Below are 72089 nucleotides of genomic sequence, written 5' to 3'. Positions count from 1 at the left end.
CATATTGACAATAATTGTCTGCAACTCAACTTTGGCAATGCAGCACATTGATTAAGACAGAGAGAATATAAATATTGTTAAAATACATAAGCCATCTCTGGTTCCTATATGCAGGAGGCAGTAAATTTTTGTGAAACGTTTTTGTTTCGCGATGGCAAATGAAAATAAAAGTATACATTATCACTATTGAGTCTGAATGCAACACAATTCATTACAGTTTTCCACCATTAAATTCAACATAGTGGTACAGGGACATAATATATAATATTTAAGACATAAGATACAAGAGAGAAAAAGGCTTAAGTAACAGCTGTATTCTGCCAACTAAAATATGCACGCAGGCTTTCTGCTCCCCTTGTCGGCATTCAAGTTACAGTAAGGGCCAAACAAAAATTACTCTTTGATCAGCCATCTGAGAACTCATTTTTACTCATCATTAGCTGTTGGGATAGGATAAAACTAGAATTTTAGAAATGTCAATACTGCTGCTAACCAAAATGCTGAATTCATATTGATCTACTTAAAATAATTTAAGATTTCTCATTACAATTAACTTACCACCCTATGCCCTTTCAGGAGACCCATAAAACCACAGTTTTAAAAACCAAGAGCCAAGCCTCATATATTTATCATTTGTGCCCTGAGTACATTCTAAGTGTAATTATCACCTCCCTCCAGTGACACACTAAATCATGTTTTCTTTCATTTCTTTCTTTTCTAATTTTTTTAACGTTTTATTTATTTTTGAGACAGGGAGAGACAGAGCATGAACAGGGGAGGGTCAGAGAGAGGGAGCCACAGAATCTGAAACAGGCTCCAGGCTCTGAGCTGTCAGCACAGAGCCCGAAGCGGGGCTCGAACTCACGGACCGAGAGATCATGACCTGAGCCGAAGTCGGCCGCCTAACCGACTGAGCCACCCAAGCGCCCCTTTTTTCATTTCTTTTAATGTACTACCTAATCATGAATTAGGAGGTGGCATGATTAGGCGAAAGGCCATAAAATGAAGCTTAAGATTCTGGCCGTCTCTCTCTCTTTGATCCGATGCTTGCTTGGACTATTTAATCACAGGCAAAGTTCCCTGGGGGGGGGGGGGGGGGGGGGGGGGGGGTTCAGAAGGAGACAATTACCTGCCTCATCCAATTAAAAATCCAGCTGGAGAAGTTGAGGGCCACTCAGCGTCAAGTACTTAACAGGTGCCTTCTGACAATTTTCTTAGCACTTTTAGAACATTGCCTTAAATAGAGTAGCTGTGTTTTCACCCAGTGATTGCCCTGAATATCTTGAAATAAGAACTTCCTGTTGCATCTTGCAGTTTTTATGTACATCATTTTATTTGATGCATGATGCAACACTAATAAGTAGGAAGGATAATAAATGTTTTCAGCCTTCCTCTGGCTTCAGCTGCAGCGTGCCTCCCCCTTGCATTAGTTCCTTCATTAACAGTACATAAGTGTCTTGGTAGAAATACACTAACAGGGTACTTTAACCTCTGTTTACCCTAATGACACCTTTTTACCTACACTACCTCTCAACCGCCAATCTATCTTGGTTTTCTTTGAGTCCAATGCTTATTTTTTTCCGATAGACTTTATTTTATCTTTTAACTTCCTAATGTTCTTCTCAGGGGCCTTTCAGAATAAAACTGATTAAAGAAGGAGGAGGAGGAGGAGGAGGAGGAAGAGGAGGAGAAGAAATTCCACAGCTGCTATCAACCTAGAAATAGCAATACTGCCTTGGGTCACCATGACCAATAGAATTAAACTGTCCCCAAAGTTTTTTGTCCTCATGACTCATATCATAAGTTAGAAACTTGGTTCCTTCATTTATTAGGAGTAACTCTATGCTCATGACTGCATTCTTTTTGAACACTGCTGAGAAGAGCTGTTATAAATCCTATGCTTTAGGCTTTTAAAAAATGTATACAGTGAAAATAATGTGACTTATTCACTATCCGGTAGATAATTAGCATCTTTAAATCTATACTGAATCAAAAAAGAGGACTCTAATGTAAAAAGGATATTCTCTGTTTATTTACTCATAGAATTAGCTATCAGTCCTTCACCTGTTGAACAGGTACTAAGTTCCTACTATATAAAACACACCTTATCTGTGTATTATCAAATCGAAGAAGAATGATAGAGGTGTGTGTTTGGAAATGAGAAGTAATTAATTGTAACTAAAAAATGTGCTTTTTTAGATAAAAAATGATAAAATGATATCTTATCAGATAAAAAATGATATCTTTTGTTTGTCCTTCCAGACTTACTTTCTACAATCCTTACCCTGCTTGAAGTCTCAGGAGGTTGATTTATATGGGATGAATTCTTGGGTTTCCGGGTAGGTTTAGCAAGTGGGAAGGCACCACAGGACAGAAAGGGAGTGAGGTCAGGTGTTCATCTTTCTGCATCCATTTTCCTACTCTCCCTCATTTAGATACATTTCTTGACAGGCATTGGTGCCATCGTGTAGCTCTGTCCTACAACTCTTGATTCTGGTAAATTCTCACTTCCTTTGCTTCTTCAAAAAAGAAGTAGAGATTCAATTACTGCTATTGAAGCCTAAGGCACTGCACCATCTTTTATTAGCTTCTGTAAACTCTGCTATGGCAATTTAAGACATGTATGCAAATCCGTGGCACTCCTCCCATCGCTCAGTCAAGTCTCAAACATTTCTACTTGAACCTGGGCTGGCTTTGGAGGCTTACTCATAACTAATGTAATGCAGCAGCACTTGTATTCTCGGACTTCTGAGGGTATCTCATAAATGGCCATTCTACTTCTGCCTTGCTTGCTAGGATACTCGTGTTTGGAGCCTCAAGACACCATGTGACAAGACCCACTATCCTGTGGCAAGCACACTGATAAGAAGCCCAGCCGAGTCGCATGGAAGAACCACATATACCTATATGTGCTCATTCAACAGTGCCAACCTAGGTGGTGGACATGTGAGTGAAAATGCCTTTAAATGAATCCAACCCCAGTCATCAAGTTGACCCCCCCAGCACTGAGCCTTCCCAGATGAAATGTCAACATCATGGAGCAGAAAAGAATCATCCTGTTTGTGGCTTTTCTCTAATTCCTGACCCATAGAATCCACGGGTACAATAAAATGCTTATTACTTTTTGTCACTAAGTTTGGGGTGGTTTGTCATACACCAATATGGATCACAGCACCTATTCACATCCTGGTAAATAGTCCTTTTATTCAACTCTTTGCAAATTGCCCAATTTGATGGGGCTGCCTTTTTCCTGGCAGAACCCTGTGGGATACCAAGGGAATGCCGCATAAGTATGATATGACTGATATGCACAAACTCCCAGAGGAGTTTAAAGTAAAGAGAATTCACTTCCAGTTGGCGTGATCAGGAAAGTCTCCGTGAAGGCAGGAGCCGTGTATGTTTGATGTCCCAGACGCTCAATAACATCTCTTGAAGTTTGCTAAAGGGGGAGGTGAGATTTTTACTGGGCCTCGAGAAACATCTGTGATTAGGATGGGATGAAACGTTCCTGATGGGATGTACTATTACAGACAGAAAGAACAGTAAAAAATGAAGAGCATGGAAACAAGAACCTGCATTCAAAAAATAAATTCCATGATAGAGGAGTCCAGCTGGAATATTCACTCCACACTGAGGTTTAGGACCCAAGTATCTCACCCTCTTCCCAGTACATACATAGCCTTCCTTCATTCTCCAAAGCTCTCAGATGAAAATGCAAACCTCTTAACATTGCTCTTTAAACACTTCTGGACTTATCTGCCCTTCTCTTTGCCCTCATCTTTCCTTCCTGGCTCTCCATCCCTACCTGTATTGCAGTCACATTAACTATCTGCAGATTCGGCCATGCATACCTTTGTCATTTTGAACATGTTGCTCTCTTTGCCTAGAATGTTCTGCACATTCATCTTCCTCCTCTAATTTGCAATCACCTTCAAATCTGAATATGAAATGTTCAATATTCATATATGAATCCCCCTCTTCAGGTAGCCTTCCTGAAATGTGACATAGGAATTCTCCCTAAAGGTTGACATAATTCCCTTGTGTTCACAAGTATGGAGGCACATACAGTGTTGTTTTGTTTATTTTTTTGAATAAATGTTTATTTATTTTGAGAGAGAGTGTGAGAAGAAGAGGAGCAGAGAGATAGGGAAGGAGAATCCCAAGAAGGTTCCATGCTGTCAGCACGTATAGCCCAATGCAGGGCTCAGTCTCACCAAGAATGAGATCATGACCTGAGCCAAAATCAAGAGTTGGATGTTTACTGACTGAGCCACCCAGGCGCCCCATAACGTTGCTTTATAATAGGTTTTACTCTTGGTCTGGGTATAGACCATAAACTCCTCAGACATGTACAGGAATTTGGGTCTTATTATACTTGAGAAAATAAAATAATTCATATAATGTATTAACGGTTGCCAAGAGTAAATATTAGGGAAGTGAGCGAAGAATCAATAAGTTTTGTGCAATGGGTATCTGTTCCCAAGATTGCAGTTACTGCAGTTTCTGTTCATATCACGAGTCCTGGAAATCAGAAAAGTGCCCATTACAACTGTGTGTTGAATAAAGAAATGCAGCATGAATGAATGGATAGAAATAAAGAAGAAGGAAGAATGGTCTTTAAGATGACTATCTTAGATCACCAGTGGAACAGCTATGTAGAATCTATGTATAATTGCCAATCCCAGAACCCTCTGGAAAGGGGTTCAGTTAATTGTATTGCCCTGTTTCAGTTTATTTAAATCAGGGGGGAATTGTTAAAAGAGCAACAGGATGAACTTTTTTACTCCTTAGTCCTTGCTTCCTCTCTCATTGGTCAAGTATACTGTTCTCAAGCACTGAATTTAATTAACACTTTGCTCAAGGGCTTGATTTTAAAGTCTCTTGTCCGAGATGGGGTTTCTGGCTTATCTTTCGGTAGCTATGGATAAGGGACAGGTTCCATTTACCTGAAATGTTTACACAGCTAATGTGTATTTCAACTTCTGTTTGCTTTGACGATTTAATGCTACCTACCTGAAAATGCTTCTATTTGAAGTACTAATTTTATGAATAGCTGCAATTAATGAAGTGCCTTAGGTGTCTTGCTTTCCAATACCATTTATACACAATATTGCAGGTTATAAAACTTGCATCCAATGTGCAGAGAACTGGTGATTTCTATTTATTTAATAAACTTTGACAGTTTGCGTTTAAATTATTCTTGATCTACTACTATTTTGACGGGGCTTTGTAATGTCAGAAGTCAGAAGCTTTTAAGCTTATTCTAAATAAAATTTAATTTGAGGAAATATGGGCAATTGATTTAAAATAAAGGACCAGCTCTCGCATATTCCTCAGAGCAATGCTTCCAGTTTTCAGTGAACCAACTCATCCTCATGAGCCTGGAGAATGATCTCTAACCTTGAGTACCATTGCACAATGATCATGATTTTTAAAAATTTTTTAAAGCTAGTTTTATTGCACTTCCCATTATTACAGGTGATTGGAATTACTTAATAATCAAATGATCTCCTGGGCATTTGAGTGGCTCAGTCAGTTAAACATCTGACTTCAGCTCAGGTCATGATCTCGGAATTTGGGAGTTCGAGCCCCACACCAAGCTCTGTGCTGACAGCTCAGAGCCTGGAGCCTGCTTTGGGTTCTGTGTCTCCCTCTCTCTCTGCCCCTCCCCTGTGCTCACTCTCCCTCGCTCACTCTCTCTCTCTCTCTCTCTCTCTCTCTCTCTCTCAAAAATAAATAAACACATTTTTAAATTTTTTTTTAAATAATCAAATAATCTCCAATCATTACTGTGACTACATTTCACTTTATGTTAGTCAGGCTCCCTCATACACAGGTGCTATTTTGAATGACTTTCCTTCAAGTCTACCCAGTTTGGTTCATTTTTCTCCCAATAACTTTTGTTTCTTTCGATGACTATATATCAACTTCCCCACAAAATTACCATTCGAAGCTCTAAATCTCTGAGTTTAAACCTTGCTTCATGTACCATCTGTTGACATTTGATTTATGATTTGCACATTGAGACCTTCAAACCATAATAGATAAGACATTCATTTCCTAGGTCTTCCCAGATTGGTCATTTGGTTAAAAATACCCTTAAAAACTACAGAGAATCAAAAACAAATGAGCTAGCTTGAGATAATGTCTGTTCCGCCTCAGAAGCAAAAGTTACCATTTAAAAAATTGCCTCTAGCCTGTGAGCTTTAAAATTTTAACAAAGTGCCTGGGATCCAGCTGGATGTTTAACTTGCATCGTTCTCTACACTCTTGCAGCTGGATATGTTCCACATGTGAGTATATTTTCTAATGGAATCATCAGAGAGACACTATATAGAGGAAGGTCCATAGGTCTCAGCAAGGATCATAAAATTGCCTAGATACTTAAAATTCTTAAATAGCTGGTTTTTACCCAGTTTAATTCTTCTGGCTTCCAGGGCTGTGAATCTGCTTTTAAATAGAGTAACAAATACAATTTGTAAAATAAATGAGGGTGCAGTTTATTCCTAAGAATAGTTCATAATAGTCAAGATCACATCCATGAAGGAAAAAAAAAAAAACACCATGATGTCAATAAAGTTTGGTCATCAAATGAAGCACAAACAAAGCTGAGTCACAAGAGGTCATTTGTGCCTCTTAGTTTATCTGGTTAAAGAAGGGTAAAAAGGAAAAGTCAGAGTTGCCTTTCAGCCTTCTAATGATTTGAGAGAATTATGCAGAGAATAAACTTCAAGCTTTGACCTTCACCTGAATTCTTATCCCCAGTTAAGTTACTTGAAATTTATGTTGTGAAACCTAAGAGGAAACAAACAAGAGGGTTTGTATTAATCAATATAAACTACATTTTTAAAAAGTGCCAATTTTTATTTTTGGCACATGAGTACATACCCTGAAAACTAATCTTCCTTCTGGAAACAATTACAAATACTGGATTAAAGAAAAACGTTTTGTTTTTATTTTATAAGAATGCAAGGGATGTCTTCAGAAGCCAAAATAAATGAAAGCAGTAATCTAGAGAGTTAAGCAAACTCTAATGTTACTGGCTACTTTGAAGGCACCTGATAATCTCTGGTGACCTTGAGTTTCATTTTTGACAGCCACACAGGAAATAGGAGACAGGAAACAAACAAAGCCTGGGGCCCACCCTTGAAGTGGAGGGTGTTAGATTAGAAGACTCTCAAATAAAGCCAGAACCTCTGGTGCTGCATCTTTAGGGAAAAGCACAATAGAATTTAGGTTCAAAAAAAAAAAATGTACACACACACACACACACACACACACCACGCTTGCATTTTTTTTTCTTTTCCTAGTCTATGTTAAAAGCTACCATAGAATATTTCACTTTTTCTTTAACTCTCCAATGATTCAATTTCAAGTAAGTCTTTGGGAAGTATTGTAGGGAATTAGTGACAGGGACAAAACAGTCTGCTAAAACCAAGCTGCATCATTATTGCTTCTTAGAAGGAAAACCTGCCCTTGCACGACTAGAATTTCTTCTTTTCAAAATACAAGTTCTGGTGCCTGTTCAAATTACCTATTGCTTTGTAACAAAATCCCCAAATTTACTGGCTTAAAATAACATTTGCCTCTGCAATTTGGGTAGAGCTTTCGAGGAAAAGTTACTCTCTGCTCCACTCGACACTATTTTGTGTAGTTCAGTGGTTAGGAACTAGAATCATCTGAATTCTCCTTAACTGAAATGATGCCAACTGTTGTTTGGGACTTTGGCTGAGTCTCACTGCCAGAACACCTACACACAAGCTCTCCATGAAGCTTGGGCTTCCTGACCACATGATGGCTGGATTCTATGGGCAGGCATCCTGAGAGGGACACACACATACAGCAGAGAAGCCATTTTCCATTTTTGACAGAGCTTCAAAGTCAGATGGTGTCATTTCCGCATTTTTCTGTTCACTGAAGAGATCAAAATACTCTTCCAGGTTTGAAGGGAAGGGAGAAGATAGTATACTCCACCTCTGGATGGGAGCATGGTGAAGTTCCTAGAGAATACGCAAGACCAAAATCCTTCTAGGGCCGTTTTAAAGGAAATCTAATCTGCTACATTCCTCAAACTCATTCCAGAATTGCCATTATATGTGTCCAATGTGTAGCCAAAACAGAGGGAGGAAGAAGCCAAGGTGAGAAGGTTTATTGGGAAATGGTTCACCAGAAAGTACAAATTCAACCTTTGTTTAACTGGATGCCACCAGAGGTGGCCCCTCACCTTTCTCTTCCAAGCACTAATGCTCGAGGAAGGTCTCAGGCAGCATCCAGCCTCAGAGGCAGCTGTCCCTCCTGCTCTCTTTGCTCCAGGTGGGCAAAAAGTGCAGGGTGCTGACAGGGAGTAATCATGAATGCCCATATGTGCTTTCTGAAGGACAAAGGAGAGTCCCTACAGTGTGATGAAAAGTGTTACATGAAAATTTCACCATTTACGCTGTATTAAAACAAGTTTTCAGGGGGCACCTGGGTGGCTCAGTTGGTTAAGTGCTTGACTCTTGATTTTGGCTCAGGCCATTATCTCAGGGCCATGGGATTGAGCCCCGTGTCAGAATCTATGCTGATAGCATGGAACCTGCTTGGGATTCTCTCTCTCCTTCTCTCTCTCCCCCAACATAGACATTTAAAAAACAAGTTTTCAGTATTTTGTTTTTGTTCTTAAACTAGTCCAAGGCTACAATAATAAGACATCAAGCAAAGGGCAGAGACGAGAACGATCTAAGATATGGTGCAGCGGATTATTGCAAGGATTGCAACTGTATAAATGCCAGTGTAGATCACACCATTCGAACAGCTTTCCATCAGCACGTGCACTACACAACATCTTCACTTCCTGCACCCACGTCAGTGTTTTCTTCATGTCCTGTGAGCCTGGCATTCTGTATTTTTCCATGTTAATCCTTTCTCAATGTGAAAGAATTGACCCTCATTAAAATATCTTATAAAATCCTCACAGAGGTGGAAGAAACATTTGAAGGAAGAGACCATAGCACTCGTATTTCCCCCTGAAATAGTAACAAACCTGTAGATGCCCCAGAGTCAAGGTAGGAGCTGTGAGAAGTACAGAGGAAGAAACTCATTACAAATTACTGAACAGCAACATTAGCACCTGAGACTAAACAAACTAATGCCCTAGCTTTTCTGCCATTGACAGTTCCATCTGGAAACACATACCCTACAGGTCTAGAATATCTCCCTTTCCATTTCTGCATTTCTTAGCGGCTTCTTGAAAAGTATCAGGCAGACAAATATGTTTTCCTGTCTAAAGAGCCTTTTTGAGATGTCTAGTTCAAAATGGCTTTAGCTCAGAATCCAGATAAGAGGACTTTCCAAAGTGGAGATGGGTGTGGAGATTGGAGGAGCTTGGAAATGATGAGGATGTGAGCTTCAGGTCCCCCTGCTTCATGGAATAAAGCTTTCCTGGGGTAAAGCTTTCTGTTGCCTCACTCCTTGGCTCTTGCTTGGCCCTGGTTCTTTTGAATCTCAACCCCATTCATGGAAACTCCCTGCTCTTGTCATCCCTTCCTCCCTAAGTTCAATGATCAAAACTAGGCCAGTGTAACTGTCACCAAAATCTTCCCTTCCAAATAAAGTGCTAAAGCAATTTTCCAGTGAATCATTTCCAACACTGCATTATACAACACACCTAATGAAATCCAGCAAAATAGCTGTGAAAGCATAAAGGAAACACAGTAGGGTAGAGGATTCCAGCAAATGTTAGGGAAGATTCATCCAAACACATGGGCACCAGCTTTTTCTAGCACGTGGAGTGCTGGGAAGCCATAAAACAGAAGTGTGAACTAGATGGCATTGCTTTTTTTTTAATGTTTGTTTATTTACTTTGAGAGAGAAAGAGGATGAGTGGGGGAGGGGCAGAGAGAGAGAGAGAGAGAGAGAGAGAGAGAGAGAGAATACGGTGCCTCCATCTCACGAACCATGAGATCATGAGCTGAGCCTAAATCAAGAGCTTAGCTGACTAAGCCACTCAGAAGCCCCTAGATGGTGTTCCTTTTAGGTAATTCTCCACACCTCCTCCCAGGAGACTTGTCCCCTCTGAAGCATTCAGAGCTTTCACCTTTGCTTGGTTGCTTACAACTGACTGTCCATGGTGACCTTCACAAGACAATTCTCCCTCCCGCTCATCATCCTATTTTCTCAAGCCCTACCCCTGACCTTGACAGCTTAATAGATTAGTATTTCATAAGGGGATACTAGTTCCTATCTAGAGTTAAATGATTTCTCACTGCTATGAAAATAAGGATTTCTAGAAGTGATACTTTCACTCATGTTAGCATGTGAAGTTTGGAGCAGTCTATGAAATCCACATGGCACAGTTCAAATCCCCATGGGCTAAAAACTGCCTGGTCTCTAACAATAAGAGCGATTCCATTTACACTGCACTAAACCATAGAGATGTGACTATGCCAGTCTTCCCAAGTGCCCTGTCCCCATTACTACTAATTCTGCCTTCCCTATAAGTCTAGTCAATTATTGATCTTTGATGCATTTACAGCTATATTTCAATGACTTGGGCTACTCTGCCAGTACAGAAATTCCATTAATCTTGCAGCATTCAGGCTGACCAGCCCAGGGCTAGTAACTAGTCTTTCCTTCCCGACCCTTCTCCACTACACTCCACTCAACACAGCAGCCAGAGTTGTACTCATGAAAATCAGGTCACGTGATTCCTCTACTCAAAACACTACGGTGGCTTCTATGCCGTTAGAGTCAAAACAAAAGTTACAAAGCTATGAGATCTCTCCTCTTCCACTCCCCAACCCACCATTTTCTCTCACATTTTATCCCCTTCCTCACTTCCCTTCAGATAACTTAGCCTCTTTTCTGGGTCTGGAACTGTGTAGGAACACTCCCACCTCCAAGCTTTTGCACTTTAGTTCCCTCTTCCTGACACTCCCTTCCCTCAGATAGCAACATGGCTCACTTTTCCTCCATGAACACTTTGCTTCTCAGAAAAGTACCAGATTGTTCTATTTCAATATGCAACCCCCTAAACTCCTTTATCTTGCCCTCTTTTTTTTCTTTCCATAATACTCCTTTTCTTCTATACTATAGATTTGGTTTATTCAGTATGTTTATTGCTGGTTTCCTTCTACTAGAATGGAAGCTTCATGGAAGCAGGAATTTTTTTTGTCAATTTTCTTCTTCACCAGTACCTATAAAACAGCCTGACAAATAGTTTGTGCACAATAGATATATCGATGTTTAGTGAATAAGCAAAGGTTTGGGGACTTCCTTTTCTCATTTGCTATCTTCAAGTTCCCTACAAAAAGAAGCAAGCCTTATTCATACTGCAAAATTAATGTCAGTTATACATGTGGATCTTTGTCAGTTATACATGTATAGTTCAAAGCCAGTCCATTATGTGGTATGATATTTGAAAGCACTTTATTTTCTCTGCAATAGCCTTGGCTTATCCAATACAATATGCATATATTTTATGATATTTTATGTCCTCAGCTTATCTAACATGATCACAATATTTCTGGGCACAGTGTCTCCTCTCTAAACGCCAGTGCAATTTATAAGTCCTGCAAAACTTAGGAGAAATTATTAGAAAGTAAATATGTCTGGGTGATTTAGTCTCTCAATATCTTGTGCAAATATTGCATTATGACATTACGGAACTGTGACGACACGACGACGTGCAAACAAATGTGAATGTGGGTATACATTGTGGTTTGTTGAATTCTTTTGGTATCACAATCCTGTAGCCAAACCTTTCTGTCCTATTATTCATTGGCTGCTTGTTGGGTTTTAATTCACAAAATTAAAGAGCTTTACACAAACTTGTACTGAGTAGTATTTAGGATTGTGAAGAAGACAGAGAAACCAGTAGCAGCCATTTAAATTCAGGATTTCCGAGGTAATTCCCACCATGCATTTCTGCTTAATTACAGAGGACGCTTTTTTGTTTAGCTGACTACAAAGATCCCTGTCACCGGGATCAGTCTTGCCAGTGCAGAGTTTTCAAAGGCATTCAGTCTGGAAATATGCATTGGCGTCACCCACACATAACAGAGCTATGATTTGCTCTCCAGGCCATTCACACCTTATTCTACTGCTTTTCACAGAAATGGATTAAGAGGGCACAAGTCTATACCTGCACAGACACATATAAAAGAAAATCAAAGGGGAACTGAAAGCAGACACTGAATATATCAGATTCCTTTTAGGCATCATGCCCAAATTTCAATAGAACCACTCCTCAAATTCCTCTAGACCTGCACGGAGGATCCCTTCCAGCTCAAAAACCTTATGCTTCACTGACTCTTTCAGACCTTCAGGATATTGACGTAAACTAATTTGTGTGGCTGAATTAGGATGAGGTTTCTGATGCTTAAACAGTGACAATTTCACGGTACCGAAAATATAGGGACGAGAAGACACACCTGGTGGGAAAGAGCTTATTCTGTCAGGACGTTTTATTAAAACAAAACAAAACAAAACAAAACAAAACAGCAGCAACTTTGTTTCATGTCCGAGCAACTCAAATTCCCCCTGAGGTGGCCAGTCCTGCACCACCACCGGGAGGGTGTGGTCACAGGAACAGGAAAAATGATCCAAGGAGGAAAACAGAGCACAAAAGATAGAAATATGCCAAAGGAGAGAAAACAGAGGGATGAACCACCGCTGTGAAGATAGTAGCATCATCTACTTCAAGGGTTTTGCCTAACTCAGTCAAAAGGCACTGTGATCTTGCAGAAGACGTATTGCTTTGGAAGTCAGGCAACCCGCATAATGTAATCAGCCGGTTTATGCAAGGGTCTTCGTTACTCTGAGCATTATTCTCCTTAACTGTAAAATCAAGGAATTTGTCCCAGAAGAGTGAGATAGGGCTTGGAAGTCAGAAGTACCTGGTTTTGCATCATGCCAAGCTTATGTACCGTGTGTGTGTGATTTAGGGTAAATTGCTTCCACCCCCAAGTCTCCAGTTCCTCATCTGCCAGTTTGGGGAGAGATACATCTAGCTCAGAGCATAGTTATTTGGCTGAAATAAAAGAGTACCTGAAAGTATTTGTCACCTATTAGGTCACCTCTTTGTCACCTATTAGGTGCTTGGTTAACATTTGTCTTACAATAAAAAATCTTCAAGATAATCCTGGGGAGGGGTCACAAAGAAGAAAAATTAAAAATAGGCTAAAATGCAGAAAAACTCTAAAATTCTATTTTTCTTTCACTTTATCATTGTGTGTGATGCTATTAATCCATTCTAAATGATACGTATGTGAAAAACCTTTCTAAATAAAGGGTGGATGCTGGAAGCCCCCATCAGCAATAAATCCTGAGCCAAGAGCAGTCTTGAAAAGGGATGGGAAAAAAACAGACCGAAATACATGGCTGGCCCACTGCAGAGAGGAGCCAAGAATAATGTAGCTTACCAAATCCAAGAGGTGTGGTTCTTCTGATTTCAATCTGAGCCACTCTTCAAATCCAAGAGATCGGCCCTGAGGCCAGAGGGCAGGGCACAGCTCCAGCTGGCAGAAGTTTCTAGTGCAAGTAAAAATCCACGCCATAGCTGGTATAGGAGTGGGTGGTTTAAAAGAGGCCATCCCTGGGGACCGAATGCCAGGCCCAGTATCCAGGACCCCTAAGGAAGAGTCAGGGCCAAGCCCAGAAAGTGGCTGAAATAAGAGCTGGATGTCAGAGTACCGAGCAGAAGTCAAGCTAGGAGACTGGGCTGTCCATCGGAAGAGAAAACCTTTTCTAGAGCTCACTCACCCAGAAAGAAAGGCGCTGCAAATATCCCATCAGCCCAGGCTCTCGCTGGCTTAAAGATTAGATAGTTCTGAACCTGCAGGTGGGAGAGTTTTAGGGCCCACAGCTGTGGAAAATGGCACTGGCCCTAATTGGTAACATCTGCAGATTGATCTGGGTACTCCTTTCGCCACCAGTCGTAACACATCCCCAACATTCAGCAACCGCAAATATTACCGATGTCCCAGAAAGCAAACTGTCTACAATAGGACACAGTATGTCAGTGAGCAAGGAATTCACCACCACAGAGACCGGATGGAGAGGGAAAGCAGAGGAGGGCAATGCAAAAGAAGGCAAGTTGGAGATCCCTTCTCAAGACGTTTGCTCATGCAAGTAAGCACCAGGTGCATCCCATACCAACTCCACACTAGTGTCCCCCTTTGTAAATTTTCCACAAAACCAGTAAAGAGGTAAAGAGGACATGTAGATTCCAAAATCAACCCACAGGCATGTGTCAGAGCCTGAAGGCAGTATTTGGTCTTTCAGGCTAAAATGGAACGGTAAATGCAGATGGGGGGCTTTCCTCTGCCAACCAGGAAGCAATAAGCAATATGGTATTCAACCAGGCAGGGGCATGCACTTAACCCATCATATTAAGGATTCTGCACATAAGGAGAGACATACCTCAGCAGATACAAGAGTCCTAATTTTATCAATAGCAGTCCCCTGGCAGAGGGCATGAGTGATTTGCTTCTAAATGAGATCAAATATTTTACAAGCATAGTTGGAAGAACCTAGCTGTTTAAGCTGGCAGTTTTTAAAATACGAACAATTAAATGTTTCGCTAGAAAAGAATTTTAGAAACTTTCTTTAGGACCAAAGCCAGCTTTGGTAGTTTGAAGCAAACATAGCGTGTTTCATTGTGGGGCTCAGGAAGTAACCTAAAATATTTTCCACCAAATTTGCCTCCAGGTAGTTGTAGTGGAGTTCAGTCAGCAATTTCAGTATAATTTGAAAAGAAATAGCAGGTAGTCCCCTTAGCAATTAAAGACGCACCTCAAAACATAAATAAAATGGAGTTAACTCGACCCGATCCTAAAGGTAATCCATCCTGCATGGTGCTGAGAACAGAAAAAGGAAAGTAGAAAAGGAAACAGACGGGCCCTAGTCCTTATATAAAGGAGTTAAGTTTCAAAAAGGTGAAGGAGGAGAGTGTGTGGGAGGGATGACAAAACTGTAACCATCAATCAGCTAGCTGAACTCAAAGCAGAATAAATGACCAGAACCTAAATGGACAACAGTTAAGGGAAACCAACAGGTCTACAGACAGATGACAAAATACTAGTGAGATGGATCATTGCTAGTCCGGAGATGAACCAAGAGAATTTACTTTTAAAAAGTTCAGGTATTGGGGCACCTGTGTGGCTCAGTTGGTTAAGTGTCTGACTCTTAATTTTGGCTCAGGTCGTGATCTCAGGGTCATGAGATTGAGCCCTGTGTTGGGCTTTGTGCCGAGCATGCTGGGCTTATGATTCTCTCTCTCTTTTCACTGCCCTTTTTCTCTCTCTTAAAAAAAAAAAAAAAGGGTTCAGGTATTATTGGACCACCTACAGGTATGATCACAGAGAGAAGTTCACCAATTGTATAACATTTTGCTCCAAAATCCTTAAAGGGGGTACTCTCATACTCCCCCGATGCCCCAAATATTCACCACCTAACAGTGGTGATGAGGATATTAAGCAGAGTAGTGAACTGAACAGAACACAGATTTGATATCAGAGAATTGGGATTTAAACCTAATACTGTCAATTCCCAGCATTGTGACCTTGGCCAAACGCCCTCTCCTCTCTAAGCTTCAGTGCAGACAGGAGCTCTCAAAAGGAAATCTTGAAATGGTAAACTTGCCTCGTAGAGTATTCCTGGTTGGAAGTTTTTGTTTTTGTTTTTTCCTTCAGTCTTTTATTTATCTATTTATTTATTTATTTATTTATCTATTTATTTATATTTGAGAGAGAAAGAGAGAGGGTGCACGTGTGAGGGGGGAAGGCGTAGAGGGAGAGATTGAGAATCAAGCAGGCTCCATGCTCGGTGCAGAGCCCAACACAGGCTCAATCCCATCACCCTGGGATCATGAGCTGAGTAGAAATCAAGAGTCAGACGCCCAACTGACTGAGTCACCAGGGCACCCCTCCTTTCAGTCTTTTAAATACATTATGCCACTCACTTCTCACCTGCAAAGTTTCTGCTCAAAATCTGATGATAGTCTTAGGGAAGTTGCCTTGTATGTAACCACTTGTTTTTCTCTTGGTAGTACTTTTAAGGTTCTCTCTTTAACTTTTAACAGTTTCATTATAATGTATCTTGGTGTGGATCTCTTTGAGTTCATCTTGTTTGATGAACTCTCTAGGTCTTTTGAATTTGGATGTCTGTTTCTTTCCCCAGGTTAGGGACAGATCCCGCTATCTGTTTGTTGAAGTTCTCACTGCATCCATCCATTCCTTTCCCAAGTTTGATGAGCATCTTAGGAGTTACTTTGAACTCTAGATCACATAGATTACTTATCTCCCTTTCATTAAGTCTTTTTTTGAGGTTTTTATCTTGCTCTTTCCTTTGGAATATATTCCTGTTTCAACATTTTGCTTGAATCTATGTGTTTGTTTCTATGTGTGAGGTGCAACACCAATCTCTCCCGGGAACCAGGGTTCAGGGCAAGTGTATAAGGTCCTTTCTGAGAGGTACCAGCAAACTATAGCAAGGTGTAGAGAGAGTGTAAAGATGGCATTCCCTGGCCTGTGTCCCTGAGAGCACCTGCATAGCCTGTAGGTATGTGCAAACCTGAAGTCTCTCCCTCCGGGTGAAGCTCCAGGACATGTAAATAGGACTTTCTCACAGAAAGACTAGGGGTATGTTTCAAACTGCTGTCTATGTGGTGCCCTGGGGGTGACAGCCTGCAAAGAACTGCCTCGCCCATTGCTATAGTCCTGTGGGATCCAGGAACGCAAGCCCCCCTGGCCACCAGAGCCAGGTGATGAAGAAGTATCCTCTGTGTGGCCTGTGCATGTTCACTTACTTTAGCTGGGCAATGGCAGAGTTCAACAATCATGTGTACATGCCAGCTTTAGCAAGGGGCATCTCCCCTGGGATGTGAGCAACTGTTCTTTTACGAATATCACCAGTTTTACTAATCGCTCCCTTCAGGCTGAGTAGGAAATAGAAATGGCGTACTGTTTCTTTGCTCCCTATGGAATAATTTCAGTTTCTTTTAAAAGACCTAGAAAGTCCAGTAAAATAGACAAAAAGATAACAAATTAACCGCTAGATCCTCAAAGCAGAGACAACACAGATCAAAACAAACCCAAATCCATCAGCCATTGCTAACACCCTATAAACTAAAACAATCTTATTTTCAGAGATCTAGAACCGTCAAATTCCCTTACAGTTGTTAAGAAGAAAGCTTCAATTTTAAGACATTTATCTTTCAGATTCTTCTTTGTGGAGACAATTATCATAACATCTGTGGAAGTAGAGAAAACAGTATGGATATGCAAACGAGGTCCTAGAGGAAAACCAGCTGACTACCCTGACAGGCACTAAACAAGTGACAGTGAACCATGGGGGAGTCAACATGGTTCATGACTTAGTTGTAACTCATCCAGAGTCATTCCCATTTCAGTTCATTCCTGCCTTGTTTGCTCTGCCTGAAAGATATTCTCTGGCCAGTTATTAAATGGAGCCACCATCCAGTGAAGTGAAGCCTCTTCATTTATTACTCCAAGGAGACCAGCATCACCCAGTTCCAGCAATAATGTGACCTCCATGCCACTTTGAGGTCCTCAGACAGAGTAAGATGATCAGAGACAGTGGTATAGATTTCATACCCACTCAGAAACACAAGCTCTTGTTGTTGCTTTTGTTTTCGTTTTGGGGGATTTTAGGGTTTTTAAAGTGTTTATTTAAACTCCAGCTAGTTAACGTATAGTGTAATATTAGTTTCAGGTGTACAATACAGTGATTCAACACTTCCATACAACACCCAGTGCTCATCACAACCAGTGCCCCCCTTGATCCCCATCACCTATTTCACTCATCCTTCCACTCACCTCCCTTCGGGTAACCATCAAGTTGTTCTCTATAGTTAAGAGTCTGTTTCTTGGTTTGCCTCCCTCTCTTTTTCTTCCCTTTGCCCATTTGTTTTGTTTCCTGAATTCTACCTTTGAGTGAAGTCATATGGTATTTGTCTTTCCCTGACTGACTTATTTCGCTTAGCCTAATACTCTCTAGCTCCATCCATGTCATTGCAAATGGTAAGAGTTCATTCTTTTTATGGCTGACTAATATTCAATTATATATATACATGTCTTCTTTATCCATTAATCAGTCAGTGGACATTTGAGCTATTTCCATTGTTTGGCTGTTGTAGATAATGCTGCTATAACCATCAAGATATATGTATCCCTTTGAATTGGTATTTTTTTTATCCTTTTGGTAAATACCTAGTAAGGCAATTGCTGGATCATAGGGTAGTTCCATTTTTAACTTTTTAAGAACCTCCACACTCTTTTCCAGAATGGCTGCACCAGTTTACATTCCCACCAACAGTGCAAGAGGGTTTCCCCTTTCTCTACATCCTCACTAGCGCACCTATCATTTCTTGTATTGTTGATTTTTGACATTCTGACAGGTGTTAGGTGATATCTCATTGTAGTTTTGATTTGTATTTCCTTGATGATCAATGATTTTAGAATATGGTTCCTGAACACAATTCTGAGGAATACCTCCTAGGACAATAGTAAAACAAACTGACAACAACTGAAAGAAAACAAAAAGCACCTTTGTGAGGTGTGTGGACTAACACCATCAACAATACCTGGGAGGTTTCTAGAACTACAGAACCTTGAGCCCATCCCAGACCTCATGTGTCTCCAGAATCAGGTATCAGGAAATTTGTACATGCATTGAAGTTGAGAAACCCTATACTAGAGACTCAGTCTTTAATGTAAGTCGGTTGAGGATCATGTTACCAATTTCAACTAAGTCAAAAGAGGAAGAATGAACTAGGAAATTATGTCAAAAGTATCTAGTTCCATGGGACCCAATTACTAGTCGGTGGGAAGTGGAAACAGGAAGGAATCGCCTTAATCCAATTCAGCTGAAGCATTATGGCTGTTATATTTAGTATGGCAGCCATGGGTAGGAGGCCTTCCTTGGTGCCCTTAGCTGGGAGATATCACCATGACCAAGGCCAGCTGCCTTTTCTTACACTGCTTCTGTCTGTGAATGTGGAGTGACATGTTAACACCTGCTGTCATAGAAGGTCCATATTCCTCTTCCACAGAAAGAGCCTTATTCCTGAGAACCAGCTCCAGGACAAATCTCTTTATTCTGGCTCCCTTCGTGGAAGATTTTCATCCTCCTAGCATTTGGTGAGAAGGTAACTAGGCTCACAGGAATTGTGAAAGACTATTCAGAAAGAGCTTTCTTTGGTTTATAGTTGCCATAGCTTATTATTCAGAGTAACAAACTCTCTTATTATTGAGAAACAAACACATGACAAATCAGCTGCATTTCAAGATAAGAAATTCATTGCAATGGAAGTGAGGGATTCTGTGATAGATGCCTTGTATTCACTGTAATTAATTAGTTAAAACTTTTCTCTTATGTTCTTTGTTATAGGGGACTGACCCCTGCAACCTACATTTGCTAAGATTCTTTATCTATTGAATTCCAGTTAATTTGGCCAATGGGAGGCCATGGAAGGGATTAGATGGGGCATACGCGGGGAGAAGCCATAGAATTTCTCTTATGGCTCTGGTTTGAGAATTGTCTTCGATATTTGCTGTGGGTCATTATCCAAGGAGCCCTTCCCAAGACGTTTCCAACTCATTCAAAAGACCCTCTCACCATGATTCCAGAACTAGCTTAGAAAGACCCCTACCATGGGGATCCCAACTTTTTCCACATAGCCTTGCCCTTAGGTTGTGGTAAGACCACCTCTTCTCTCTGTCCCACCGCCAGAGGAGCTGGGCGTAGCATCCTATTATTGCCTTGTAAGCTCTTCTCAAACCCTTAAAATTAATTTCTTATATCAAATTAATTCTACTGAACAATTTAAAATGGATTTTATTTGATTGGCCTCACCCTAATTGATACACTGACCTTATATTCTATAAGCTTAAGCATCAAGGTCCTCTCTTTGAGAAATCAGGCCCAGCGGGAAATGTCATTGAAATTAACCTTCAGGCTTAGAGTGAGGATCATAGAATTTTATTGCTAGAAAGAACTTTAGGCATCATCTAAGTCTGTCATTTTACAAATGAGGAGTTGTTCCCCAGAGACAGTAAGTACGATGTCCAGTCTCAAACAGTTCTTAAATGTCAATGCCAAGACTAGCTCTGTCCATGTCCAGTATATTTCCACTATTGCACATTTCTTCTGCATGTTTGCTGCCTTCATGAACCCATAGTTTGATGTCAAACTCTGTATAGATATATATTTTAATACTATTGGCCAAAGTTACCTTAGAAACATTACTCGGCAATCTTAGGGTTCTGTCCTTTACATATAAAAACAAATGGTTACCGAATGTGTGCAAGCCTATCAAATGTCATTGAAATTAACTATGAGAACTTACATTAATAATATGGGAGAGATTTGTTTCTATGTGTATAAAGATATGAGAGACTTATACAAGAATTAAAATATTAAAAAATGACATACTATAAAAAGGAGCATCGGAATCCTAAGATAGCTTAGTGACAATTCTCTGCAGGTAGGATGAGGAAGAAATATGAGTTTAGAATTGAGTAAACATGACAGGCAAAAATTTTAGCAAAGCAATAATTTTCCAAAGTAATACAAGATTTTCAAGAATATAATGCAACAATATATATTTTAAGAGACAAAGACATTGCTGAATAAACACCCTATGAAGTTAAAGGAAAACAAATATTTATGTTCCTTTGTAATGCACAATGCTCTGAAAGCTGCATCAAACCATCACATTGAAGGGTTCAATGCAGGGCAGAGACCAGTAGATGAGATAAGAGAAAAAAGAATAAAGTCCTTTAAGTACATTTCTGGCATCTTCAGCATTTCTGGACAGGTAGTAAAATGTTAGGGTTAAAAGCATAGAATCTGGAATGAAACTACTTGGGCTAAACTATAAGCTCTGCCAATTACTTGCTGTGCATGTTTGTTAGGTTAGTGCAGTCTGCAGTGAAAAATAGACCCAAACATATATTCTTTTAACACAAGACAAGTTTATTTCTCACTAAAACGGTCTAAGTTTTCCTGATAGGAGAGAGTTTCAGAATGGATTTTGGTGTGCAGGTAATGCTTTGTGCTCTAGGGCTAATTACTTAACTTCTCTGAACTTCTGGTATTTTTCTCCTGTCTAATATTGGAATAATAACAGTGTTCCTGTAGGGCTAAGTGAACCAGTGCATATAAAACACTTATAAAAGAAGTACTCAATAAGAACCAGCTATTAGTAGTAGTGATAGTCCAGACTGGCCCTTTGTTTTTTTTAATGTTTATTTATTTTTGAGAGAGAGAGAGAGAGAGAGAGAGATAAAGTGGGGAGAGGCAGAGAAACAGGGAGGCATAGAATCTGGAGCAGGCTCCAGGCTCTGAGATGTCAGCACAGAGCCCAATGCGAGGCTCGAACTCACGGACTGCGAGATCATGACCTGAGCTGAAGTCAGAAACTTAACCAACTGAGCTGCCTAGGCATCCCCAGATTGGCTATTTTTGAAGTTCTGCCTAATACTGATGGCTCCATCCACTCCAAATCAATTAAAGATACAGAAATGTCTACCATAAAAACTTTATTTCTCTAGGAAATTTCTTAAATCTCAGGGTGCATCAGAATCACCTGGAGAGTTTATTAAATCCCATTATGGTTTGGCCGTACTCAGAGAGCTTCTGAGTCAGTGAATCTGAAAAAGAGACTAAGAATTTGCTGTTCCAACAACGAGTGATGCTCCTGGTCTGTGCAGTACACTCTGGGAACCACCACCCTGGGACAGAAAAGCCTGACCCTACAAAGGCTGAAAAAGATCCAAAGGGGCGGGGCGGGGGGGACGAAGATAATTAACACTCCTACTGTGTGATTGCATATTTTGACCACATCTCATCATATTTTTCCCTGTAAATCTCTGGTTTTCTTATTTTAGACGAGCTTTCCCTTTTCAAAGAGATCCACGGCATCAGCATACGTCTTCCCATCTCTTCTGTCCCCACTTTGGGGTCTTGACGTTCTACCAGAGTCGGGGAAAAATGTGCCTCTTGGAAGCTCAGTTATATATTAAGCAATGTTTATTTATTCCCTATGGTGTACAAATCACAATAGAGACATTTTCAAAATTTTATGAGCCCGTATTGTAAAGGGGTCATTTTAATATGGTATCTCATATCGCTTAGCATATGTTTGGCAACTCCTCCTAACCCTCACTTCATATGTGCTTATGGAATGCAAACTAAACTTTGATATTTGCTATGAAAATTGGCTATAATAAGAATATGCAGTGGACTTCAAAGGAGGGATTTTATACTCTCTACCCCCACTGCTTAAAAGACAAAGTCTAAATTATTTAATCCTCAGGTGGCAAAATAGCGGCCAGTTTGAATTTAGTCAGCAGATGTGGTTTTTGTCAGCATGTTATTTTAAAGATTTAAAATTTGGAGATGTTTTGCAGAGTATGCCTGTTCCAGTTAGATTCTCCTCACCACTCCCTTTTGTATTATGATATTGTGCCTGCCCCTTGAATATATTCCAATCTGTACCTCATGCTTTGACGACACTTAGGAACTACATTTATCATTCCTCACCACCCTATTCACCTCCATCTTTCTATGAGACTCTCTTTGCTTCTCCTAAACTCACTGACTTATTAAGTGTAAAATATAAAATGTGTTTCAATAATATCAAATGTACACTTGGAACATAGGCTTAAGTGGCTCCAAACACCTCTATCCTCATTAATAAAATGGGGATAATGATAAAATCCTCCACATCTTCCAGACAAGATGGTGGTCTAAGTAGATATAACATCTCTTCATCTTGCTACCAATAAATAGTAATTTTGGATGAAATAAATTTTAGAAATCTGAAAGAGATAGCTGACCTCAAAAGCAGAAAAAAAAAATCCTTAGGGAAAGTCATAAAGAGGGTAATCATAAAAAAAAAAAAAAAAAGATGCTAAGCAAGTAGGAAATCTGCTACAACCCACAGGGATATCAGTATCAGATACACACCTTATGGGTAGAGTTCTGATGTTTGGGCAGAGATAGCACTTACAGCCATAAGGCCCTGTGTCTAACAGTGATTGCTATCTAAAGCTGAGAATGAAGAAAGGATTTCAGTCTGTCATAGACCAGAAAATCTGCAACTGTATACCCCAGGTTGTGTTGAGGATAAGCCAGTCAATCTAGGCTCCGAATAAAACTAAAGAAGTCCTTAGCCTGTGTCAAATATGGGCAAGGTGTCCAAAGTTACACTACCAAAATTATGATGAAATTCTGAACCAAAAACTAAAGATCACTCTATGACCAGTAAATCTCCTAGGACAGACATCCCATCATGTTGCCTCCATGATTCAAGGCATATGTGGGTTTCCCATCAAAGACTAAACCACCAAGGTGAGCTCATTAACAAGATGTCCAGAGACATGAGGAAACACATCACCATAAACAATAGAAAGAAAATGCAAGAGAGTAGAGTATTCATATCTGACAAATTGAAGAAAATCGAGGAATTATAAAGTATCTTAAAATAGATTTTTAAATGATCAAAAAAAGAAAAAAGAAAACAATAAAATACATATAATAAGAACAGAACATTATGGAGGGGAGATTAACCAATTTGAAAGAGAATAATATGTTCAAATGTAAATAATATTTAATCCTTTAATTTTTTAACAACATTCCATAGATGCTTAAATGGACACTAGACACAGTAGAAAGGAAAATTTATAAATTTGGAAATAACTGAGGAAACCATCCAGAATACAGCACAAATAAATAAGGAGATGAAAAATATGCAAAAGAAGTTACATGGATGATAAAAAATAAAGAAGCAAAATGGTTTGTTTGGTTAAATTTGTAGACATGAGTCAGCCTCATGCATATATGTGGTATCTCCCAACCAGATAATCAGTAAATATTTGATGAACATTGTCCCATGTAGGGTAAAGAAGAAAAGCAAGCTGCTGGCTTCAAACACATTGTAATAGCACAACAATAGTGGTATTAGCAATGATTATATTAAAATGAATATTATAAAATGAATTATAGAATATCAGTTATGCAAAGTGAATAAGTCCTAGAGATCTATTATACAGCATGGTGTCTCTAGTTAACAATTCCATATTGAATGTGCTATGGGTAAAGGTTCTCCAGAGAAATAGATATATCTACATATCTATATAGATCCTGGAGAGGGAGACAGAGAAGTTGAGAGAGAGAGAGAGAGAGAGAGAGAGAGAGAGAGAGAGAGAGAGAGATGTAATCATGGAGACAGAGAAGTCCCATGGTCTGCCATATGCAAGCTGAAGAACAAGGAAATCTGGTGGTGCAACTGAGTCTGAGTCCAAAGACCTGAGAACCAGGAGTGCCAATGTCCAAGGGCAGGCAAAGATGGATGTCCCAACTCAAGCAATGAGAACAAATTCATCTTTTCTTCATCTTTTTGTTCTATTCGGGTCCTAAATGGATTGGTTGATGCCCACCTGCTTTGGTGATCTTCTGTACTCAGTTTACAGGTTCAAATGCTAATCTCTTCCAGAAACATCCTCACAGACACACCCAGAAATGTTTTACCAAATATCTGGATTTAGCCCAATCAAGTTGACATATAAACTTAACCATCATATGTACTTAAAAACGTGCTAAGAGGGTAGATTTTATGTTAAATGGTCTTATCACAAAATAAAAGTAATAATATCAATAATAACAATTAAGAGGACAGGAGGAAACTTTTGGAGAGGATGGATATATTCATGGCATAGATGGTGGTGATGATTTCATGGATAGTTATCTCCAAACTCATCAAGTTATATTTATTAAATATGTACAGCATTAAAACACATGCAACATAGTTACATCTCTAACAATTTAGCAGCTGACAGTGTTTGAGAAGGTATTTCAGTTCTGTAAGGCAAACTACCAAGTTGGTGGCTGGGTTTTTAGTAATAAAATTGAAAAATTATAAAAAATAATATTTGATATTTTAAAAGTTGTGAACTTTCGGACTACAGCTGAAGAAACAATAGAAGGTGGTAAAAATTTTTGGATTTTAGAAAGGTATTCCAAATTTTACATTATAGTGTCTGTTTTTTTCACCCATCCCAACCTTTGTCTTCTCTCTCTATCCTAGCAAGTTTTGGTGCCCTATCCTTGCTTATGCTACTTTTTTTGTTACTTACAATTGCGTCTTTCATCCAAACCATAGAATTCATTTTTTTATCTAAACCAATGTTTCTTTGCTGTGTCTATCTCCATCAGAACCACCAGAGATAGGGGTGCCTGGGTGGTTCAGTCATGTAAGCATCCGACTTCAGCTCAGGTCATGATCTCGCAGTTCATGAGTTCGAGCCCCACATCAGGCTCTGTGCTGACAGCTCAGAGCTTGGAGCCTGCTTTGGATTCTGTGTCTCCCTCTCCCTCTATCCCTCCCCTGCTTGTGCTCTGTCTCTGTCTCTCAAAAATAAATAGACATTAAAAATTAAAAAAAAAAAAAACTACCAGAGATAAGTTATAAAATGCCTTCCCCAAATATACTGAATTAGAGTCTAGGGTGGGTTCTAGAAATTTTCATGAAAAACCTACTTGAGTGGTCCACAGACCCATAATTATTGATAAATCACTCTTCTTAATGGCTCTCAATATTTCCCTCCTAAAAAAAAAGTCTTCCTAACTGCACTCATCCTAAATTATCACAGCCACCAGGAGATTGTAGGTTCTTGGGTGGTTGGACCAGCCCCCATTCCTTCCACATTGCACTGGGATACTTAACACCCTGATTGACAAACACTGACATTCAAGAACTGCATTCCTACCCATTTACTCAGGTTGCCCAGAATGTGGAACATTCACCCAATCTCCAAAGAATCTGCAATATCAAACTGTAGACTTTCATTCCCAGATCTTATTGATTCTATAAAAATTACCCTTTCTTCTGGGAACTTCAAAAGAAGTAGTCAAGGGACATCCAGTACCTTTGGGTGACTGTTGATATTCTGACTAATCTCTCTCTACATACTTAGGCTTGGGATGCTATTTATAGTAAAGAAAAATAATGCAATTGGTAACTTGGATGATACTGGATTTTTTTTTTTTTAATATCAAATTGGTTAGGACCAATTTGTACTTCAAAGCTCTTACGGCCACTTGATTAGGTTTCCTCCATTTGCTTGTCTACACTGGGACACATTTCATCATGCTCATAAGGCAGAATGAAAATGTCTGTGGACTTTACCAATCAGGAAGATGAAAGTACAGAACCTCAGCAGGGGCAAAATACCTGCTGTGCGTAATAAAGCTGAGAAATTGCAATTCTTCTCTCTAGATTCTCCACCAGCCTCTGCATTACCGAGGGCTGCTCATGCTCTCCTCCTTGACGCCTCTACACTTGCCCATGAGTATCTCTGCCCTTGCCCATTTCAACCTTCTGCTTATCTCTATGGATTTCAGGACAAAGGACAGCTATAAAGCTGTAATAATGGCAGTTACACGTACACTCTGGAGGGAAACTAAAGAAACCTAACCACAGCATTTTCGCAAAACTCTACTCACACGGTCTCCTTTCCCCCACCCCACACTGTTCACAACATCATGGTCTATAGAGAATAAGCCAGGATTCAATTTAAGTTACGCCCAAGACCCAGAGACTATATAAGGCACAGCACAGTGGGCAAGATGGGCAGGCTGTGAGAGAAATCTGAACTCAATTTAGGTTCATCGGATCTTTCTAATTCTGTTTTTTCATCGGTAAAACAGGGACATTTGCAATGTAATACAAATGCTAACTGTAAAGCACTACTATGTATTACGCATAAAAGAGCTGGCTACTGCCCGCAAGGAACTTATAATTTAATGGTTTCCCTAGTGGTGAGGTAGCCTGAGAATATAGAGCATATCTTAATCCTCTTGGGCTGCCATAACAAAATATCAAAGGCTGGCTGGCTTCAACCACAGAAATGTCTTTTCTCACAGTTCTGGAGGCTGGAGGTCCAAGATCACGGCATGATTTCTGGTGAGAATTCTCTTCTTGACCAGCAAATGTCTTTTCACTGTGTTCTCATATGGTGGAGAGAGAGAGCAAGCACAGTCTAGTGTCTCTTCAGATAAGGGCAGTAGTGCCATCATGAGAGCCCCACTCTGGTGGCTTCACCTAAACCTAACTATAGGCACACATTTTATTGGGCATCTCTTTATTGTACTTTGCGGATATTGTGTTTTTTACAAATGGAAAGCTTGTGGCAACCCAGTGTATGGAGGTCTGCCGTGTTGAACAAATCTAATGGTGTCATTTTCCAACAGCATTTGCTTTCTTCGTGTCTATGTGTCACATTTTGGTAATTTTTAAAATATACCTGACTTTCTCAGTATCGTGATATTTATTATGACGATCCGTGATCAGTAATTACGACTTGTTGGAAGTTCAAATGGTGGTTATTAGACTTTAATAATATTTTTAACTGAGGTATATACATTACTTTTTTAGACATAAAGCAATTGTACACTTAATAGACTATAGTAGAAAAGACTACATAGCTTTTATATGCACTGAGAAGCCACAAAATTCATTTGACTCACTTTACTGCAATATTTGCTTTATTGCAGCGGTCTGGAACCAAACCTACAGTATCTCCAAGGTATGCTTGTAGCTCCCAAACACTCCATCTCCAAAAACCATCACATTGGGAATGAAGGCTTCAGCATACGAATTGCAGGGAGAAACATCAGCCCTTTACAGACCACCACCATGCCCATCTTTCGTTTGACCCTCACTCTTGGGACTAGTGTTAGATACCTTAAAGTGAAACTAAAAATAAAGGTTCTCAGGAGAGCAAATTGGAAAAATATGAAAATTGTCCTTACATCCTGTTCCCTTTGCAGTACTGTATGACTCTCCCAGACTGAGGAATATGCACCATTAATGTTCTTAACAGAAGGGGGCTGGTGAGAGAGGGGCCTGCATAGCTCAGTCTGTTAAGCATTTGACTCTTGATTTCAGCTCAGGTCATGATCTTATGGTTCATGAGTTCAAGCCCATGTCAGGCTCTGTGCTGACAGCACAGAGTCTGCTTGGAATTCTCTCTCTCCCTGTCTCTCTGCCCCTCCCCTGCTCACGCTCTCTCTCTCTCAAAAAATAAATAAATAAACATTAAAAAAAAAGAAGGGGGCTGGTGAGATGTTCCTTCCTATGAACTCAAGGTGAACAATAATAAGTCATGTAACCTATTGTTGAATGACTTCAGTTTACATCTCAGAAAACTCTTGTGAAAATACAATCAGTTCTTCCATCCTGAGTTCATATAACCTAAATGCAGTGATGCAGCGCTCAGGCTACAAGGGCTGAAACCAGAGTGCTTTCACAAATTGCTAAAAAATCTCATGTAAGGCGTTATGGGTTGAAATATACCCCCCCCCCTCAAAAGATACATTGAATCCCTAAACCCTAGTGCATAAGAATGTGACCTTTCTTAGAAAGAAGTTCTTTGAAGATTTAGTTAGTTAATATGAGATCATACCAGATAAAGTGGAGCCCTAATTCAATATGATTGACATCCTTGTATGGCCATGTAAAGACAGAGACATGGGGAAAACACCATGTGAGCATAGGATTGGAGGGATTCATATACAAGCCAAGGTACATCAAAGACTTCCAGCAAATGACCAGAAGTTAGGACAAGGGAAAGCAAACTTTCAGAGGGAATATGGCCCTGCCATAATCTTGATTTTGGACTTCTAACCTCTAATACTATGAGCCAATAAATTTCTGTATTTTTTAAGCCATCCATTTTGTGGTACTTAGTAACAGCAACCCTGGAAAATAAATACATAAGAAAACATGTCTGTGGGCTAAAAGTAAGAAGAAGGTTCCCTGACTTACATTAGGCAATAAATCTACTAGAAGATAGTAATTCCTTTTCTTGTTTTAGGATATCCTGGGAAAGAGCAATACTAACGACAAAAGGGAAAGGCTCAGGATTTTTCCAGTTGACTCTGGGGTTTTGTCAGATTAGAAGGACAAATCTCAGTCCATTAAGGTTGCTGGCATGGGTCCCCTCCAACTCTGAGCTTCTCTAATTCTCAGAAATGGGTAGTTCTGTGGGATACTGCTCATATTGTCTCCGGTATGACAGAATGTTCTGATCATGCAACATTCCTTCAGGCAGTGCCCCTGCTAACTGATAACAGGTGGAAGGTGGAACGGATATGAGCTTCCTTCTGATTTAGCTCTACATTGCATCACGGTTTACCTCCTAGCAAGCTACTATCATTTGAATGGCCCCCCTCTCAGCCTGAAGACACCTAATATCCTTTATTCTACCACAAGGTATTGCCTTCTACCAAGAGAATGGCCAAAGAAGTCAGTTAAATTAGCCTCCTCAGCTCTGGTGCATATTCCTTTTACCCTACTCATTCGTCTCCTGACTTTTCCATTCCCCTTAAATCTCTAGACCCTGTCCCTGAGACCTCAGATGGGATTTGGGCTTGCCTCCCCTCCTCCCTTGTTTGGCAGCTCTATTCCAATATCCTGATCACACCTGCTTTCTGCTGCGGGTACCAGACAACTCGGCAGGAGCTGCTTGTTCAGCTCTCCTCTCCCACTGCTGACTCCTGCCTCCCCAGTTCTACCGGTCTTGTCTCCTGCCTGCTGCTCAGATGGTTCTTGGCACTCACTTCCTAGTTCCTAATGTTGCGTCCTCCAGATTCGTTTACTCATTCCCTTATTGCCAACGCTGAAAAACCAGCCACATTGTTTAAGGAATATCCTCATAAGGCAGTAGTCTTTACCTCTTCAGAAGCAGAATAGTTGACTTCTGGCTGGGATTGCAGGGGGGTTAGCCTACTGTAAACAGTCACCTTTCCTGCTGTAGCTACCTGTGAGTGTCATTGGGCACAGGACAAGCAGAGCAGAATGCTTCCTTTGTGTAGGAGATGGAAGAAAGATGTCATACCTCTATTGACTGAACCACACCTATCCTGGACCAGCTCCAGACAGAGGTTAATGTCTCTTGAGTGGTTAAAACATTTGGAAGAGGGCTAAAGAACTGGCCATTGCTAAAATACTTCATTTACTCACTCATTTTCCTGCCCCTTATCTGCTATACTGCCCCTTATCTGCTATACCTACTAGAGAGATTTAAATAGATTTCCTTAGAAAGACACAAAAATGACTTGATTTCTATGGACTGAATATTCGTGCCCCACCAAAATTCATAGGAAGTCCTAATCACAAGTGTGATGGTATTTGGAGGTGGGGCCTTCAGAAGGTAATTAAGTTGAGATGAAGTCATGAGAATGGAGCCCCCATGATGGGATTAGTGTTCTTAACGGAAGCCGAGGGAGGAGCATGCTCTCACTCTCTCTGGCCCACCCCCTCTCTGTTTCCTAGATAAGGATAGAACGAGAAGGCAGACATCTGCATGCCAGCAAAAGAGCTCTCACCAGAACCACACCATACCAGCACCCTGATCTTGGGCTTCCAGCCTCTAGAACTGTGAAAAGTAAATTTCCCTTGTTCAAACCACTCAGTCTATGGTATTTTCTCATAGCAGCCCAAGCTGACTAAGACCCTGATAGACTACCTTCACAAATGATCAGTTTACTGAAAATTTTTACTATTTTCATCTAGAAAGCAGAGTAAGGAGAGAGTGGCAAAGGTAACACGTTTGTATGAGTGGTGGGGTTGACAAACCCTAAAATAAGGCAATGAGGTGATACACTGACCTCTGATCAAGGAGCATCACTCTGGACTCTCCAAATGGGGGGCACTGGGAACATGTAAAAGACCGAGGAAGAACAGATACCACAAGGACAATGAGAAGACAACAAAATTTTAGATACATTGCAATTTTGCAAAGGCGAGTCTTTCTTCATGTTGTTTTGCACAGCCTTGCTCCTCCCCTCCAGAATAAATAGAATCAACCCAGGTGTTTTATCGTCCAGCTGGCTGGATGAGGGCCGCCAGGCTCAGACAGCCAAGGATTTCTGAACATTTGATTTGTGGCTGCAAATCCAACTCACTCTTGAGCATCCAAAAAGATAGAACTTCAAAAAGAAGGCATGGATTTAAAATGTTTTTCATCGCATGCTATTCTGGCTTCAAATTTCATTCTTCATCTGAAAGTTGTTTTGTCTCCAAAAGTTTGAAGAATCAAAATCACTGTTGTGAAATGTCCCCCAGTCCCATTCAATCTGCTTGGTTATGTAGCTGGGTATCTGTTTTGTAAGCATTTATCACTTTAATAGGAAAGGCCTGAAGGGGAAAAAAGAGAACTTGTTAGGATTTATTTTATTTATTGTAAAAGATTCTAGCCCCTCGGTCCCAGATATTGTCTCTTTAGCTCATTCTCCTAAGTCATATTTAATTTACTTCAGAAGCAATACATATTTTGTGTCACATAGTCTATTTAGCTGAGTTGGGTTGTTTTATTATCCACGACTATTTCCTTCTGTGATATATACCCACTCACAAAATTCGAAGGACTCCTCTTGCTGTATAGTGTTTTCTATACGGTCTTTAATTCATAATCCATCTCTGTAAAATCAAATACACCTTAGATATTTACTTTTAAAAGAGTTATTATTATTTTAGATCCAAATGATGAGAAATATAAACATGGTAATCATTGGCTTCATGCCTTTAATTCATGAAAACATTTCACAAGTCCTCCAAGCATATGCTCACACTGAGCTTTTATTGCACACCCTGAGATAGGTAGGTATTCCACACCTAAAGAAGCAGAGACTGTAGCTGGCACATGACCAAAGATTATGTCGGCTCTCAGGTTATCATCTATGTTTCCCTGTCTTCTCCCTACCTTTTAAGGATCTTGGACTCCCAGTTTTCCACACTCGTTGAGGCTAGTGGTAGTTTTCCCCACTGGCCAATAAACACTGGTTCATGAAGAAGTGTGTATAGATTGATGATGTAATTAGTGGAATCTTAGAAACTGTGATCTTACAAACAAAACCAAGTCATGGGAGATATGCAGAATCTGGGTTTTTTTTAATATCCACAAAAGAGCTGTTGCCGGCCATAAAAGAATATAAAAATAATCCAGCAATCAACCCATCAGGGAGAAATTGGTTAAAGGAAGTGAAGTTGCAGACACAAATCAGGTGAAAAACATTTGGTAAGATGTAACTGGAAACCAATAGAAATAAACTGAGTTTAAAGAGTTTAGACCAAGAATCACTGTTGTAACAGCAGCTAGATACAAAAGTGTACGTTCCCTCACTGGTGAAAGATGAGTAGGCTTCATCCAGAGTCCAGACAAAAACCCTCAGTGGTGCCTGGGTAGCTCAGTCGGTTAAGCGTCCGACTTTGGCTCAGATCATGATCTCGCGGTTTGTGAGTTTGAGCCCGCTTCGGGCTCTGTGCTGACAGCTCAGAGCCTGGAGCCTGCTTTGGATTCTGTGTCTCCCTCTCTCTCTGCCCCCCCCTGCTCACACCCTGTCTCTCTCTGTCTTTCAATAATAAATAAACGTTAAAAAAAAATTTAAAAAAAACCCCTCAGGTCAATAAACTCTCCCATTCTTACGGAATGGAAACTTCAACTTACCTGAATTAGTAAAGCTATTTCCTTACTGAGAAAGAGGATCTTAACTCTGGCAAGGCTTAGAATTAGGTACACTGATGATTAAATTTACTTTGTACTTTACAAAGTCAAAGGATGAAAGAACTTAAACATATTTTAAAGTGTTTAAATAAATTGAATAGACTAAGCTTAAAATGAGTCTGATTATTTAAATAAGTTTATTCATTTCAGTTTGGATTGATTAAAAATTATCACACACACATCCCCCCCATAGTGATCCTTAAAGTTTACTAGTTTAATAAACAGTAAAATCAGATCTGTTCATTAAATTTAAAGGCTTAAAGAAAACCAGGTTTTAAACTATTACTTTAATAAATGAAATTCTAATTTAAAATCTATAGCAGCAATCATTGTTATTTTTTTCCTTGCTCACAAAAGCACTTCCCTTGCAATCAACTCCCAGGAGAAATAAATAAATAAATACATAAATAAACCTCACAGGAACACATGACATCCTGGCCAGAAAAATGTGAAAATATCTGCCCGGTAATAGTGAAATAAATAATCAGTTACCTGAGGCTCAGCATCCGCTATCCTAAAGGGCCACCTGGAGCCAGCCTTAGCAAGTCTCCCCGCCCACTGTTGTTCTCTCTCATCAAGGAGAAAGGGGACAAAGCAGCTGGTCCTTGACTTGTCAGAGTTCACAAAGAATGCCGAGTTGATTACAACAGAAACAGGTCAGGGGAGGTGGATGAGGTTGAATATTTTGATTGTGAAAGACAAAACGCACCAGGTAATTACAGAGATGACTATTCAGGCTCTTGCATTAGGGGGAAAACAGTCATTAACGAGAAAGTGTAAAAGAAGATAGAGAAAGCCTAGAGTTTTATAAAACAGCCTAGAGTCGTGGAGGAGGGTGGAATTGGATCATGTCTTAGAATATTCCCTGGCAGGTGGTTTTTGTGGTTAGCCTAGTGATTTCTCAAAACAGAATAAAAGAGGGGTGGAAGGCTTTTCCAACCATCCTTGCTTTACAGAATCCCAAAACTCAGTTGAAGTTCAACACTGTTATCACAAACATATGTACATGAAACTAGATGTTCAACAATGGTTGTGACTTGAAAAATCAGTGCCCTGGAAAAAGCTGAATATTTGGTTGTCACTTTTTTTTTCTTTCTTTCCTTTTTTCCTCCTTTTATTTTTGTCACAATGAAACTATTAATTTGAAATATTTTTTGCACAAAACTCCATACAAAACAAAATTTCATGTAAGTTTCTGCATTCAAAATTAACAATTTGTGTCCTCTCATGAGAAATATGACTCTTTATTCTGAGATGATGTCTTATTTTTTTAATTAAAATTTCCTGTCATTTAGAAAATGATGGTGGTGTATATCTTTATAAGTATTTTTAAATAAACAAAGTTAATAACTATATATTTGCAGTCCTAGTTTTTTGTTAATTAATTTAGTCATTCAAATCCAAAAGCATGGAAGGTATTTCTCTGTAAAGAAATGCAGTTGGAGGGGACACAGAGTCTTAAAATTTACTTTCAATGATGCTTTCTGCAGTGCTCTTTTATCATGCAAATTTTGGAAGAGAATTAACATGATATCATCAGCATCTACAGTTTTCTTAGCAATTTCCAACTGGGATGACCTGGGACAGCTAAAGATTAGAATTTTTGGAGGAAAGAAAGAAAAAGAAAAGGGTCACCTTATGAGGAGGTAGAAGAATGTTCAAAATCCATTTGACTTGCATTACAGTTTGCCAAAGACTGTATTTAGGCACTGCTTAGCTACAGTTTAACATTTTTAATCTTTCATTCCTGTCAGAAAAAAAAAATGATAATAACATTATTCAAGTTCATTATCCTCTATTCTTACTATAGGAAATTGGAGTACCAGCTTGAAAGTTGAAGGATCCAGTCTAGAAAAATCCATAAAGGCAAAAGTCAGAGCAGGGATTCAGTCATGAACAATGTGTGACAAATTAGAGGTAGCCAGAATCAGGCACAAGAAAGATCTGGTTGGGGGCACGGACAGGCAGGCAAGATGAGTCCTACCATCAGTCATAGCTAGAGACAAATAGTCAATATCACATATATCCGTGGTGAGTAAGAGGTGAGCACTAACATCTTGCCATAAGTAAAAGTACAAGTCAGAAGATAGGGTTGGGCAGATGAAACACACTAGGATACACAGTTAGGACCTACATAGCAGAAGTTAGACTTTATGAAGATCTAGAGAGGAAAACCAAGAAATGGACTGTCAGGTCAAATGGAATGAAAAGGAAACCTAGTTAACTATAGCACATGGCCTGGTAATTACAACCATACAACCAGGCAGAATAAGACCAAATAACTTTGCTGCCTTAAAATGGAATCTATAGGTCTAAGAGTATCTATCTCTGTAACATAGAGGGATACTAAGCGCTTTAAGTAAAGATGACTCAAGATATAGAGAATAGAGGAAATTATAACAAAAATGAACAAGGAATTTGCAAAATTAGGACCATGTGGCAGTTTGCTTGGGTACCTGGAACGGGGATCTAGAGAAGATAACTAGGCAAACTTTGAGAATCGTTAATCATAGACAAAAGATTGCTCTATATTACCCAAGTCACAAATATTTTATATATTTCCTATTCAAAAAAGGCATTGACCTCAAAATGTAGGAACTCTGAAGAAGAAGCATCTGAATGCAATGGAATGATGTGACATATTCCAAGGAATCCATAATGATTCCTAGGCCCTGGGCTATGCTATGAGAAAATAAATATATTAAGAAAAAGGGAAAAATATGTGTTGGAGATATAATGTCTTAGTCATATTGATTAATTGACTAAGCTATATCTAAGAGTGTCCATATTATTTCCATCGGGAACCAAGCTCTTTCTATAAAATCTTTTCTCATAAAAAAAATTCAAGTGAAAAATAAAACAATTGGCTATGATAAACATATAGCCCTTTTTCCAGGATGTTTTAACAAAGTCCTTTCCAGTATTAAAGGTTTTTCTCCTAACATCTGAAAGATAAAATACCCTTGAGTTGATTGAACTGAGTAGACCCCAGAAGTTCTACCTACACCTCTAAGGCAAATATCCTTATTGAAGCCATAACTTAAGTACACAAGGTTGGCCTTTTAGTGTATTACAACATGATATGCTACACACAATAAGGTGTAAGGTCCCCACAAAAGTGTTATACACAGCAAAGTACAAGGTTCCCACTAAAGTCCAAATCTTTTTACTTACTTGATATTACAGAAGAAAAATTAGCAGAAGAATGGAGGAGAAATAACATGCATGGACCATCTGCGATATAAAGGGCAGGGTGCTAAGGCACTTCTACTTATATTACCTTAATGTACTCCTCATAACCCATTGTACTTCAGTTATTTCTAGATGAACTATCTCAGTAATTCCTCATAGGCATTGGTAAATGTATTACCTTACTTATCCCCCAAAAAAGTTTGGGGGTCAGAGGTTTTTATGCAAATTTTATAGATGAGAAAAGCAAGGCTTAGCTACATTAGATAGTAAGTCACAAATCACAGTTAATGAGACCAGAGAGAACACATTTCAACCTAGACTTGCTGGACCTCATTATCTGTGCCTTTCTAACATCTGACTGTCTTTTAGGAGTCACGTCTCCAATGCATGCATTTGCCACAAAGGCCAGCATGAACATGGCGTAGTTTTGTGTAACACCCTAGTCGTTGGTATCAGCAAGGCCATCAGGAAATATTATAATAGAAAGGAGCTTAATTTTTGATCCTTTCCCAAATCCATTTTTTTCCTTTCTTCTCTCAGTTATAAGATTCCCCGCCACACTTCCACGAAGCATCTGAATTTTGCTGCCTGTCTCCACCTCTTATCTATGCTATACTCAAATTGGCTTGAAGATCAGAATATTAGTTAGAATTAGGTTAGCCTAAAAACAAGTTCAAATAGCATGCTTAAACTATTTAAGCATGTATTTAAATTTATTTAACTCTCACATAAAGAAGACCATACGCACAGCCTCCAGGGCTAGGATAGCAGCTTCACCCTACCGCCAATGTTCCAGAGTTCCTCTATAGTTCTTCTCCATCTTCCTTAGTATGTACATCCCATCCTCAAATAGGCTGCATGGTTCAACATGCCAACTGGAGCTCAAGTTATCACCTCCATATTTCCAGCTTAATGTACAACTTCTAAAAAGGGAGAATTCCCAGAAGTTCCATATGACAACTTTTGCATATACTTCTGTATTCATTTCCTAGGTGTTCTATAACAAACTACCATAAACTGAGTATCTTAAAACAACAGTAATTTATTTTCCCACAGTTCTGGGAGGCTAGAAGTCTGAAATTAAGGTAACAATGGGGCCATGCTCCCTTTGAAATCTTGAGTGGAATCCTTCCTCGCCTCTTTCTAGCTTCCAGTGTGGACATTAATTCTTTGTGTTCTTTGGCTTATAGTTACCATCTCTGCCTCTGCTGTCACATGGTGTTCTTTTATTTGTGTCTTCTTGCGGTGTTTTCTTCCCTTTGTTTCTGTGTCTTCTCTTCTTATAAGGACACCAATCACTGGATTGAGGCCCCCATCTATCCATTATGATGTCATCTTAACTTGTTATGTCTGCAATGACCTTATTTCCAAATAAGGTCAAATTCTGAGGTGCTAGGGTTTAGAAATTCAACATATCTTTTTGGGGAACACAATTCAACCCGTAACAATCTCAGTAGACAGGATTTGGTTACATGGCCACAACAATATGCAAGCATGAGGGAAAGTGTCAACATTGGCTAAATATATTACCATACCAAATTAAACTGGTGCTATTACTAAGGAAGAAGAGAATAGATGTTGATTCTCTGCTTATCAAATAGCATTTGTTATTGAGCACCTACACAGCATCTAGTACATTGCATGGCACATAAGAGACCCTCACTAAACACTTTTTGAATGGACAAGTGAATGAGCAATCTATACTTATGTTGATGAGAAGAATATACATGATAATGGGTCAAGTTTATAAAGTACAGTAAATTATAAACCCCTAAAACTGGAAATTCCAACTTTATCCAGAGAAGATATACTTTACAATTCTTAGAGATATCTTAACAATCTAGAATAAAGAGCCTGTAAAAAATTCTGAACCCACTGGCTCACAATCTGAAAATAATATAAGCCATAGGTAAGGTGGCAGAGAGCTTTCTGCCTACACTCTATCAGCAATCCTTAACAACTGGCAGTGGTTGGGTCTACCCAATTGGGCATACAAGATGTAAAAGCAAAGAGTGCAAACAGGAGGCCCAGGAACCAAATCCAAAGATCCTTAGGGTACAACAGTGTTTTTTCTTTTCAAAATTTTAGTTGACTGCCAGCTTTTAAACACGGGGGGATTCCAGATAGCAATACACATTTCCAACATTTCACTGAAAATCTGAAGATCTGGTTATTTTGAACCCAAATACATGTGTAGAAATTGCTGACTGAGTCTGAGCACCAGCTGTCCACTTAAGATGGGAAAAGCATTTTCTATGTTTCTAATGGCCTGTCTTCACAAATGTATGCTTTTTACTTGAACTCTCAAGGTATTTGAGTTTGTCACTACAGGTCTGGAAAATCCAGCGGAGGTGATCACATATACATGAATGTCCTCAATTGTAAAGTGTTAGTTTTTATTAGCAAATAGTAAAGGTACTGTAGCAATAGATATGTGACATGGAAAAATAAGCTAATTATCTCTAAATTGTATAATATACTCCTCAGTCTTCTTTCTCACAAGAATGTTGTAAGTAGAAAGATGTGTATTTCTTTTCATCTCACGCTTTGGTGTCATGAACTGGTAAGTTCACCAATGAATAAAGGAAATTAATGTGATGGTCTTAAAGAAACATGTGGATATTATATACCTATTTCCTGAAGTATTGAAAAAACACAAATTGAACGTATTGGCAAGAATTATTCATAGCAATGAACTGTAGTAGGGAAAAAAAAATAGGCACAAACCCCTGCCATCATAGAAAAAGGAGAGAAGAGAATAATAAATAAATAATTTAAAATATAATAGTCAAATTGTGATGACAGGTTTTAAGAAAAATAAAGCAAGGAAAGGGAATAGGAAGATCTGGGCCAATACAATATTTAGAGTTACTTAGAGAGAGTGTCACGTAAGAAGGCAATACTCAAAGGTGATGAAAAAATAAGCCATGCAATATCTTGGAGGAGAAACTTCAGAGCAGAGCACAAAGGACTTGAGATGACAGGGGCATGACTGGCATGTTCAGGGGATGCAAAGGAAGAAAAGTGTCTGGATGAATGAGCAAGAGAAAGAATTATAGGAGATGAAGCCAGGCAAGGTGTAGGAGGATGAATCATGTAGGCCTTTATGTGTCATTTTAAGTATCTTGGCTCTACTCTGAGGGGGCTAAAAGCCAGAGGTATGATATCACCTGATATTACATTTTAAAGGCATCATTTTGGCTGCTGTATTGAGTTAGACTGTAATAGGGGAAGGGAGGAAACAGGAATATTACTTAAGGAGAGCATCCAGGAAAGAGAGAATGTTGGTTTGGACGAAGATAAAAGCAAGGGGAATAGTGAAGAGTCCTCAGATTTGGAATATATTTTAAGGTAGGATTTGCTAATGGATTGTATGTGCCATGTAAGGGAGAGGAGTTAATGATGACACCATGTTTTTTTTGGCCTGAGAAACTGGAGAGTAAAGTAACCATTTACTAAGATGGAGAGGACTAAAATGATCCCATTGCGGGTGAGGCAGGGAGGGCAGGAGCCAGATTGGGAATTTACTTTAAGACACTTTCAGTTTCAAGTGCTTGTTAGATATTCAAATGGGCTAAAAGTGTCTGGGCTAAAGATTAATTTTGGTATTTTACTGTATAAAAATGATCATTAAAACCATGACACCACGGGGCGCCTGGGTGGCACAGTCGGTTGAGCGTCCAACTTCAGCCAGGTCACGATCTCGCGGTCCGTGAGTTCGAGCCCCGCGTCGGGCTTTGGGCTGATGGCTCAGAGCCTGGAGCCTGTTTCCCATTCTGTGTCTCCCTCTCTCTCTGCCCCTCCCCCGTTCATGCTCTGTCTCTCTCTGTCCCAAAAATAAATAAACGTTGAAAAAAAAATTAAAAAAAAAAAAAAAAACCATGACACCAGATGGTATGACCAATAGAATGTGTGAGAAAGAGCATCAGGGGTACTCTAATATTTAAAGTTTGAGAAGATAAGAATAAGAATAGGGACAACAGTGAGTTAGGAGTAACATCAGAAGTATGGTGTTCATGGAAGCTAGTATAGAAGGTATTTCAAGGAGGAAGGTTGACAACTGGGTCAAATGCAGTGGATAAGTGAAGACAAATCGAGACTTAGAACTGATTATTGGGTTTAACAAAGAAATGAAATTCAGTGCCTTGAAAGTTTTGATAGAGTAGTTGATGGAGGCAAAGCCCTAACTCATAGTGTCCAAGAGAGAAGCTGGACATACAGGCAGCAGGTTTAGACACTGATTTCAACTATTATTCTCCAAAACGTGACAAAGGAGTGGTAAGGAACTAAAGAAGAATGTGGACTCTAGGGAGGTCTTTTGGTTTTGATTTTTGTTTGAAGATGGGAGAAATTACAGATACTAAAATGTTTAGTATGATCTATGGAAAGGGGGAAATATTTGAATTAGGAGAACAACAACAAAATGTCTAGGCTGATATTTTGAGCTGGTGAGAGGAAAGTAGATCAGATGCACAAATAGACAGTTAATCTCCACTAGGCGCATGGTCAGTCTATCCATGTGAGATGGAAATCATAACATATGGGTCCAGATGTAAGTAGATACATGGATGTGGTAGTGAGAGCCTCTAGACATTTTCTTTTGATTTACATCATTTTCTGGGTGTAGCAAAATAAAGAAATCAATTAAGAATGAAGGTGGAACACTAGAAGTCTGAAAAAGAGGGAAAGGTAGAAAAAACAGGCCTAGTAGAGTGAGAGTGAATGAATGAGGGCAGTAGGGAGGATGGCTTGGCAGCACTGAGAATCCACTTAAGATCAGACGTCATGAATTTAAAGTGAGACCAGACAACTTGGTTTTGTATGTAACTCCAACTGCAGGAGCAGGGACAACATAGGTAGAGAGAAGTATTTAACCATGTTTGGAAATTGCCAGACAAGTATGATAAAGTGAGATGGGTAAGCAAGTTGAGGACATATGCAAAGGAGAGTTTTAACGTCCAATGATAGAATCTAACTCAAATAAAGAAGCAGTTGTAGATATAAAAGGGTGGTAAAGGAGGGTGAAAAGTGGAAGAACCCATAGATTATACCAATGAGCTCAAAGAATTGTTGAATTGGGGGTTCTAGCAAAGATGAGATGAAAAGATATGAAGAGGTGCTTGGAAAGTGTGATGCTTGAAATTAAGGCTACAAAGATGTTATTTTTTTTGGTAACGATGTCATCTAGGATATGGCCACAGGAGTGAATGGTTGTGGAAGGGGGAAGGACAAGATCACTGGAGGAGAGATGGGCAAAGAAGTTTGAGGCTGGATTATTAGAAGAATTAACTAAATTGATATTGAAATCACCAAGGACCATAATGAATAATGTTGCAGAATTTGACAGTTGGCAAAGAGCTAAAATCTTCTGGGATCAAGGGATTTGGACACTAGGGTCAGGGAATGACTACAAAAAAGTGGGATAGGTAGTTGTTGGAATGTTTTGATCACATGCTTTTTAACACTTAGTGATTATAGGGGAAAAGGAGGAGAAATGATCTGGAAGAAGTTATAATGAGCAAAGACTCTATCCCAAGGCCAGTGCTGTAAGAAATGTGGGAAAGAAAATAACTACTATTTGAATGGCAAGTAGGAAAACAAAAGAAGCAGGGAAAAAAATAAGTATTCAGAGAAGAGTTTCAGAATATATTAAGTGATATAAGCTCTTAATATAACTCTTACAAGCTCTTAAATATCTATGAATTCCATAAGGCAAGGTGAAAGTTAAGAAGAAGTAGGATGGAAACAAAGGAGAAACAACATGAGGTTGACAGCCCAGAGGATGAAACTTGGTATTCCTGTGGTAATTGACATAAACAGTGACAAAAGACAAATGGGTTAGTCTAGATAGAGCTGGGGCTAGGATCGGGGAAGAAGGAGGCACTGGCTTCCAGGGGCAAAATTTAAAGGTACATCAAATGAAAAAAAAAAACTATGATGAGCAAATGATCAGAATTTTACATAAAAATTAAATTAATATTACTGATTTTTCCTCTCACCCCAGACTCCAATATGGCTAGGCATGGCATTGTTATTAATCTATGTCTTTTTCACATTAATTTTGATTTTTTAAAATATGGTATTCAGGGGCACCTGGGGGACTCAGACAGTTAAAAGTCTGACTCTTGATCTCAGCTAATGGTTTGGGAGATCAAGCTCCGCACTGACAGAGCGGAGCCTGCCTGGGATTCTCTCTCTCCCTGTCTCTCTGCCCTTCCCTTGCTGTGCTCTCTCACTGTCTCTCTCTCTCCTCTCTCTCTCTCAAAATAAACTTTAAAAAAACATTAAAAATATTTAAAATATTGTATTGAAATAATATTTATCTTGTATACTGAGATTTTTCTGGCATCTCTTTAATTTGTAGCCTACCTCTTCCCTCCTCAAGACAGTGCTTCACTGGCCTCACCCAGGTCCTGCTCTGAGACTGGACAAAAGTGGTTAGGAGGGGCTAGGTTAGGAGGGGTTAGGAGGGGCTGTGAGCGCTTTATCAATAGGGAAAAGCAGAGCATGCTGAGTCCTAGAGTTCTGTGTTCATTTCTGCCAATGGTAGCATGGTGGTTTTAGCTGGAATCCGCACATTTTCCTCCTGATTCTCAACAATAAAGGGATTGAGGCCAAGGGAGGATCTATCCCATTATCACTGTAAATTCATTTGTCTTCTTTAGGATATCAAGGATCTGAGACCTAGATTCAGAGAACATGGTGTATTTGATGTGCCTTGACAAGTTAGACGCTGCCTCATTGTCCATCAGAGAAAGAGGGAAAAAGATCCCTAGATGATGGTCTAAATCTATGCCACTGTTTCTTAGATGTGACTCGTTGCTCACTTACAAGCAGGACCAGAAGAATTCTTAGGAAAATATAATTTGCATGTGCATTCATCTAACACGTAACTTGTCCAAAATTGATCTCCTGATTTCCCACCCCTCCCCCAAACTGCTGTACCTGCACGTCTTCCTCATCTCAGTCAATGGCGGCTCCATCTGTCATGTTCCTTAGGACACACTCCACATGGTACTGTTTCTCCAGTGCCTGTAATAATCATTAAGATGTAACAGCTAAACAAACGAATACAGCGTGTATTATGACCAAGGGCATGTGTTTATCTGGGGAAGAAATAACACGTGGCTAAGATGTGAATGTCGTCATGAGAAAACTTAGAATTGAGTAGAGTTGATAACAAAAGGCATAAAACGGTACTGCATTTGTAGCTCCAGCCCATTCCAGAAAGCTATAAATCACTGTAAACATATATATGCAATACAACCAGGTCGAAAATTTGGAAGAAGATTGGGAGATGGTGAAATAAAGTTAGGAAAAAGGAAATGGAGCTGGCAGTATTCAAGAGACATACCAAACGTTCTAGAAGGTTTCTTAGAGATTAGTGGCAAATTTGACTCTGAGCTTGCTGGTAACTAGTGTAAAATAAAAACATCTTCAAATCTTCACTCTACAGATCTTATAAGAATTTTAAAATAGTAATTAATAATGAGTAATAATAATAAATCTTCAAAGGGGAAAAAATGTACTTGATAATGAGACCTGAGAGAACTTCTTCTGATGAGTCCTCCTAAAGGGAAAATGTTGCTATAATAAATCAGGTTCTCAACAACATTCCTGAAGTACATTTAATAATGATCTCCAGAGGTCCATCCCTGGAAGGTCCCTCAATGGAGGACGATGGCTATCATCAAACTACAACTCAATGGAAACCAAAATATTGTGCTCCAAAAACACAGTGCTTCAATATTCTAAGTCAATCCAAGATTAAAATCTAAAGGAGCTAGCGTAAGCAACTGCTTCCTCCTTAAATTTCTGAACACTGTGTTAACTCTTGAAGTACACTGTGATTTGTGAAACCTAGTTCGGGAAAGAAACACTGTTGTACAGCTATCCGTGTATACTCTATTCTCTAGACAACCGTCCAGGATCAAACCTTTGATAATCACTCTCTAGACATTCTTCAGGACAATTTTCTCACAACTAATAATCTGATAAATGACTTTTAGCAAAGCTTCGGAGGTTGTACTCTAAAAAATATGTGGATTGCCATACTCTGTATTACTAATTCAGTATGAATATTTTTATTTGACAGTAAGCTAAAATGGGGGGAGGGGTGCTGGGATGGCTCAGTCAGTTGTGCCACCAACTCTTGATTTCTGCTCAGGTCATGATCCCAGGGCAGTGGGATCGAGCCCTGCATCGGATTTCACGCTGAGCATGGAGGCTGTTTAAGATTCTCAATCTCTCTCTCTCTCTCTTTCTCTCTCTCTCTCTCTCTCTCTCTCTCTCTGAGGTGCCTGGGTGGCTCAGTCAGTTAAGCATCCGACTTCAGCTCAGGTCATGATCTCGTGGTTTGTGATTTCGACCCCCCATGTTGGGGTCTGTGCTGACAGCTCAGAGCCTGGAGTCTGCTTCAGATTCTGTGTCTCCATCTCTCTCTGCCCTCCCCCCACTCACACTGTCTCTCTTTCTCTCTCAAAAATAAACGTTAAACAAAATTATTTAAAAAAAAAAAAAAGATTCTCTCTCTCTCTCTGTCCTTCTGCCCCCTCCCCAACTCCTGCTTTCTAAATAAATAAATAAATAAATAAATAAATAAATAAATAAAATGGGAGGAGAGCTGATAGTCTCTTAAGACCAGTTGAAGAAAATAACCAGGGTTTGTGCCTATATAATTGGTCACCCCTGCTTCCCTGTAATAATTACTATAATAAAATATGATGAATCAGGAGTTCCAGGTTAAAAGCCATCCTACAAAAAGCCTATATTAAACAAGTCATAGAGTTCACCTCAAACAAATGTCAGGTGTGGGGCAAAGGGGAGAAAGCTTTATAAACATACTGATCTATTTCAGAAGTTGGTCATTTTTTTTTCTTTTTTAAGATTTAAAACTAACAGGATCTTAGGGCACTTCCTTAGTAAGAAGGCAATCTCCAGCAGCTGAACTTACATGTAAGCTAGTCAAACAACTCAAAGAGCCCTACGCTTCCCAGAGTTTCAACTCACTGTTTGACAGTCAGTCAGTGACAAGCCCTACTCATCAAAAACAAACAAACAAAAAGAACACTTACTTAATTCATTTTTATGTCCTTATGACAAGTGAGGTGACTGTGACACAGATATTATGAATGAGGTGGGAATCGTTCATGGTCTATTCACTGAAAAATCAATGGGGTGAGAGCAGATAAGTTAGGACTTCCCATTGTGCACTTGCTCTTTCTAGACTCAAAATTAAACAGCCAGCAGCATGAACCTATGCCTCCAGCCCTTACTACCTCCTTCAGCTCTCACCACCTCCTAAGATACTGGTTCAAAAATGAACAAACTAAAAGCAGCTTTCCTTCTATTCCACATGGACACTCCTATATAGTTTCAAGCTATGCCATGAAGCTGGAACTGGCATGAGGCAAAATGGTACTACTAAAGTTTTCTGAAAACCCAAGTTAAGAATGCAAAACACATTTGGAGCAATTCATAATGCTCACAACTGATGTTAGAAATCGATGCTCTGAGCTTACAGATTCAAGAGCCTGAAGACAATGGAGAATTTATTGAAGTGATATTCAACCTGCCTCTTAAAAAATATTTTAGTTTCTACTCAACATGCCAAATCAGTACTTAGGAGTACTAATTAGAAGTAAAATACTTCATCTATAGACAAGGTATCATCAAATCATTCTTGGGGGTTTACCAAAATATCTTCATACTTGTGTGCTTTATGAACATTGCCAGTTACTTGAGGAGATACTTCAGGGAAATTTGCAAACATAAAGCCTATTATCGATGGATCTTCATTTCCTCCCTTAGTATCTAACTTCCACACACTACTTTAGGGCAGCAACTGTTTCTGTACTAAAAGTTCTCCTCTTGGCCATTAGCCTATTGTGACCTGATCCCCTGTGTTCTCCTTATTCACAAATTGTGAGTTCCTTCCTCCGGAAGCTCTCACTCAGAGAGATGGCAGGTACTGTTCAGTGGTGTCCCTAACCATTTGTAGGTTGGTTCCTTAAGTTTAAAAATAGTCATGGGGCACCTGGGAGGCTTAGTTGGTTAAGTGTCTGACTCTCGATGTCCACTCAGGTCACGATCTCAAGGTTCGTGCCCTTGAGCCCAGAGTAGGGCTCTGTGCTGACAGCGTGGAGCCTGCTTGGGATTCTCTGTCTCTGTCTCTCTCTGTCCCTTGCCCACATGCTCCCTCTCTCAAAAACAAATAAACATTTAAAAAATAATCACAATGGAAGTAAACAGTTTAAATTGCTTCTTCTTAGGGGCGCCTGGGTGGCTCAGTCGGTTAAGCTTCTGACTTCGGCTCGGGTCATGATCTCACGGTCCGTGGTTTCCAGCCCTGCGTCAGGCTCTGTGCTGACAGCTCAGAGCCTGGAGCCTGTTTCAGATTCTGTGTCTCCCTCTTTCTCTGACCCTCCCCTGTTCATGCTCTCTCTCTCTGTCTCAGAAATAAATAAATGTTAAAAAAATATATAAATAAATAAAGAAATTGCTTCTTCTTAGAATTTGTTACTGTTGCTTCCTACTGCTTCTTCTTTGAAAATATTAGTCATGAGAAGAGTAATAGAAATGTAAATTGTGGTGGCAGTGGGGTTGCCAGAAGACAATTCAAAGTCTGAATTATGCAGGGTACACACTAATTTAAACTATAACCATTTTTCATGTAATTAAAATGTTCATGTGGCATAGACACAGGAATCAATCATGTGGTCTAACTTTCTTCTTATCAAAAAGGAACAATAATTAATTAAAGGATGCCTTCAGCATTTCACATGGCAAGTATTTCCAAAGTTATGAATGTAAAATAATAATCATCTCTCTTTGGGGCAAGATTATGCTTTGCTATTGTAGTAACAATAAAAGCAGTGATGAATATCAGAATGAGAAAAGGCTTTCTTAATGGTTCAAGAATAGTATTCCAACAAGTCCTATCTTGCTAGGAGGGAGGAGCATAGCATATGAAAAATATATTCACATGGAACCTAATCATCTGTGAGAACCAAAATAAAATACTGAAGATGGTAGAGCAAAAAAATTCAGACTTAAGGAGGATGCCCTAAGGGTAGAACTGATAATATGAGGGTACTATAGGGAGATGTAAAATAGTCTTCCCAGAGCAGAAGCTTCAGGAAAGGGAGCTGTAACTGTTCACAGCGGTTCTTTCATCATGCCAAGATGTCCATTCATGTTTCTCCAAACAATATTGAAACCGTGGGCTGAACGATATAAAACGCTAGATTCCTGTAGAAAGCCATATACTCTATATGTAGAGTTTACCTAAAGAGGACACAGCTGTGTCAAGTACAAAAGGGAAAGAAGACATCAGCTGGAAAGCTTAGGTCCATTGAGAAGTGTCTTTCTTATCTTCAAAATTGGCTTGACTGGGAACCCAGGAATAATTATGGGAAAAGCCCAGACATGTGACTTCCCCCTTCTCCTAGAGCCTGTCTTCCAATGGCATGCAGGATGGCCCCTGAGGACAGTGGATTCACACAGACTAAAGCAATTATGCTAGAGAATATATTCTGCCCTTTGAATATGTCTGAAAGTTTACCTTCCTCCTTCTCAACACTCTCTCTGTTCTGAGGCCATTCTATTCATTTTTTTGTTCCTTTGACAAGGAAGCAACACCCTCTAAGTACAGAAGACAGAGGAATTCCTTGGCTCTTTTATCCTTTCTTTGTTGAACCCAAGCCTTATTTATAAGCTTATATTTATAAGCTCAGTTCCAAAAGCTGGTTTCTTTCAGGTGTTCAGCAGACAGATTTCCTTTAACCTTTCACTTTTTTTTTTAGGGTTATTTCCAAAGCAGAAGAATGAAAAGTCAAAGGCCGTAGGAAAAAGGATGCCATTCCACTAGCTTGAGATACCTTCACATCTTCTGGGAAAGGCACGTGAGGATGGTTCCATGTGAACACAGCAACAGGAGAACAAGCAGGCTGCTTCCCCGCCTACAATAGACTCATAACAGATGTAAATGAATCTAGTCATTCAATCTCAAGTGATGCAGATTCTCCTCTCCTTTTAGTTCTGAAAGTCTGAAATGGCTTATTCTCAAATCAATCTACACAGTAGACCCCAGGTCCGGTCTCAACATGGAGGCCCTAGGACGTTGTTAAGGAATGAAGTTGCAATAAGTAATTCACTTGACTTTCTAAGGTTATGTTTACATGTTAGGCAGAACACAATTACAGTAAGCCTATCCATATCGCAGCCCATGATGGATCAAGTTTTGATGCTTAGAGAGACACATTCACATTTTAGAAGCTAGCTGATCACCCAAGTTCTTGCAAATTTACAAAGAAAGTACAACAAAACTGGAAATAACTGTGAAATGTACCATTAAAAAAAACCCTATTTCTAATGAAATTGTTTATTGCGTGCCTTAAGAGTGATTTCCTAGGTAAGATACTTTTCCAAGTGGAAAATGCAATAGCGATGGTGACATTATTTGCAAATCATTGTAATGTAGTTCTATAGGCATATTACTGCACTCCAAAGCAATTTCCTGATTGTACATAGAAGCAGATTAAAATATGACAAGACACAGAACTGCAATGACAACACAGAAAAAATGCTAAAGAAAATCTAATATAGATTGTGTTGTGCAGAATTTAAGTAAATATAGATGTGTAGCTTTATGACTCTTAGTTTAAATTTAAATATGGTGTCTTTAGTCTTTACAAATATTAGATACATCACATAGTTGCACTATTGAAGCTATTACTGTACATTTATAATGAATTTTTCTATTATATTTGATGTAACATGATCAGTTCCATATCTAGAGCTCCTATAATGACCAACTCTATTTCATCTACAAAACTCTTCCTCATATGAAAAAAATAAAAGCTAGTAAGACCAGAGACTGACTCTCAGTTAAGAGAGTCCCTATATAATTTCCTATATTATAGAAAATGGTTCCCACATCAAACACAAACATAATAAAATTCATGTGCAAGCCCCTATCAATAGGTCATTAAGCCACAAATATGCTCACTGAAAATCAGATTCTGTGTATGGTAAAACTGAGCCTAAATTATTATCAAGTTTCTTTTGCTTTCCATGAGGGATGGCAGGAGATAAGAATGAGAAGTTGCTGTTCTCACAATATATGGCAATAATTGACTGCAAATGATCAAAAATTAGATGGGCACATTGCTGCCATGTAGCAGACACTGTCCACTGATTATTGAATTTTCCAATTTTCCTCTCTACTTCCTTTTAACTGAAACTGTTTGTTCACTCACCTCCAAATGGCCGTGATTTTCAGGAATCTGCTTCTAACAATAATTGCAGGGGATGAAATCTGTTAGTTGGTCTAAACCTATTGTGGGGGTCTCATGCCTTTTCCTGGGAGGTGGGTTCAGACATGAGCATTGGATACAGTATTGTGATTTTTCTCCTTTCACTGCCTTTGGATGCTGATTTCTGAGATGCCTGGGAAACTGATAGCCACCTTGGACCCAGGGGAACAGATGATGGCAAATTAACAACAACTGAACTACCAGATGAGGCTTTGAAGGGAAGTTTGCATTTGAATCCGAGATGATAGACTCCCTAAGACAACATTTCCAGGAAAAGGATTCTTATATTTTTATAATTAATAAGGAGAAAAGGAAGAAAGCAGAATCAAGTTCATAACAGGAGAGAAAGAGCCAACAGATGTCACCTCTAGCAATTCTCATGTTTTGGCTACAATTCACTTATCTGCATCTTTGGCAATTTTCTCAGTGTAAACCAGAGCTGCAAGGAAAAATAATTTTCAATCTCTGAATTCATCTCCATTAAAAGAGGGATGGTAGGCATATTATATTTCGAAGGCCAAGTCTTATGAACTAATTACATCTCCTAAAATACCATGTTAGGGAGGATGCTAAGGCTCAGACCCATCCCAGTTGAAAGGAGAGCTGTGCCTGGGGGTGTGCGCCTGGAGCCCAGCATAGAAGAATGTCAGCTAGCTTGCCAAGTATTTGTCCTCTTTGGTTTTGTTGACTTCACTAAACTCCATTATACACACACACACACACACACACACACACACACACACACACGTGTGTATATATATATATATTCTTCTATTGAATCTGAAAATATCTGGAAACATAAATATTTCTAAGTGGAATCTCGGCTCATCATTAATTTACATATTTGGTAAATATGTTGGGAGGGAACAGAAACAGATTATTATAATGTAAGACAAGAAGGGATGACTGGTTAGTGCTACAGTAAAGGCACAAAAAAGGCACATCCTCTCCACGACGGAAATTGCGATGATGTTTTTTTCTCTAAGCTTCCTGGGTGCTTGATATTTTTCTAATAAAATGATTAAGTCTGCACAAAGAAATGATTTCTACCCCAAATGTCACCTAATCTAGCCTAACCCATGTCATAAATATCATTGTTACTGCAGTCAATTTTGAAAATCCAAACATAAAACAACTTCGAGTGCAGGAGTGAGACCACTAGTGCTTCAAGTCAATCATACTAAAATATTAATTCTGGAAATGATGATAAAGTCACCTTTGATTTAAAGTTCCCCCATGAGATGGTGTCATCTCTCAGGTTTTAAATCTAGAATATTCACCCTTTTGGTCATAATACCTTAATTACTGACATAAACATGATGAGAGGTAAAAACAATTTTTTAAATGGTCCTTCTTTACACTTCTTTTTTCCAAACTGGACCATAAAAATCAATTTTTTAACAGAACAGAATAAAAATATCAGAATTCATAGTCTTTGTAGCACTTTTGTTTCTGTTGTGTTTGTAGTTTTACATTGGGTCACCTTGATTTTACGGTATTTCCTTTTGTGGATTGCAGTCAAAATATTTGAAAGCCATTACTTTCAACTACCTTCCCTAATGCTATTTGCCTATTTGACTTTTTAATGGAATCATCACTCATGATGTATATAACGGGAAGCAGGGATATGACCAAGAACAATGGCTGTATACTTAGTCTATCCAATCGGTTTGATAAATGTTTACATTTGAATTCTCACTTAAAAAAAATCTCATTAAGAACTCTCAAATAAAAAAAAAACAGAAAAAGCAAAACCAACTAGAACAGAATTTGTCCAGTTGGAACAGGGGGGTACCCCCATCACCTCTTTTAGCCTTCTTATGGAGAAACAGTGCTCACAACATCTTCGTCAGGTCTCAGCTCCTCCATAGAGCAGTCTGCAGCTTGAAAAACTTACTCAACTTCTCTGGACCCAGCTGCTCCATCTGTAAAATGAAAAATGTATAGCCTCATTATGCTCACAGACCTATTGTGAGTGAAATTTGCACAATAGATCTCAGTTCCCAAGTTCCTAAGCTGCTTCTCAACCATTGTTTTGCGTCAACTCAACGATTTTCCATTCATCACAAAGTGTCTTAAAAATGTATCAAAGACAAGTTAATTTGAAATAACCCCAATGCATTTAGGTACCTGCAGCTCTTCTCCCAAGATATTTGGCCATTGTTAATATTATAAATAAAACCTGATTCAGAGACCTAGGGAAAATATGTTGTGTCCCATCTCTAGAAAGTGCCTTATCCTACATGAAATTCTAATGTTTTAGCTTCATTCCTTTGGATCAGTATCTATATTGATTAAAATGTGAAAAATAAAAGAAATAGTAATTGTATGCGAGAGTAATCACAAGAAAGTGTAACTTAGAATTTATATATATATATAATATATATAGTATATATTTTATATATTATATTCTATAATATACCATATATAATATATATCTATATAATAGAGGAAAACATATATAGTATATTATAGAATATAATATATAATATATTATATATATCTAATAATATGTCATATAAATTAATATACATATATATCCAAAGATTAAAAAAAGAAAAAGAAAATAGTGTTCAGTGAGGTAAATTAAACAGAAAGGGGAGAATCAGTATCAAAGAAACCTTTGTTTACTCTTATTGATAGTAATTCCAACGACTACAAGTAAGAATACCCTGTATTTGCATTTTTCTTGCTGGTTTGCAAAACTACCTCATACCAGATCCCTATAATATCTATGCAGAATACTTAGATAAGTCTTCATAAATTACTTTTTAAAAAACAGTTAAATAAAAAAAAAAGCCAAGAGTAAGATAAGCAAATTGCCCAATTTAAGAAATTAGTAAGTTGCAAGAAAATAACCTGGGAAAAGACCCTTGGCCTTCTCTGTTCTTTCAGGTACATCTGTCCTCCCACTTCCTAGTCTTCTAAAAACCAGCCTTGAGTGCCGCGAAACAAACATGTGAAGTATCCCAACCCTGATCACCAGAAACAGGAACTCAGCTCTGCTGAAGGGAGCTTGCCCTTCTTTAGATTGTTCCCCAGTGCCGGTAGGAAGGTAAACTAGTATACTTATTCCACAGTGCAGGACAGGCTTCCCTTCAAGGAGAGTTGAGTTCAAGAGAAAACACCTCCAAACACAAAATATCAATACTATTGTGTGTTCTTTTTTTTTTTAACATTTATTTATTTTTGAGACAGAAAGAGACAGAGCATGAACTGGGGAGGGTCAGAGAGAGGGAGACACAGAATCTGAAACAGGTTCCAGGCTCGAACTCACGGACGGCGAGATCACGACCTGAGCCAAAGTCGGACGCTTAACCAACTGAAACACCCAGGTGCCCCACTATTGTGTGTTCTTTAGGAACAAGGTACTTCAACATCGCCATTAATGACAATGACAAGGCAAGCCCCGCAACCAACACTGGACCAAACACTGTATTTATCAACAGTGAAAATCACTAAATAAACAAGCAGTTCACAGCTTTGGAACATGGGGTAAACATGTATCTCTGACTTCAGTGCAGTGATTTTATTTCCCTGGTTAAAAAGCAGCTATAAGAAAAAGAAAATAGACATATTTTTTAAGTTATTTATTTATTTTGAGAGAGAGAGAGAGAGAGAGAGAGAGAGAGAGAGAGAGAGACAGCATGAGTGGGGGAGGGGCAGAGAAAGAGGGAGACAGAGAGAATCCCAAGCAGGATCCGTGCTGTTAGCACAGAGCCCAATGTGAGGATCTCAGGAAACTGTGAGATCATGACCCCAGCAGAAACCAAGAATCAGACTGCTAACCGACTGAGCCACCCAGGCACCCCGGTAATAGACATATTTTATCATTAGTCGACACTACTGAGAATGACAGAGGAAACCTGAAATTAAATCAACATAGTGCATCTTCAAATAACATTTCTGAAGAGGTGACCTTGTGAATCAAATACAGTTTACTCAAGGATACTGTTAGAAATGTCTACTATGTGCTTCTGTTTTCACTCCAGAAGGAAGTTTACCTATGGGCTACATTCACTAATATTCACTTTGTTTTATTAGTTTTACATGATTTGTGTCCATATTCTTTGCTATTGTGATTTAGCATTGTGAACTTTCTGAGGTGCTCTGTCAGGACTATCAACAGTGTTGTGTCAACAGCACTCATAGATCATTACAGCGTGGGTGCAAAGATAATATGCTGGGCTAAGTGTTTGATATTAAAGTACTTTTGTTCTTAAAAGCGTAAAATATTTTTTTTTAATTCTTAAATATTATAAAGACTAAGCTCAACAAGACAGCTGGGTAGAGTAGGCAAACTGTCTATGTAATTTGATTTCACGGGTCTAACAATTTCCTGCTCTTTTCTGAGTACTTCATCCTTTTGCTCACTGGTATATGAAATTTAACATTTAGAGCTTTTTTCAGCAAACGACTTCATTATCATTCATATAAATAACCAAACATTTTTTAAAGTAGATACTCAAATGGAGACTAGTGTAAACCAAGATACTATTGAACTTAAGGTTTCAGTGCCTTTATGGAGAAGCAACATTTAGTGCTGAAGGGGAAGAAAAATGTTTTGCCTAATTAGAAAGAGAAAAATTAGTCAAAATTTGCATTTTGAAGGCAATTTACTAAGTCATATGTCAAAGTCCCCACACCATACTCAGAGAACTTTCTTTGGTTACTTTCCTCAAAAGTGGTTCTGGATAAGGCACATAGTCAAAATGTCCCATAGATAGGTACATTAAGGAATTCATTTAATTACATTTTTAATCTTCGATTAGACTTTGAAAATTCAAAGAAAAAACTTGATTTTTGTATGGTTGACTTTGTATTATGAATTCTTATAAAATTTCCTTAGTATTTCATAGCAGTTTTATAGGTTCCTTTGACTATTTTATGTATAGTTTGGTTGAATTTCCATAATGACATTTTTATTTCACCTTTTCAAACTTTATTTCTTTTTCTTGACTTATTACATTTTGGGCTCTCTACTTCACCATTAAGGGAAAAAAAGAAATGAGAGAAGTCCTTTCTTTGTTTCTGATGTAAGAGAAAAAAATGTTAATTTTTTACCATTAAATTTGATACTAGCCATAAAGTCTTCATAGGTGTTCTTTATCAGGTTGAGAAGTTTCCTTCCATTCGTAGTTTATTGTTAGGATTTTTTCAAATCATAAATTGCCATTGAATGTAGCAAATACTTCTTCTGCTCTATTGAAGTGATCATGTGATTTTTCTTTCATAATCCTTTACTATGGTGAATTATACTGATTGATTTCATATATGAGCCAATCTGAATTCCCAGGATAAAACCTACTTGGTCATGACTTATAGTCCCTGCTATCTATTGCTGTTCTGTCATAATCAATAGAATACTTTGTTAAAGATTTTTGCATTTAATATTCATGAGAAACATTAGTCTCCAGTTTTTTTCTCTTTGCAATATCTTTATCTTATCTTGGTATCAGAGTTATGCTTGCCTCATAAAGTGAATTGGAGCGATTATACTTATCTACTTTGTGAAGAGTTTGCAAAATACAGGTATGATTTTTTTCCCTTAAATATTTAATAGAATTCATTAATGAAGCCATTTGGACCTACCATTTTCTTTGTGAAAATTATATTTCTTTAATAGATATAAGACAATTTAAAAATTCCATTTCCCATTGCAAAAGTTATAGAAAGTTGTGTTTTTAAGTCAACACCAATTTCCTATAAATTATTGCATTATATGTTATGAAGTTATTCATATATCCTCTTATTTTCTTTAATATCTCTGGTGATGCTCCTTAATTTATTCACCTTGGTAATTTGTATCTTGGGGTTCTTTTTCTCCTTTTTCTTGACAGTCTTGTTAGTAAATTTATCAATTTTATTGATCTTTTCAAATAAGTAGCTGACATTATTGATTTTCTCTACTGTTTAAATTTCTATTGCAGTGGTTTGACTCATATTTCCTTTTACTAATATTGGATTTGCTTTGTTCTGGTTAGTGTCTTCTTAAGGTAAGAGACTAGATCATTCATTTTGTACCTTTCTTCTTTCATGAAATAAACTATAAATTTCCTTTTATGGATTGTTTTAGTTGTATCTGTTAATTTTGATCTGTGTGTGTGTTTTATTATTCAGCTAGTAATAGTTTTATATTAATTTTTATCTTATGATTTTTTCTGATCCATGAGTTATTTGGAAGTACATTTAATTTTGAAGTACTTAGGGACATTTATCAATTTTTTATTAATACAGATTTCTAGTCTACTATACTAACTAGTATAATAATAGTATACTAATACTATTATACAAAGAGCTCATTGTGTATTATTTCATCCTTTGAAACTTATTGGATCTTTTCACGTGGCCAAGAATATGGCCTATTTTCAGGAAAATTCCTTATTCATTTGAAAAGAAAGCATATTCTGTTTACTTATAATGTTTTGAAAATGTCAATTAGGTTAATTTAATTGATAGTGTTGATTGGGATGCCTGGGTGGCTCAGTCAGTTAAGATCCTGACTCTTGGTTTTGGCTCAGGTCATGATCTCACAGTTTGTGGGTTCAAGCTCCATTGGGCTCTGTGCTGACAGTGCAGAGCCTGCTTGGGATACTCTCTCTCCCTTTCTCTCTGTCCCTCTCCTGCTTGTTCTGTCTCTCTCTCAAAATAAATAAATAAACAAACAAAATTTAATTTATACTGTTAATCAACTCTTCTATATATTAATTGGTCCATGTGAACTCATGCAAACAGTTTCTAAAAAGGGAGTTTCTAAAATCTTCAAATAATATTGTAGATCTTTGCCCATTTTCCTTTTCATTTTGCTGTTGTTATTATTGAAGTAACATTAATATACAGTGTTATATTAGTTTCAGGTGTATAATATAATGATTCAAGTGTACTCATCATGATAAGTGTACTTTTTTTTTTTTCAACGTTTTTTTTTTTTTTTTTTTTTTTTTTGGGACAGAGACAGAGCATGAATGGGGGAGGGGCAGAGAGAGAGGGAGACACAGAATCGGAAGCAGGCTCCAGGCTCCGAGCCATCAGCCCAGAGCCTGATGCGGGGCTCGAACTCACGGACCGTGAGATCGTGACTTGGCTGAAGTCGGACGCTTAACCGACTGCGCCACCCAGGCGCCCCGATAAGTGTACTCTTAGTCCCCTTCATCTGTTTCCTCCACCTCCCCCGCTCTGGCAACATCTAGTGTGTTCTCTGTATTTAGGTGCTTTATCTTCCCCTTTGTCTCTTTTTCCTTTGTTCATTTGTTTTGTTTCTTAAATTCCACACATGAGTGAAATCATATGTTATTTGTCTTTCTTTTACTGGCTTATTTCATTTAGCATTATACCCTCTACATCCATCTATGTTGTTGCAAATCCCAAGATCTCTTTTTTTTTTTTTAATTTACATCCAAATTAGTTAGCATATAGTGCAACAATGGTTTCAGGAATAGATTCGTTAATGTCCCTTACCATTTAGCCCATCCCTCTCCCACAACCCTCCAGTAACTCTCTGTTTCTTCTCCATATTTGAGAGTCTCTTCTGTTTTGTCCCCCTCTCTGTTTTTATATTATTTTCGCTTCCCTTCCCTTATGTTCATCTGTTTCGTCTCTTAAAGTCCTCATATGAGTGAAGTCATCGGATATTTGTCTTTCTCTGACTGGCTAATTTCACTTAGCATAATACCCTCCAGTTCCATCCACGTAGTCGCAAATGGCAAGATTTCATTCTTTTTGATTGCTGAGTAATACTCCATTGTGTGTATATATATATATATATATATATATATATATACACCATGTACATACATGTATATATATATATATATATACACACACACACATACATATATACATATATATGTATATATATATATATATATATATATATATATATATATATATACACACCACACCAAGATCTCATTTTTTAATGGCTGAGGATTATTCTAGTGTGTGTGTGTGTGTGTGTGTGTGTGTGTGTGTGTGTTTGCCAGTATACATACATATCTCACACATCTTCTTTATCCATTAATGTATCAGTGGATATGAATTGCTTCCATATCTTACCTATTGTAAATAATGTTGCAATAAACATGGGGGTGCATATATCTTTTCAAATTAGCATTTTCATTTTCTTTAGATAAGTACTCAGTGGAATTACTGGATCATATGGTAATTCTAGTTTTAATTTTTTGAGAAACCTCCATACTGTTTGCCATGGTGGCCTTAGCAATTTGTATTCCAACCGAAAGGGAATGAGGCTTCTTTCTTCTCCACATTCTCGCCAACATTTGTCATTTGCTGCGTTTTTGATTTTAGCCACTCTGACAGGTATAAAGTAATATCTCATTATAGTTTTGATTTGTACTTACCTGATAATTAGTGATATTGAGTATCTTTTCATGTATCTATTGGTCATCTGTATATCCTCTTTGGAAAAATGTCTATTCCTGTCTTCTAGTTTTTATTGGATTGGGGGTAGTGGTGTTGAGCTGTATAAATTCTTTATATAATTTGGATATTAAGCCTTTATTGATATGTCATTTGCAGATATCTTCTCCAATTAAGTAGGTTGTCTTTTTGCTTCCTTTGTTGAGCAAAGCTTTTTATTTTACTGTAGTCCCAATAGTATCATTTTTTGCTTTTGTTTCCCTTCCCTGAGGAGACATATCTAGAAAAATATTTCTATAATTGATTCCAGAGGTATTACTGCCTATCTTTTCTTTGAGGAGTTTTATGGTTTCAGGTCTCACATGTTGTTTTTTAATCCATTTTGAGTTTATCTTTGTGTATGGTGTAAGAAAGCAACCAAATTTCATTATTTTGCATGTAGCTGTCCGGTTTTCCCAGCACCATTTTTTGAAGAGACTAAATTTTCTCCATTCTATATTCATGCCTCCTTTGTCATAGCTTAATTGACTATATAAGCATGGGTTTATTTGGGGGCTTCTAATCTATTCCTTTGATTTATGTGTCTGTATATTTTTGTGCCAGTACCATACTGTTTTGATTACTACAGCTTTGTAGTGTATCTTGAAATCTGGGATTGTGATACCTCCAGCTTTGTTCTTTCTCAAGATTGGTTTGGCTACTTTGGGTCTTTTGTGGCTCTATACAAATTTTTCCCTGTAGTCTGACAACTTCTGTTTAAAGAATTTTAGAAAATTTGATACTGGACTCAGACATACTTACAATTAATAAAAATTCTTGATTTTTTGACACTTTTATCTGATATTAACACAGTCACAGCAACTTTCTTATGCTTAGTGTTTGCAGGGAAGGTATATATTTTTTTCCTTTAACTTACAGAATTGTCTGTGTCTTTGTGTCTTTGTCTTTAAAATATGTATTATAATCAACACGTAGATCATTTTTTAAATCCTGCCTAATAATCTCTGCCTTTTAACTGGGTTTTTTTTTTTAACATACCTATATTCAATGTAATTATTGAGATGTCTACAGTTAAGCCTATGACATTGGCGTTTTTCCTATGCGTCCTGTAGTTCTTTGTTCCTGAGTTCTTCCTTCCGAGATTTTTTTCAGGGGCAGTAGGATGCACTAAATCAAACATTTTTTAATATTACATTTATGTCCTCCGTTGGCATTTTAGTTATGCTTCTTTGTTTTATGTTTAGTGTTTACTGGATAGATTAAAATCTCCATTTTTAACCTTCAAAAATCATGTCTTTGCACATACATCAACAGCTTGTCTTTGCATATAATGTTCCCTTTTTCCGGAATGCTTTCTCCACAGGTATCTTTAAGATACTCTTCCTCACGTCTTTCCGGTCAAGGCTCAAATGTTGTCTCATCAGAAAAGTTCCATAACGTCTTCATATAAAATTGTAACCCATCTCTCTAAGTTGTCTCTTGTATCTTGTCTTATTTTCTCCATAACATGTTTACATTTAAGGAAATTTTATTAACTAAAGTAATGAACAGAACTATTGCTCAAGGGGGTGTTGGTGTATTCACTTTGAGTTTATTCAAATGAGTGATCACAAATCAATATAACCTTTGATACTTTAATATATTTCTGAAAATTATTTCAAAATGTATAATTGATTTTAAAAGCATACTACTGTTTGTTTTATAAATATACTACTTATTTGAGAGTTAAGTAACTAGAAATAATCTTTCCAATGTTCAAATTTCTCTCTTCAACCCTCTTTGACAACTCTCATTCTTCACATTTCTACTGAAAATTAACTTCTTTGCAATGTTTTCTTCATCCTTCAAGTCTAGATTCAGGCTCCACCTATGCATTTCTAGAACACCTTTTTCTAAGAACATTTATCTCATGGGACACCTGGGTGGCTCAGGTTAAGCATCTGACTTCGGCTCAGATCACAATCTCCCGGTTCATGAGTTTGAGTCCCACATCAGGCTTTCTGCTGTCAGTGTGGATCCCTCTTCAGATCCTCTGTCCTGCATTTCTCTGTCTCCCCAACGTGTGCTCCCCCACCCCCCGTGAAAAATAAATAAACATTTTAAAAATAAGGTTGGGGCATCTGGGTGGCTCAGTCAGTTAAGTGTATGACTTTGGCTCAGGTAACGCTTTCACGGTTCATGAGTTCAAGCCCCGCATTGGGCTCTGTGCTGATAGCTCAAAGCCTGGAACCTGCTTTCAGATTCTGTGTGTGTGTCTCTCTCTTCCCCTCCCCTGCTCATGCTCTATCTCTCTCTGTCTCTGTCTCTCTCTCCCTCTGTCTCTCAACAATAAATAAAAGTTAAGATTTTTTAAAAGAATATTTATCTCACAGTATCGCACTTGCCAATTTGTCTCCCAGCACCTTGCATGGTCCCCAGTACATAACAAACACTCCATACATATTTGTATAAGGGAGAAACAGTGTGGGGAAAAAAAGGAAAAATAAGAGACAGGAAGAGAGGAAAGAAGAAGGCCCGCTTTACCTAATTCTGGTCAATGTCCTTCAATGCTCTGCACTCTTTCCTTACCTCACAAAATATCTAGATTTCTATAGTAAAATATATTAAAAATGAAGCATTTATTCAATTCATTTAGATCCCATATAATTTAAGCTTCATATTTAAGCTTAAGAAAGAGAGGGAAATCATTCTTTCTGGCTGTCAAGTAATGCTTGGATAAACTCTTATTGGCTTACTAAGGTTTACTACACATGGAGTGAATTTTCAGAATATGAGATCCTGCTACTTTTGTATATCCCATAGAGTCTTAAGTACAATATGCACTATTATGAAATATGAAATCAAATTTCACTGTTTCTTGACTTAACATGTTCCATCTTGTTGCTTAGCTACTTTGTTCTACAAAATTTCAAACTCACACTTGCCACTTGAAGCAGAAATTTTAAGGAGAAAAAAGCTTTCAGGATAAAGACTCAGCTCTGCAGTCTATCCAAATTTTCCAGAAGATTCTTCAAAATATTTATATGTGCAAAAGCAAAATGACTCTTCTTAGGTATGACAGTCTACCTTTCTGGTATTTAACATCAATCCCCTTCTGGTTCTCCTATCCTTTGTTTTAGCGCCATTCTATTAATCTTTCTTTAAATACATCATAATCACCAATGCCTTCATATCTGCAATGCCCATGTCCTGGATTTTATATCTCCTTTTTACATCTTATCCCAACCTTCCACAAGAGAAACAACCATCTCTTCCTGTGTGTTCCCTAAGCTTCTGCTACATTGCTCATATCCACTGTATGTTATTTGGTGTCAACATGATTATAATCATACCTAGCAAAAAGGGGAAACTCCCCCCCCCCCCCGCCCGTGACATCTTTCAAGAAGTACACTGTCTTTGTTCAGCATAAATTAATACACAAGCTCCTTTGAGATACAGAGAAAAACCTTGGGGGCCTGAGTATGAGCAGAATCACTCCACAGTCTTTTCTAGAGAGGAAAAAGAATGTGCTGGTTTCTCCTCTGGGATGCAAAGGAGGAGAGCAAAGGACAGAGCAAAGGGTGATTCATGATGGGATCCCCATGATTTAAAACGTGGTCTCACCCATATTTTGCTGAATATCCGTGGTGAAGGAATAAATTCATGAAATGCTTGCATGATGGAAGATTCTGTGGAAAACTGGTGAAAGCTGGAGTTTTGCACTCATGTGGCAGGGGTGAAATCAGGACTGAAAGGACAGAAGCAGTCAGGTGACAGCCAAGAGAAAGGTATAAAAATAAAAGTGATTAGATGTTGGTGATTGGCAACAGGTTTATAGAAATCTCTTATGCCTGTGGTCACACTCTATGCCCTGGATCCTGTGATCTAGCACAACTTGGCCAGCTACGTATTGTATGTAGTTATCCACCCTTGAACACAATCAAGGTTGTGGATGGTCTTGCCTTGACTCCTATCTATTGAAAGATTGGATAAGGATGTAGAGCATCACCAGGCACAAGTCCTGACTGCTTTTTGAATAAACCTCAAAGTCAAAGCAAAGTTTCGGAAACTACTACTTACACTATTGGATGGTGTCAAATGGAAAGCTAAGCACACAAAAAGTAGGGTGTGAACTTACTAGACTCAGCAATTCTAAGAAACTCCCACCTGAAGCAGCTGACTAGAGGTTGTTTTTAACACAGCTTAGCTGACATGCCATGCGTTAAGAAATTGAAGAAATCTTTCCTAGAAGGGGAAAAAAGCCTGTTGCACATGTATTTAAGCCGAATTTCTTTCTCGTATTTCATCCACTGAGAGAGGAATCTGCAGCCTGGACTGCTACTATAATAGCGTCTATCTGACAGATACTGGAATCTCTAAATAAGGCTACAAGCTACTAGAAACAAGGAGCATTTTAATGGAGCATATATTTAGGGTTTGCAGTGGAGGATTTGGAACCAAGGAGAGAGCGTGATCCTGAAATGTTGTAGTGCAGCCACAGGTCTTGAGAGTAGCAAAGTAACAGCAATTAATAGAAAGTTGGGAGGATATATAGCATACGATCCCAAAGCCACCAGGGAAAATATCTTGCAGCTACAATAGCATAAAATACTAGAATGGGTATTTAAGAAAGTGGAGAAATTCTAGAATGCAATTCAAATTTCTGACCATAAACAGGAAGGGAATGGCATAGAAATATTTTAAGACATATGAGACACTTTAAGTAAACCATTCAGCAAAGTGCTTGGAAGTCATTTTTAAAAATCAGGCCCAGGGAGCAATTTACAGCAATGCTTTACTAGAAAAAAATTTCACCAGCATAAGCAGGTTTAGAGCCCCCAAATTCTTACTATTAGTGAATCTAATCCAGAAAAAAAGAGAGTGATGTGACATCAGCTGCCCTCTGGGATCAAGAATAAATCGACTTCCACACTGAAAGTGAGTGGGAATTTAAACTGAGGTAAATATAATGCAGACCCAGAAGAGGAATGCAGGTGCTAGAAGTCAGCTGAAGCTGGCTCCCCACCTTTAGGAAGAAGGTATGGCAGCCAAACGTGCTTTTGAACAAGTATTTCCTCTTCTCTAACATATGGTGGTATCACATTTCTCCATTCCTTTTGAATTTAGGCATTGCCACCCAACTTGCTTTGGCCAATGAAATGTGAGCAGAAGTGATCAAGTCACTTTATAAGACAAAAACATTTAGAGTTAGTACACAAGTTGTTTCATACCTTCCCATTGCTGCAGTGATTAAGGAAACACATATCAAAATGGAGTTTCCATGGGCACCTTGGTGGCTTAGTTGGTTAAGTGTCCAGCTTCAGCTCAGGTCATGATCTCACAGTCTGTGAGTTCAAGCCCCACGTCCAGCTCCGTGCTGACAGCTCAGAGTCTGGAGCCTGCTTCAGATTCTGTCTCCCTCTCTCTCTGTTCCTCCCCTGCTCATGCTTTCTTTCGCTCTCTCTGCCTCTGTCTCTCTTGAAAATAAATATTTTTTTAAGATGAGGTCTCCATTAGCCTGGGTCCTTGAATGTCTCCAGTGAACATGTACATAGATATGACTTAGAAATAAACTTGTTGTAAGATCTGGTGGATACACCCTAAGGGGATGTCCAATACTGCTCATCTATTGTTCATGCTTTTGTGTAATCCCCTCCTTTTCAGTGTAGGTGAGACTTGCTTCCAACCAATAGAACAGGGCAAAAGTAATTGGAGCTCATTTCTGTGATTACATTATAAAACATATAAAAATATCTTACTGGCAGACACACCAGGGGCTCCACTCACAGGCCCTGAAGTAAGCTACCATGAAAAAGGACCCATATTGGAAAAGCCCACTGGCAAGGAACTGTGGTTATTTATTAGGCAGCAATAGAAAACTTATGCAGAAGCCATTGTGTGTTAGAAGTTGTTACTACATCATAACCTACCCTATTCCTTCTGACAGAAGAACCCCAAATAAGCCCAATATTTATGTGCAAGAGTGTGCCTACAAATGCCAGTACAGTATAGGTAGCCCAGTATAGGAGTCCATAGCAGGCTTCTCAGATCCACTGGTTTTGTTTATCTAAGTATCCATTGTGTGGTATTATGTTTTCAGTGGAACTGTCCCATATATGTGAAACAGATTCAAGTTTAAAGAACAGCCAGAAATTTCGTGAAGGAGAAACACTTACCAGGTAACTTAGATTGCAGTGATCATTGGGTCTCTTAAAACAGTGGCCATGAAGTTAACTCTATTTCTGTATCCAGACTTTCCAAAGAAAATTGATGATTTGGGATTATGTGTCATATTTATTTGTACCACTCTATGCCCTCCAGAACACTCTCATATATCTCCAGATATATGCATCCTAGTTGAAATGTACAATTCTATAAGAGCCAACTATATGAATGAGTTACAAGGTAAATGCATGCTAATGTTGACAATGGTGGAAGCATCTACAATCATAACATTTAATACATTTTTACAACAGTAAGCCTGCTATTTGCTATTTATGGGAAACCTTCCTAGAGCCTCAAAACTTAGCATTTGGTTATATTTGTCTCTCATTTGTTATAACTTTTCTCTTATGTCACTTAGACTCAAGTTAGACCAATTAGATTTTGTCCTTAGAACATTTGGAATTAGGATTCATTGAAACACTATCTGTTGATTATTTGAACTGAGGAGGAATTAACTGAGGAGCTGTGTGGGTGGCCATATGTGCATAGAATAAAAAGCCTCGATGCAGAGAGTAAAAATAGAGAAGTCACAGACAGTGCAAAAATAAGAGGCCAGGTAGGAAGTGGGAGAGAAAACAAGTGAGAAACTAACTGACTGACTTGGTGACTGAAGAATTCCCATTTCCATCCTTAGGTTTATTTTAATTAAGTGCTTCTTTTACACTTATATCAAGTTGTGCTTTTATTTACTTTGAAGCATGAAATTTATGAAATGTATCTCTAGTAAGATGCTGCTTTCTCCAAGGCCCTGGAAAGAATTTAAGCAGTCCCTGAACTTAGATTAAATAAATACATACATACATACATACATACATACATAATGTCCTTAGTTTTACCTACCTCTAAGTGAAATTATAATTTTCTTCAATTATGGATGTAAGAAAATAAGCAGTCATATAAAGCAATATTGTAACTGTCATCAATAACAATCAGAAATTTCCATACCCCACTACAGTTGTATCTGAAATCTTGATATACTGTATATGTTGATCACAATTTCAAAATGATGGTAGTTATTAGACTCACCACTGGATAGTATTATTTAATGCATTAATAAGGAAGTACATAATTACTATGTTACAAATTTATTTTTAATACTTTGCTAGTCTCATTTCAATATAATTTGTTTCCAATGCAATCCTACTTATTTTCTTATATTAATTTTATTTTATTTAAAAAAAATTGTTAATGTTTATTTTTTGAGACAGAGACAGACACAGCATGAACAGGGGAGGGTCAGAAAGAGAGGGAGACATAGAATCCAAAGCAGGCTCCAGGCCCTGAGCTATAAGCACAGAGCCCGACGCGGGGCTCGAACTCACGGACCGTGAGATCATGACCTGAGCTGAAGTCAGACGGTTAACGGACTGAGTCACCCAGGCATCCCTATTATATTAATTTTAAAACATTATTCTGAGAAGGGATACACAGGATTTACCAGATGTCCAAATGGGTTCAGGGCCCATAAAAATACTGAGATCAAAGATAGGCAAGAAGTGTTAAGATTACCAGTGAGCTAAACAATCAAATCCATAGAAATCAGGGGAACACCAAGTGGAACGAGACCCTTATACCTCTGAGAATTACTGTTACTTCCTATGCCCAGGTTTGGACATTTTACACCTACTATGTTAAATATCTGACTATATCTTTAACAGACCTTAGTGAAAAATATGAGATATAATTTTTTTCGTGCTGTAGCTGAAGTCTTTATATGTAATGGCTGATGAAACAGTAAGTGGTATTATCATGCTGAGTCAAATCATTCAAGTTGACTACCAGTTAAGGAACATAAACACAGGTTGTATTGAATTGGGAGAGAATAATGAAAAAAATTAAACTCCATCATCATTCCTATCATTTCAATTATTGTTTTGCTTATAACATTCCAATCCTCTCTCAGTAACTTAAGATAACTTAAGATATATTTACATATGCATTCTAGTGGTGGTTTTAAATAAGCATTCTGTCAGCCTCCAGTTATTACCTCAACTAATTTGAGAAAGAGAATCTGTGGCTAGAATTACAAATGAGTGGGTTTGCAACTTACGGCACTTAGGGAGTGAAGGACCATTGACAGTAATTACTTCTTTTCCCCTTGAGGGCCCCTGAGAAGGAAAGTACTGCATTTTCCTACTGAGAAAATTCAGTGTTTGACAGACCATGGACAATTATAAAATTAGCTAATTGATGACTTATTAACATGAGAAACATGCATGTTCATCAGTAGATATTTTTAAAATAAAGTTCTACTCTAATTTCGCATGAATATTTCAAATGAGGCCTATCAAGAAATTCTGTTTCATTTTATTTCCTTTTTCTTCATTTGCATTGTCTGTCATCCCTGATAAATTCTGGAATCTTCAGAGATTTAGGTATAAATAGGGAAAACCACTGACTCTGAGGTCTCTGAAGTTTTCCACAATTGCAAATTAATCTATGACATAATTCTAAAAATATTAAAAATTATTATCAACAAGTGCAACAGGAATGAGGCTGGATGAAGTAAGGCCACCTCTGACTGTTTCTTTAAAACAGAAACACACTCACACATACACCTTGATTTCTGGACTATTTGAAGGCAATGGACACTAAATAAAGGAAGAATAACAGATGGGAGCATACTGTGTTTTCAATATCCTTGAGGACTTGTTTTAGAAAAAGACTTGTTTAAGCCATTCTGCTCGATCTACAAAATTCTGTTGTAAAATTTAGTCTCCTGAGAAATAAGAATAAAACAAAAATACCTGATGAAGAGAATAGCTCTATATTGTCATGTTCAAACAAAGGTTAACTAGAAAATGGAAAATCTTGATTCTAACAAGTTTATAATGCCATAGTTCATGGCAGTGCTTAAAAGCTGCTTACTGGCAAAGTAGAATCTGAGCTCAAATTCCACTGCCACATTCCACCTGCATATCCTAGGGAAAAGGAATGAATAAGCCTCAGATGATTCAGGTGTAAAAGGAGGAAAATAACAATTCTCCCTCAGGGATGTTGTGAGGATTTCATGAAACAAGAAAAGTGCCTAGGAAAGTGCCTGACATATGACAGGTGCCCAATAAACTGAAGCATGCTGCCCTCTTCTGCTGGTTTGTACCCTACTGTCCATCAGACTGAGCAGCATGTACAGGAGTGAGCCAAATGGATACTAATTTGGGGTAAGATGGAATCAAGGAAAAGAAAGGAACATAGAGTGATTACATTTGAAATAGGACTACACCTTGAGAAAGAGAAAAAGCAATACCTCTCAGATAGGCAATGAAATAACTCAAGCTTACATATCTTTAATTCTTGTTAGTCCGAATCTCTGAGGCCCTTTCTTAGTTTCTTTTTTCTCAACATTCCCTGTGGCTTTCCAGAAAATCATTGCCTTATGTTTTGGTTATTTATTTTGATGCTATATATTTAAATTAGGCTTATCGGGGCGCCTGGGTGGCGCAGTCAGTTAAGCGTCCGACTTCAGCCAGGTCACGATCTCGCGGTCCGTGAGTTCGAGCCCCGCTACGGGCTCTGGGCTGATGGCTCAGAGCCTGGAGCCTGTTTCCGATTCTGTGTCTCCCTCTCTCTCTGCCCCTCCCCCGTTCATGCTCTGTCTCTCTCTGTCCCAAAAATAAATAAAAATGTTGAAAAAAAATTTAAAAAAAATAAATTAGGCTTATTATATTTTCAGTGATTTAAAGGAAGTGGACTTACAGTGGTAGTATATAATATTTCTTAATGCTTACTATCTTCAACTAAAATTTAGGTAATAAACCACTAGAAGATAGATTTCCCCATTCTAAAAACCCCATAACCCAAATGACTGGTTTGTTTAAGCAACAATAAGCGAGGAGGGAAGAATAAAAATCAAGAGAAGGAGAGAAGAGTGAAGGAAGGAGGGAAACAGAAAAAAAAAGGATAAATATGCACTCCTTTAAAAAAATACAATTTCAGTTAGGTAAGTAGTGAGTGGCTTCTTGAAAATATAGACTTAGGGAATTTCTGTAACCCAAAAATCCAGCAAGGTATGGACTGTTTGCAAAAATATAAGAAAATACACCACCTTTCCCATCTGCTTCTTCCTCTAAAACCCTATATATTTCTTTGTTGTTGCACCTCCAAAAATGCAAAATGGAATTGGGAGATTTTCAGAAAGGAAAACCAAAGCAATCACAGGGATTTGGAGTAGGAATCAAGCTAGGGAAGTCATCCAGCAATGCAAGAAGAAACTGAAAGAGGAAAAGTCTTCAACCAGGAAAGGCAAAACCATAGGATTCTAACCACATTAAAATCATTACAATACAAAATTGCTATGACCAGAACAAACATAAACCTAACTTTCAAAATCTGAAAGACTAGGATGAGTCTTCTTTAAAGGAGATGTTTCTCAAACTGAGCAAGGCAAACTTAGGAAAAAGAAAAAAAGGAAGTACTTTTTTAGACAGAGGACAATAATCTTACGAAATGTAATCCCCAAGAGGTAGGTACTGACAGCAAATACAAGTAAGTTTTGAAGGGGATTGGCTGAATTTATACACCACAGTGCCATCAATAGAGATTAAGAAGAACTGACGCATGTTCTACCTCTAAGGTTGATGTCAGAATGAAAAATTACAACCACTCATGGTTCATCCCTAAGGGCCATTGTTTGCACAGATTTGGGGGCTAGTTGGAACATTAATCTAGACCAGTCATGGTTATTTCTAAGTTTCTAAGCTTTATCTTTATAATTTAAAATTTATAAAGTCAGGAAATAAGTTGGAAGAAAACTTAGGTCTCATCTGGTTTAACCTCCCTCATATTTTTCATAGGAAGATTGAGTCCCAGAGTCACATTGACTTACCTCAGGTCACCCGATTTGCTGATGGAAGAATCAAAAATAAAATCAATTCTTCTCCAAAATTTATAGATGACAGCATTAACATTCTTCTCTCCTCATGGCAACTATAAATAAAATTATAGACTATAATATACCTAATCAAGATGCATACCCAGGGCAGGAGTCATTGTGGTTCTCCTACCTCAATCAGGAAATTAATTTTGTAGTAATGGTTTGTAGTAATGGTTTGAGGTAATTTTGTAGTAATGGTTTGAGGTAGTAATGGTTTGAGTTCATCTGTCATGGGCCTTGAAATCCACATAAATTTAGTTTCTTTACTAAATTCTCAGTTCTCAGTCAGTTTTTAAGCCTGAACTAAAGCAAAAACCTCTGAGAGTCCCTTTTTTTCTGTTAAAGAAACTTCAGATTAGGGAAACTGACATCATCTTTGTCTTACTGAATTTTAAAACTTATCTTGGTAAGCAGCTCTACAGAAAGTAATTGACTATCAGGGTTTTATGTAGATGCCTCCAAAACCACTCACCTTTAACTAAATCATAGTAAACACCCCTCCCAGGTTAACACGAGTAAATGGAACCACTCAGTTATAGCTGGTAAGCATTTTCCCTCTTCATTAATGTGTGTACCCATATTTTTAGCCATTCTTCAGAGAATTGCACTATTTGGCATTGCATTTGCAGGGTCCGTTAAGGTAGATGGTCTCAGATATTTACTGAAAACAAGTAAGAATTATTATTCACACGTAAACTTTAAGATGTACATGCACTACCTCAATGCAACGATGTTGCAATTTTATTTGACTGATACTCAGAGAAATCAAACCACAAGGGAAATTAACCTGAGAATGCAGTGAAGCTCTGGTCACCAAAAGGTCACTCATGGAATTCTATATTAATGTCTGTTATCAGAACTTAGTAACCAAAGGGATATGCAAAGTGTAAGCAATAGAGATTAACTGAAAACATAAACTACACGTAACTATACCTAGCATACAAATGTCCATGAGTAGGAAAGAATATGAGAAGATTATGCAAAAAGAGAAAAGCTTGTTATTCTGGGCAAATGCAATCTATTTAGGGTATGAATTTTGCCTAAGGAAGGCCTCACCTGCTCTGAGGAACTTCTGAGTAAACCATTACTTGATTGTAGCACGGAAATGCAAAGTGATTCCTTCAGAGGACTGCTATTGGAACATCCCAATATTAAGACCAAGTCATTGAAATTCTCTTCAAAGCAGCCAGTAGTGCCCTCTGCATACTCTGGAAAATTGTAGTACTTCATGTTTTATACTTGATGATTATATTCTCATTCCTGGTTTTTTTTAATTAGACTATAACCTATTCAAGGAAAATAATACTATAATCTTTCAAAATATTTTTAAACTCATTGTGCCCCACATAGTATCTGACCTGGACCATTAATAGACTGAGCAATCTTAGATCATGATAGGCAATCAAAATGGAGAAGGCAAGGAAAAAGGGGGACATTTTTCAAAGTACATTTATATTCATAATCTGACCTTTAGATTTCTTATAGAGTTTTGGAAATGATTTTTTTGATAAGATAAAATTATTATTCCATGCATACTAAATCTGCTGTGGCTGACATTTTGGAATAAACAGAATTTTTACACAGCAGAAAAACATATCTAAATCTACTTTATAAAGAAATTCAAATCCTGCCTGGCCATGATGGAGTAATAATGCTAGAATACCGCTTCTACTGCAGACCATTAAAACGTAGACAGAATATATGAAATTACTTTTTTAGTCACTAGAAAGCAAATGGCACAGACCTACAGTCCTTGAAAACAGGAGTCTTTCGCTTTCTGCCTATGTCCAGTTTCAGGACTGGATAAGAAGGAAGGGAAACTCAAATAGAGACTGCCATCTTTCTTAGTACAGGACACAGAGATTGACATTCAATGAGGCCAAGGAAACTCAAATTAGTCGTGGGAGGCAAAGGAGGAATTATAGAATGCCAGAGAGGAGAAAGCTATGAAGAGAAAGAGGTCCAATATGTATTGCAGTCCTCTTGAATCTCTAGCTGAATATAAATCTGCATATATTTGTGGTGGACCAGACAAAGAACAACTTTCAGGGAAAGAAAACATATTGGTAATCTGTTGGCAAATAATTCCTAGCACTCACTCAGGGCAAGAAATAATGTGTGTTCCCACCAACCAACATGGAAAGACCTTGTTAATATACAGGGCATTCAGTACATGTCCTGAAAGAATCAAGTTTTAGTAATGAAGCTAGAGTGGAGGCTACTCTCTACCTGTCCCCACCCCAAAAGCTTGAAAACAAATCACAAAAGCATCAAAATGATTTGTAACCAACCTGATTGACTGCCAGGACATTCTTCATACAAATCTGAAAAGTTCAATACTCGAAAAAAAATGTAAAATCATAATGCCCATCAGCCAACAAAAACCACTAGATAAGTGAAAAAGAAAAATGTAACCTACAACCAGGAGAAGAATCAAACAACAGAAGCAGACATAGAAATGACAATGACAATGGAATTAGGAGAAAAGTATACTAACATCATTATTATTAATGTGTCAATTTTGCTCAAAGATTTAAAGAGAAACATAATGAGAAGAGAAATAGAAAATATAAGAATCAAATGGAACTTCTAGAAATGAAATACTGAAATGAAACTGTCACTAGGAAGAATTAAGACCAGATTAGACACTCAGAAAGAAAGGTCAGTGAACCTGAAGACATAACAAAAGCAACTACCTAAAAAACACAATGAGAGGAAAAAAAAAAAAAAGAGAGAGAGAGAGAGAGCAAGACAGATTGGAAAAAAGAAGAGTCTCAGTGATGTGTGCTTAATTGCAAGATGTGTAACCACCATGTAGTTTGAGTACCAGAAGAAAGGAAAGAAGAGGGAGATAGAAAAATATTTAAGGAAATTAAAATTCCAAAATTGTCCAAGAGTTTTCCAAATTTGGTGAAAACAATAAACTCACAGATTCAAGAAGATCAATAACCACTAACTGAATACAAAACCACACCAACACACATTACAATCAAATTACATTACAAATCAAATTTCTCAACAAAGAGAAAAATCATAAGAAAAAAGATACATTTTTTACATAATAAAAAAAATGACCACAGACACATGAAAAGTCAGTGATTCAGAGTTAATGAAATGAAAGGGGGAAAAGAAACTTGTCAAACAACACAGTGAAAATATTCTACAAAAATATAAGCAATGAAGACTTTTTTCAGGCCAAAAAAAATCTGTAACAATGTTTTGCCAGCAAGTATTCACTGAAAGAAATGTTGAAGGAAATTCTTCAGATATAATGAAATGATACCAGATGAAAAACTAGATGACAAAAAAGAAAGAAAAATAAAAGGTAAATAGGTAGGTAGACATAAAAGCATGTTTGTTTTATGTTTAATTTTTATTTTTTTTTATTTATTTACTTTGAGAGAGTAAGTGCATGAGAGGGGCAGAGAGAGAGGGAAAGAGAGAATCCCACGTAGGTTCTGCGCTGTCAGCACGGACCCTGATATGGGGCTTGAATTCATGAACTGAGGGATCGTGACCTGAGCTGAAATCAAGAGTTGGACATTTAACTGACTG

At 38.2% G+C, this 72089-nt stretch overlaps 1 long non-coding RNA gene across 1 annotated transcript; it reads right to left on the bottom strand.

Moving 5' to 3' along the window:
• Positions 1-30766: 30766 nt before the first annotated feature.
• LOC109498304 lies at positions 30767-38283 on the bottom strand. The gene is made up of 2 exons (XR_002741257.2): positions 36957-38283; positions 30767-31204 (listed from the first exon to the last, which is right to left on the bottom strand). It is a non-coding gene; the product is annotated as an uncharacterized LOC109498304 (long non-coding RNA).
• Between the last annotated feature and the right edge of the window lie 33806 nt (positions 38284-72089).

This window comes from Felis catus, chromosome A3, assembly GCF_018350175.1.
Source record: "Felis catus isolate Fca126 chromosome A3, F.catus_Fca126_mat1.0, whole genome shotgun sequence".
Taxonomy (NCBI): Eukaryota; Metazoa; Chordata; class Mammalia; order Carnivora; family Felidae; genus Felis; species Felis catus.
The sequence above is the reverse complement of the archived record's forward strand: the minus strand, read 5'-3'. Positions and strand labels throughout refer to the sequence as shown.